This window comes from Lagenorhynchus albirostris, chromosome X, assembly GCF_949774975.1.
Source record: "Lagenorhynchus albirostris chromosome X, mLagAlb1.1, whole genome shotgun sequence".
Taxonomy (NCBI): Eukaryota; Metazoa; Chordata; class Mammalia; order Artiodactyla; family Delphinidae; genus Lagenorhynchus; species Lagenorhynchus albirostris.
Genome location: NC_083116.1, coordinates 131,666,580 through 131,738,668, shown reverse-complemented (window position 1 = coordinate 131,738,668; position 72,089 = coordinate 131,666,580).

Below are 72,089 nucleotides of genomic sequence, written 5' to 3'. Positions count from 1 at the left end.
ATGGATGCTTTTAGGGAAATAAATCACATCCTCACGCACCCAGTTTGGGTCACAAGACAGTAGTTTACATAAGAAATGATTGATAATGGCCTGAACACTTCACTGATTAATAAGCATTTTCATTTGTGCTTTTCAATGAGAAAAATCTTTAAATTAATTAAAGAGGCTTTAAGATGAGGAGGAAGGTTTGTTAGCTTTAGAACGCTTTGATTTCCTAAATTTCCTATCAATATTCTGCATAAGACGTATGATTGCGCATCTGTTTTCGTAAACACCCACTCCTTATGCTGTAAATATTAAATGTGCACGAATGCACTTGCATCTGGCGGCGGTGAAAATGGGGGGGGAGGGGTCAAGGCACGCCCTCTCCTCGTCCCAGAGCTGAGGTGGGAGCAGGTGACATCCATCACTGTCCCATGAGGGAACACCCTGGAGTGAATTCCACCTTCATGAGCAACCTGGTAGAAAGCCCTCGAAAGCATCGAACAGCATACTCAGAGGGCAGCGGGGCTGGATCCACGGGGCCCGTGTTTCCATGTAGGCAAAACTCTGTGTCATGTTAGACACACATCAGTTTTGCTCGTGGGATCGGATGGTTGCCTTTCTGACAGTCTGGGTATTGTGTAGGTCATCCGTGAGCTGGGGTGGCTTCACGGATGGGGTGAGAGTCAGGGAGCTATGGATAGCCGGGGAGGGATGGAGACTCCAACAACGTATGTTCAGAGCTGGGAGGATGGTCCACATGACCAAATGTGTATGGAGCAAAGCTGCCGCCCATTTTCCCAGCCTCCCTCCAACACCCTTCCTGCTTTATTTTTCCTTCATGCCGTCCATCGTCACGTCACAAACTATTTTACTTACCCATGTTGTTCACCATCAGAAAGTAAGGTCAAAAACAGCCAGGACTTTTGCCCCTTTTGTCCACTGTGGTGTCTCTCCCTAGTGCCTACAACAGCATCTGGCAGTCAACAAAGACTCAGTAAGTGCTTCTGGATTCTTCCATGAACGAGCATATGGAAACGCACGAAGCCTGCCGAGGGCAAAAGAACAGGGTGTATGGGAGGGGGTGGGGGAGGAATAGTTAGGGAGTTTGGGATGGACAGGTACATCCTGCTATATCTAAAATGGAAAATCAACAAGGACCTACTGTACAACACAGGGAACTCTACTCAATATTATGTAACAACCTAAATGGGAAAAGAATTTTAAAAAGAATAGATACATGTATATGTAGAACTCAATCACTTTGCTGCACACCTGAAACTAGCACAACATTGTTAATCAACTATACCCCAATATAAAATAAAAAGTTAAAAAAAAAAGATAAAGATAAAAAGACCAGGGTGGCCCGAGTAGAAGGTTCTTGTAAAGCTCTTAGGAGAGATATTGTTGGAAAGCAAGACCGGGTCAGACCACAGAAGGCCAGGAATGCCATATTAAAAGTTTTGAGAATTTATATTAGAGAACGAGGATGAAAGATAGGTTTTGTGTGTAGGTAAGTTCTGGAAAGTTGCCAATGATAGCAATGACTGTAGTTGGCAAAAGTCATGCAGGGTCCCATTTGGTCTCACAGACCTGAGGGCAGTTTGGGGTTCAAGATATTTGAGTTTGCTTCCTTTGCCCCCAGTTTTGCCATCTTTGCTCCAGGTAAAGAAGAGACATGGGAGATTTTATAGTAAAGTGTGGGGAGATGAAAGTGATGTCATATGGAGAGTATTCCAGGGAGGGGGTGGGGCTGAAGTGGGAAAGACTTGGAGGGGAGCCCTCAGGAAGAGGTATTAGTCCAGCCAGGAAGTGCTTAGGGCCAGGAAACTGTGCTTGGCCTGAGCTGCCGCTAGTGATGTAAGAAAAACACACCCCAAGGGTCTTGTGAAAGTCTCACTTACTCCCTTCCAAGAAAGAAGAGTGTTTATTTTACAAACACAAAGGGTAAGAACATTAATTCCAAAGCCATTTTGCAAAGCATTATAGTAACCCTGACAAGGGAAACGGCAATTCAGCTAAATCGTTTCTATGTACCAGGCAAACTGCTAGGTGCTGGGAGCTTGGGAATGAATTGGACACAAGATATAGATAGATACATAGGTACACACATAGTTAGGTGGATACATATATATCTAGGTATGTATGTATGTATCTACCTATCTATGTATCTATATGCTAGTATTTGGGTTTAACAGAATATTATGGAAACAAACCAAAAATAAGGGCTTAAATTAGAAGAGAGACTATGTCTCTGACAGGACAGGAGGCCAGAGCAAGGAGTTGAGGGTTGCTATGAAGATCCAGGGTGTCAGGCATCCTCCACGTTATGGTTCCACCACCCTCAGTATGTGACTTTCTACTCGTGGTCCAACATAGCTCCATGGACTCCAGCCCTCACACCTTCATTCCAATCAGCAGGAAAAGAGGAGAGAAAAGCTCACCCTTACCCTTTTAAAAAATGTAAGAGAGTTTATTGATCTAAGACATTGCTATTTACTTTCTATGGATCCCAACTTCATCCCACAGCCACACGTAGGTGCAAGGGAATCCAGGAAAGGCAATTTTACAGAATGGAGATGGACAGCTTCTTAGGGACCCCCTGAGAGTTCCTGTCACTCTCTTACCTCTCTGCGTCTCTCTGTGTTCCAGACTGGGCTTTTTCACTGCAGATGACTTCTTCCAGAAGACAGGATGGGGGAAACAGCCTGCTGCAACTCTTCACTTACACAGTCTGAGTTCCTCTTTGGTGTTTGCTGATTAAATTCCAGGGAAGAGCTGACTAGCCTGAGTTCTACCAAATGTCTGTCCTTGGGACAATCTCTATGTTTGAGAAAGGTGCTCAAGCCAGTTTTCCCACAGAAGATGGCATCTTCTACTTTAAAAGATGAATCAAATTTTGAGAGAACTCAAGGTTGGGTGGCGGAATTCAGAAAACGAAGAAAGTGATCATAGATTAGGGTGTTGGAGGTGACAGAGTGAAAGGGTGTAGGGAGGTCACACCTTCCTTGTGTGAGTTTATGAAAGCTATCAAACACCATGGTAAAGAGGCATGACTAAGCCACCTCCCCACCACATTCCCACCTTACCGGACTCAAAAGGATTGGTTCCTTCTGGAGGCTCCAGGGAACATGTGTTTCTTGGCTTTATCCAACTCCTAGAGGCACCTGCATTCCTAAGCTTGTGGCCCCGTCTTCTGTCTTCAAAGCCAGCAGACTAGGGTCTTCTCATCTCCCTGTGACTCTGACCTTCCTATCTCCCTGTTATAAGAACGCTTGTGATTATATTGAGATCACTCCGATAATTTGGAACAATTGTCCTTTGTAACAAGGACCTCTTCTCAATGTCCTTAACTTAATCACATTTGCAAAGTCTATTTTGTCTCCTAAGGTAACAAAAATTCACAGGTTCCTGGGATTAGGGTGTGAGTGTCTTTGGGGACATTATTCTGTCCACCACATGGGGGTCAGGATGTGCACGTCTTTGGGGCCATCAATCTACCACACTCTTTATACCTGGATTTCTCCTGAGATATCCCCTTATTGTTCATTATCGCTGTATCTCCAGCTTGCAAAGCAGATTCTCATGGGTTATGGCTTCAATAAACAATTAAATTCATATAAGTTTTTTTTTCTTATTTAAACTTTTTTTGATAAATTTCAAAATTGATATATCGCATCACAAATCCATACGGTCCATCCATGTCACATTGGAACAATGAATCCACAAAATGCTGGATGCTGCAAAAGGCACCAGGATTGGGGGACCTCTTATTTAACATGCCTCGGTTGTACCTAAGTCCCTCTTAAGCTATTCAGGTAGCCACAGAGTATGGGGAAGGAGCTCACAATTCTCGTAACAAAACCCACAGTTGTTAACAACACATCTTCAAGATAGCAAAGGAATAGAACTCACCTTAGTCCTTCAGCGAACACAGTAGAGTAGGTGGGTCTGTGTGTCCACCAGGCATGGAGACTTTCCCTCTGAAAACGCAAGGAGCTGGGTGTCTCCCTCTGAATGAACAAGATGCTTAAAAATCATGGTCACAAGCTTTTCCGTGATTATAGGTTTTGAATGTGTTTCCCTCACCGGGTCCTATATGCAAATATCCACGGGAGTGTTTGTTTCCTTGATGCAACTATGAAATAGTTTTACAATAGGATGTCAGCATTCCAGGCTTGGAAGACAACCTCGAATTCTCTTGTCACCCCACACCTTCTCAATACTGGAGGGATTCTGATGATTTTCTTTTTTTTTGCTAAAGCGGGTGCTTACCTATCCTAAGGGCTCTTGTTTGGAAAGGCAAACACCACTTGTTTGGAAAAGCAAACGCCACACACCTGAGAAGGGTGGACGTGCAGGGCTTCACAGTCACTCACAGGATTGCCGCTGGCTCCCAATGAGTAAAACTACTTAATCTGTGAGCTCGCTTGCCTTTTCCACATTCCTGTTAAATGCATTGTTTCTCACCTCCCCCAGGGACCCCAGAGGGTCAGAATCTTCCCTTTTCCTTTGTCTTTAAATGAAACAGTATGAGAATCCTGCATTGCGGGTAGTTCCCAGCAACTGTGGGGAGAGGGGCCACAGTCTTCATGCCTCTGCAGCAGCAGGAGAAAAAGGAACAGCTCTCGCTGCCCATAAGGTGGAAACACACTTCAGGGTGCAGGCTGGCAGTCAGCACTTCGCCCCGTGTCCTTCTGGAAACCCCCCATGAGGCTTCTCTCCGAGACTTCTTCCATCCACAGCACATAGTACATGTCCCGGGGAAGGACATCGGCCAATTACCATTTCAAATCAAATGCTTTCCTGATGGGTAGGACTGGAAATGTAAAAACGTTTTAATTATTAGATAATTTAATGGTTCACATCTGGGGATCTTCACGTGGCGAACTGCTGGCTCAAGTTTCTCGTCCGAGAAATGTTTGCAGTCTGTGTCTTGTTTAATCGCGGTTTAAATGCTGAAAATAAATGTTTTCCTTTGTAGGGGGCAGTTCGTATACTTATCAGCCAGCGTCTAGGATGGATGGCTTCCCCTTCTTCAGTCGCTCTTGTCTATCTCCACAGTAATCAGCAAATGATTGCATCTCTAAACCCTCCAGAGATATGTCTTTACTTTGAACACAAGCTAATGTTTGGAAAAGGAACCATCAGTCTTTCCCTGGAAATGCTACACATTTTGAAGGGCTTCTGGGATTTGGGTCTCTTGCAAAAGAACTGATGTAAATGAAATCACTTCCCCCATATGCATCCGGGGTCTTGGCATCTTGTACAGGTCATGGGTGCAAATGGGGGATCTAGTTGAGGGTCTGATACTGAGGCTGACACTGATGTGGATGTGGTTACAGATGAGAATGCTGGTGCCGATGCTGCCATAGATGCTAAAGCAGATGTTCTACTGATGCTGACGCTGATACTGATAATTGATGCTGATGCTGACAGGTACTGACACTGATACTGATGCTGACATTAATACTGACGCTGGTGTGGATGTGGATACAGATGAAGGTGCTGGTGCCGATGCTGCCATAGATGCTAAAGCAGATGTTCTACTGATGCTGATGCTGATACTGATAATTGATGCTGATGCTGACAGGTACTGACACTGATGCTGACATTGATACTGATGCTGGTGTGGATACAGATGAAGGTGCTGGTCCTGATGCTGCCATAGATGCTAATGCTGATGCTCTACTGATGCTGATACTGATACTGATAATTGATGCTGATGCTGACAGTGTTATTGATGTTGATGCTGACACTGGTGCTGATGTGGAGGTGGAGGTGGAGACAGATATGGATGCTGCTGCTGCTACTGACGGTGCTATTGGTAACAAGGCTAGCACCTATAACTGATGTTGTTACTGACACTGGTGGTAATACCGATAAGCAATGCTGCTACGAATACTGGTAGCGGTACTAATACTGATAACTGGCGCTGTTGTTGATACTGATGCTGACTCTGATATTTTGATGCTGATGCTGACAGGTACTTGACACTGATGCTATTATTGCTACTGGTGCTGATGTGGAGACAGAGGTGGATACTGGTGTGGACGCTGGTGCTACTACTGGTGGTGCTGTTGGTACTGATCCTGACGCTAATATTAGTAAGCATGTTTCTATTCACGCTGCTGTTCATTCTGATGGTAATACGGATAAACAATGCCGATTCTGATATTGATATTGACACGGATAGCTAACGCTGATACCGATACTGGTCCTTGTCAGGAGCTCAGCCGAGCTCAATGGGCAATTGAGCTTTCAGGTGTTGGAGCAGTGAGTTAAAGCAACAAACCCAAAATGTCAGAGCTAAGCTTTTACTGCAGTGGCAAAAGGAAGGGGCTAAAGCCAGAGGAGGCACCAACTCCCCGCCGTTTCATTTTCCCCCATGGACCGTTGTTCAGGTCGAGGGTCAGGTAGATCAGCACAGATATGGAGGTCGTCTCACTGCTGGGGGAGCCCCAGCAAATGTCTCTAGCAGTTTTATGGAGCCTGGGATGGGGAGATGGTGCACAGGAAAAGTGGAAAAGTACTGAGAAGTGGAGAAAGAACCTTACAGGTTTCCTTCGCCTCCCCACATAAGGAGGTCTCAGCAGAGGCCCCTGAAGAAGACCTCAGCCCAGGGCTTCAGATAAAGAGACCTAGGAATGGAGACTCCAGGGCTGAGAAGGCAAATGCACCAAAAAAGCATGACTATGCAGGGTGCCTGAGAGCTTGTCTGCAGCTCCCCCTGAAGACTGCATGCACTGCCCAAGTCTGGTTTGGGGCAGAGACAGTTCTCCCATGAGGCCGTACAAGTAGAGCCTTGTAATTGCCAATGGTGGTGCAGTGGTTGAGAATCTGCCTGCTAATGCAGGGGACACGGGTTCGAGCCCTGGTCTGGGAGGATCCCACGTGCCGCGGAGCAACTAGGCCCGTGAGCCACAACTACTGAGCCTGCGCGTCTGGAGCCTGTGCTCCACAACAAGAGAGGCCGCGATAGTGAGAGGCCCGCGCACCGCGATGAAGAGTGGCTCCCGCTTGCCACAACTAGAGAGAGCCCACGTGCAGAAACGAAGACCCAGCACAGCAAAAATAAATTAATTAATTAATAAACTCCTACCCCCAACATCTAAAACCAAAAAAGATATTGGCTATATTCCCTGTGCTGCCCTTGTAGCTTATTTATTTTATACATAGTAGTTTGTACCTCTTAATCCCCTACCCCATCTTGCCCCTCCCCCTTCCCTCTCCCCACTTGTCACCACTCGTTTGTTCTCTGTATCTGTGAGTCGGTTTCTTTTTTGTTATATTCACTAGTTTGTTTTATGTTTTAGATTCCGTATATAAGTGAGATCATACAGTATTTGTCTTTCTCTGCCTGACTCATTTCATTTAGCATCATGCCCTCCAAGCCCTTCCACGTTGCTGCAACTGGCATTATTTCATTCTTTTTTATGGCTGAGTAGTATTCCATTGTGTATATATACCACATCTTTATCCATTCATCTGTCGATGGACGTTAAGTGTTTCCACGTTTTGTCTATTGTGAATAGTGCTGTATGAACACTGGGGTGCGTGTGTCTTTTCGAATCAGTGTTTTTGTTTCTTTCAGATATGACTTTAGGTATCTGTGGAAATCACCATGCCCGTGTCACCTACACAATTGTAGGGAAGAGGCTAAAGACGTCTAGAACCTCACTGGACACACTGTGTGTGCCTGTAGGCATTCGTTGTTGCTGGAGGGGAGCTATTGGACCACCAGCTCCCTGGGTGGATTTTGGGGTTTTCTACATCTGTGATGGGTGGCTCAGAGCAGCTCCTGATAAAATTAGCTGACACATTTTTGCTACCGATTCTTATAAATTGACAAATTGATAAGATACCCGTGTATCTTGTTTTGTTCCCAAAGCAATTTCACATAAATTAACTCATCTGTTTCTCACAGCAGCTGGAGACAGTACACAGTAGCAGCAAACAGTATCTCAGGGCCGCCAGAGACATTTGGTCGAGAGAGTAGGGGTTCCTCCCACTTACAATTAAATTTCGTAGGAAGCAGCGACATCGGTCAGACCCCAAATGAGGAAACATCAGAACTGAGTCTTTTATCAAATGCTATGGTAGCGACAGATCGCCTGGAAAGAGCTATTTATTCCCTCCAAATGGGGCGACTTTGGTCTTTGGGTGATTCTTGGAAGGCAGTTGTAGGGCTCGTGGGGGTTTCATGTCTGTTCAGATTCCACAGAATCTAAATCCTACTGTGGGATTTTGTTCTTTTTCCACATTTAATCCAACTAACTTTTCCCCCCCAAAATTTCTGTGGAATACCCCATAAGGTTACATTGGCATGTCCTGCCTTGGAGGAGGATGGTGATAAAAGACCCTTCCCTTTATAAAACTTAGTGATGAATTTGGTGTCCAGCTGTGTGACTTTCTTTCTTCGATTGTGGTAAAGTGTACATACCACAAAATTCACCATGTTAACCAAAGCGGACAATTCAGGGGCACTTAGCACATTCACGGTGTTGTAGCCACCACCTCTATCTGGTTCCAGAGCATTCTCATCCCCCCAGAAGGAGACCCTGTCCCCATGAGCAGTCGCTCCCCCTCCCCTTCCCCCTCCGCAGCCCCTGGTAACCACTAATCCACTTTCTGTCTCCATGGATTTGCCTGTTCTGGACATTTCCTATAAGTAGGATCACACTCTGTGTGTCCTTCTGTATCTGGTTTCTTTCACTATTTTTGCCATCAGTTTTTCAAGTCACGGGTTATAGAACCAACACCCCCTTCTCAGAAGATTCTAGAAGGTTCTAGGTTTGCAAAATGGATACATCATCCCCAATCTGGTGGGGATCCCACATCCGATCCAGGGAGCAAGACGTCTCATCATCATCTACAAGTAAAAAGAGAGCTTGTGATTTTCCCATGATGGGGCTTTTTCAGCGAAGCTGCCCCAGTTGCATCATTTCTTTAACTGAAAGCAGTTTCTAATCACTTCTGACCGTGTTCTATAAAAGCGGCCACTCATCTTGTTTCAATTGTTGCTCTTAATTTTCTGTTTTATTCCTTGTCCAAGGTAGGGGGGTCAACCTGACCCTCTTCTTTAAACAAGCCCATTGTGCCTCCGTATATACTTTTAATAACTTCAACATTTTTAGGTTTAGAAACTCTAAAAAGTTCATAAATAAGCCAAGACATTTTTCTGTGTGAGCCACTTGGAGCAAGTGATGGGCCCACCCGACACTAGTTCATTATTTTTCTCCTAGTTTGCTCAGCAGACAGGCTCATCCTCTTAGAAGTGACTTGCTGCAAATTCACCCCGCTGGACAGTGCCAGACGCAGGGGTGTATCTGGGCACAGGGCAGTGATACTTCCATGGCAACCACTCAGCCCTGCCCACCAAGCGGTCCAGGGCTAAAGGACCATCTTTACCCTAAGGACACAGGACATGCAGAAATTACAGACAGCATCGCATGGGTGGAGACCAAGGTGGGGCATGGAAGAGCCTAAGCCCACTGGAACTGTTGACCACTCTCTCTGTCTCAGGCCCACGGGGTTACTTTGGGATTATCCTGAAACATCAGGGACATGCCTCCACACAGCCAACGCCCTCCCCCCGCCCCCTCCTTCTCCTCGGGGGGCACATGTGGGCAGAGTCCGTTCCGGCCCCCAGCAATTTCGGGGTGAGTAATTTCCGAGCACGCAATTATAAGTGACTCAAGACCAACTGGTCCCCGAAGAACCATTGAGATGCCTGGATCCCGCCTCTAATTGCATCCAGATCTTAACCTCCGTGTGGCCTGTGTCCCGGCCGTAACCCGGGGCCCCTGCTCTGTGCTCCGACATATGGGACGATTTTCCAATCTGATTGCTGCGATCTGATTAAGGGAAGTTATGTAGCGTCTCGGGAAGGCCCTCCAACAGCTGCTCCGACAGAGAGATTCCCAGGAAAGCATTCTCTGCCGGCTCCAATTCAGGCTTCTACCTTGGAAGGAAAGGGATTGCCCAGGGTTTCAGGGAGGTGAGTGCTGGAGTTGGGGAAAAGGTGAATTGCAGTTTGGGCAAAAAAAAAAATCCTCTCTCCCTGCAAAAGGTGGGAGCTGGAGTGGGAGACAGAGGAGAAGGATGTGGGGGAGGGGAGGGCGAGGGGAGGGGTAGGGGTAGGGGAGATGGGGAGGGGGAGACGGGGGAGGGGGAGGGGAGATGGGGAGGGGGAGACGGGGGAGGGGGAGGGGAGGAGGTGGGGGAGGGGGAGATGGAGGAGAAAGATGTGGGGGAGCGGAGGGGAGGGGGAATCGGGGGAGGGGAGAAGGGGGAGGAGGTGGGGGAGGGGGAGACGTAGGAGCGGGAGGTGGGGAAGATGAGGAAGCAGTGGTTCCTAGCAGTCCTGTACCCCTTGACTTGTGGCCCCATCACCCCAATCCTTGCCTTCATCTCCTCTTGCTTTCTCCTCTGTCTGTTTGTCTGGGTCCAATCCCCCCTTGTACAGGGACCCCGGTCATTTTGGATTAGAACCCACCCCAGTGACCTCATTTTGCATTGATCATTTTGGCAAAGACGCTGCCTCCAAATACACTCCCATGCTGAGGTTCTGGGGGTGAGGACTTCATCATATGAATTTGGGGGGACAGGATCCACCCCCTGGAGGCCTCCAGGAGACGAACACAGGCATTGCATCAGAACTACCCCCCACCTCTGTCATCAATGGTGGAGAGAGTTCTAAGGTTATGAGGCTATAACAGGACCAGGGGTTTCGCTGGGGGAAACTTCTGGACCAGAGAGTAGGCACCAGGATTCGAAGACCGCACACACATGGCTTGAGGGTCTCATAGAAGGGGAGGGATCTGGGTTGTTCTAAAAATGAAAAGGGAGACTGCCCTTCTCTGGGTTCTGGGTTTTTTTCTCCTCCCACCTGGCTCTGTAGGCTGTAGGGACGCAGAATAAGCTAAGGGGCATGAAGCCCTGGGGTGCTGATCGCTATTCCTGGAAGCAGGACGCAGCTGAGGGTCCTGGGGATGGTGGGTCCCCTGCAGCCCTGGGCATATCTTTGAGCCCATGACTTTGGTCCAAAAGAATATGCTTTCAGACTCTGAGTGTGTCTACTAGGACCTCCATTATGCACTGCTGATGTTACCAAAAAAGTTAAAATTTTCTGAGAACATTTCCCATTTCCAGCAGGTTTCCTAGCTTGTCAACCCTGGTGGGTTTTATCCTTGAGATTTAAAAAATTGTTATTACCCGGGCAGCCTTTTCTGTTGGAACACCAGAACTTTTCAAGGTGGTAGAAGAAGGCTTCCACGAACAGCTTGGGCTAACCCCGAGCTTGGGAAATGCAAACTCAGTCTTATTTTATGAAGCGAAAGTAGGTTTTCCTAGAAAAGACGACACATGGTGGAAGATGCCTTTCTTCTGGATGGATGTCCACATCCCCTTGGCGATCAGAAAGCTGTTGTTTTAGGGCTTCATACCTGCCAGGAGGCAACAGAGTAAGACCTGACAGGGAGAAAATAAGATCCTGAAAGATGTGGGCTCTTGTTTCTGAAGTTCTGCCATGTGATCAACTCATGAATAGGGATGAAGCACAGGTGTCCACCACCGTGGTATTGGGCCAAATATCCAATGTAAGGGAACCCTTTATTCCACATGCGTGTGCCCAAAATTTGGAGATAATCATTCCCACCAAACTTTATTTAGCAAGAAAAAAAATGCATCTTGCATTGACCAAAAATCTACATAGAAAATATCACTGCTCACACATCAGGTGCCCCGAAAAGCATTAAGTCTGTTCCCTTATTGATTCATTCATAAACCATGTATCAGGCACATATATATCTGTCTGCACCAGGAGGTTGTGCTAAGTAACAAACTGTCCCCACATCCCAGCGGCTTTTAACATCAAAGGTTTGTTTCTCTCCCATGCCCGTTGCAGGTCTGCTGCAGGTGCTGCTTCTTCAGAACAAGGATGGACAAAGTCACCACCATCTGGACATCGGCAAAAGAAACCTTGTAAGATTTTTCACGTCCTAGCGGTTAGAGGTTTCACCCTGCAAGGCACACGCTTCCCTTCCTTCCAGCAAGGCAGTGGCCAGAACCATCCCTTGGGCTCCTTTATCCCTCTTGTGGGCTTGGGATGAGAAGGGCCACCCATCGTGTGTGTGTGTGAAGATATAGAACAGCAGACACGGTGACCACAGATACCTCCAGTGGTCCAGCCTCAGGGGAACCAGACATGAGCTGTGTAGAACGTTGAAACCAGGGAGCCCCACAGTGCTCATGTGCTCCCAACTCACAGGAATGTGTTAAAGTCCTAGAAAAGAGATTTTAGGCACAACGGAGCACTGTGAGATGGATGGACCCTTTTAGCCTCCATTTCAAGGGCATGTGGGTTTAGGATCACCAAGAATCAGGAACCTGTTTGCAGAGAAGCAAGACCCTTCCTGAATTTTCAGACCTGGACAAATACACTCACTTTTTTAAAACCTATATTTAATTTTAATAATTTCTTATTATTGTGGCAAAATACATCATAAAATGATATACTATAAAATAAACCGTATGATATATAAAAGTTACCACTTTAAGTATTTTTGTGTATAAGTTACTGGCATTAACTACATTCACATTGTTGTACAAACATCCCCACCATCCATCACCAGAACCTTTCCATTTTCCCCAGCTGAAACTGTGTCCCCATTAAATACCAGCTCCACAAGCACCTCCCCTGCCCCTAGTGACCATCCTTCTACTTTTTGTCTCTATGAATCTGATGACTCTAGGGACCGCCTATAAATGAAATCACACAGTATTTGTCCTTTTGGGTGTGCCTTATTTCACTGAGCAACTTCTCCTCAAGGTGCATCCACGTGGTAGCAGGTGTCACAGTTTCCTTCCTTTTTTTTTTGTTTTTTAACAATTTTATTGGTGTATAATTGCTTTACAATGGTGTGTTAGTTTCTGCTTTATAACAAAGTGAATCAGCTATACATATACATATATCCCCATATCCCCTCCCTCTTGCATCTCCCTCCCACACTTCCTGTCCCACCCCTCCAGGTGGTCACAAAGCACTGAGCTAATCTCCCTGTGCTATGCGGCTGCTTCCCACTAGCTATCTATTTTACATTTGGTAGTGTATCTATGTCCATGCCACTCTCTCACTTCGTCCCAGCTTACCCTTCCCCCTCCCCGTGCCCTCAAGTCCATTCTCTATGTCTGCATCTTTATTCCTGTCCTGCCCTTAGGTTCTTCAGAACCATTTTTTCTTTTCTTTCTTTTTTATTCTAGATTCCATATATATGTGTTAGCATACAGTATTTGTTTTTCTCTGACTTACACTTCACTGTGTACGCTTACACTGTGTATGACAGATTTTAGGTCCATCCACCTCACTACAAATCACTCAATTTCATTTCTTTTTATGGCTGAGTAATATTCCATTGTATATATGTGCCACATCTTCTTTATCCATTCATTGGTCGATGGACACTTAGGTTGCTTCCATGTCCTGGATATTGTAAATAGAGCTGCAATGAACATTGTGGTACCTGACTCTTTTTGAATTATGGTTTTCTCAGGGTATATGCCCAGTAGTGGGATTGCTGGGTCATATGGTAGTTCTATGTTTAGTTTTTTAATGAACCTCCATAATGCCCTCCATAGTGGCTGCACCAATTTACATTCCCACCAACAGTGCAAGAGGGTTCCCTTTTCTCCACACCCTCTCCAGCATTTATTGTTTGTAGATTTTTTGATGATGGCCATTCTGACTGGTGTGAGGTGTAACGTCATTGTAGTTTTGATTTGCATTTCTCTAATGATTAGTGATGTTGAGCATCCTTTTATGTGTTTGTTGGCAATCTGTATATCTTCTTTGGAGAAATGTCTATTTAGGTCTTCTGCCCATTTTTCGATGGGGTTGTTTGTTTTTTTAATATTGAGCTGCATGGGCTGCTTGTAAATTTTGGAGATTAATCCTTTGTCAGTTGCTTCATTTGCAAATATTTTCTCCCATTCTGAGGGTTGTCTTTTGGTCTTGTTTATGGTTTCCTTTGCTGTGCAAAAGCTTTGAAGTTTCATTAGGTCCCATTTTTTTATTTTTGTTTTTATTTCCATTTCTCTAGGAGGTGGGTCAAAAAGGATCTTGTGGTGATTTATGTCATAGAGTGTTCTGCCTATGTTTTCCTCTAAGAGTTTTATAGTGTCCGGCCTTACATTTAGGTCTTTAATCCATTTTGAGTTTATTTTTGTGTATGGTGTTAGAGAGTGTTCCAATTTCATTCTTTTATATGTAGCTGACCAGTTTTCCCAGCACCACTTATTGAAGAGGCTGTCTTTTCTCCATTGTATAGTCTTGCCTCCTTTATCAAAAATATCGTGACCATAGGTGTGTGGGTTTATCTCTGGGCTTCCTATCCTGTTCCATTGATCTATATTTCTGTTTTTGTGCCAGTGCCATACTGTCTTGATTACTGTAGCTTTGTAGTAGAGTCTGAAGTCCAGGAGCCTGATTCCTCCAGCTCTGTTTTTCTTTCTCAAGATTGCTTTGGCTATTCAGCGTCTTTTGTGTCTCCATACAAATCGTGAAATTTTTTGTTCTAGTTCTGTGGAAAATTCCATTGGTAGTTTGATAGGGATTGCACTGAATCAGTAGATTGCTTTGGGTAGTATAGTCATTTTCACAATGTTGATTCTTCCAATCCAAGAACATGGTATATCTCTCCATCTGTTTGTATCATCTTTAATTTCTTTCATCAGTGTCATAGTTTTCTGCATGCAGGTCTTTTGTCTCCTTAGGTAGGTTTATTCCTAGATATATTATTCTTTTTATTGCAACAGTAAATGGGAGTGTTTCCTTAATTCCTCTTTCAGATTTTTCATCATTAGTGTATAGGAGTGCAAGAGATTTCTGTGCATTAATTTTATATCCTACTTCTTTACCAAATTCATTCGTTGGTTCTGGTAGTTTTCTGATAACATCTATAGGATTCTCTATGTATAGTATCATGGCATCTGCAAGCAGTGACAGCTTTACTTCTTCTTTTCCTATTTGGATTCCTTTTATTTCTTTTTCCTCTCTGATTGCTGTGGCTAAAACTTCCAAAACTATGTTGAATAATAGTGGTGAGAGTGGATATCCTTGTCTTGTTCCTGATCTTAGAGGAAATGGTTTCAGTGTTTTACCATTGAGAACAACGTTGGCTGTGGGTTTTTCATGTATGGCCTTTATTATGTTGAGGTAATTTCCCTCTATGCCTACTTTCTGGAGAGCTTTTATCATAAATGGGTGTTGAAATTTGTAGAAAGCTTTTTCTGCATCTATTGAGAAGATCATATTGTTTTTCTCCTTCAATTTGTTAATATGGTGTATCACATTGATTGATTTGCATATACAGAAGAGTCCTTGCATTCCTGGGATAAACCCCACTTGATCATGGTATATGATCCTTTTAGTGTGCTGTAGGATTCTGTTTGCTAGCATTTTGTTGAGGATTTTTACATCTATGTTCATCAGTGATATTGGCCTGTAGTTTTCTTTCTTTGTGACATCTTTGTCTGATTTTAGTATCAGGGTGATGGTGAGTTCATAGAATGAGTTTGGGAGTGTTCCTCCCTCTGCTATATTTTGGAAGAGTTTGAGAAGGATAGGTGTTAGCTCTTCTCTAAATGTTTGATGGAATTTGCCTGTGAAGCCATCTGGTCCTGGGCTTTTCTTTGTTGGAAGATTTTTCATCAGAGACTCAATTTCAGTGCTTGTGATTGGTCTGTTTATATTTTCTTTTTCTTCCTGGTTCAGTCTCAGAAGGCTGTGCTTTTCTAAGAATTTGTCCATTTCTTCCAGGTTGTCCATTTTTTTGGCATATAGTTGCTTGTAGTAATCGCTCATGATCCTTTGTATTTCTGCACTGTCAGTTGTTACTTCTCCTTATTCATTTCTAATTGTATTGATTTGAGTCTTCTCCCTTTTTTTCTTGATGAGTCTGGTTAATGGTTTATCAATATTGTTTATCTTCTCAAAGAACCAGCTTTTAGTTTTATTGATCTTTGCTATTGTTTCCTTCATTTTTTTTCATTTATTTCTGATCTGATCTTTATGATTTCTTTCCTTCTGCTAACTTTGGGGTATTTTTGTTCTTTCTCTAATTGTTTTAGGTGTAAGCTTAGGTTGTTTATTTGAGATGTTTCTTGTTTCTTGAGGTAGGATTGTATTGCTATAAAATTCCCTCATAGAACTGTTTTGCTGCATCCCATAGGTTTTGGGTTGTCATATTTTCATTGTCATTTGTTTCTAGGTATTTTTTAATTTCCTCTTTGATTTCTCCAGTGATCTCTTGGTTATTTAGCAGTGTATCATTTAGCCTCCGTGTGTTTGTATTTTTTACAGATTTTTTCCTGTAATTGAAATCTGATCTCATAGCATTGTGATCGGAAAAGATACTTGATATGATTTCAATTTTCTAAAATTTACCAAGGCTTGATTTGTGACCCAAGATATTATCTATCCTGGAAAATGTTCCATGAGCACTTGAGAAGAAAGTGTATTCTGTGGTTTGGGGATGGAATGTCCTATAAATATCAATTAAGTCCATCTTATTTGATGTATCATTTAAAACTTGTGTTTCCTTATTTATTTTAATTTTGGATGATTTGTCCATTGGTGAAAGTGAGGTGTTAAAGTCCCCTACTATGATTGTGTTACTAGGGAAAAGGTGATATGAGTTAATTTATGTGAAATTGCTTTGGGAACAAAACAAGATACACGGGTATCTTATCAATTTGTCAATTTATAAGAATCAGTAGCAAAAATGTGTCAGCTAATTTTATCAGGAGCTGCTCTGAGCCACCCATCACAGATGTAGAAAACCCCAAAATCCACCCAGGGAGCTGGTGGTCCAATAGCTCCCCTCCAACAACAACGAATGCCTACAGGCACACACAGCGTGTCCAGTGAGGTTCTAGGCATCTTTAGCCTCTTCCCTACAATTGTGTAAGTGACACGGGCATGGTGATTTCCACAGATACCTAAAGTCATATCTGAAAGAAACAAAAACACTAATTCGAAAAGATACATGCACCCCAATGTTCATAGCAGCACTATTCACAATAGACAAAACGTGGAAACACTTAACGTCCATCGACAGATGAATGGATAAAGATGTGGGATATATACACAATGGAATACTACTCAGCCATAAAAAAGAATGAAATAATGCCAGTTGCAGCAACATGGAAGGGCTTGGAGGGCACGATGCTAAATAAAATAAGTCAGGCAGAGAAAGACAAATACTGTATGATCTCACTTATATATGGAATCTAAAACATACAACAAACTAGTGAATATAACAAAAAAGAAACAGACTCACAGATACAGAGAACAAACGAGAAGAACCAGGTGGACAACTTTAGGACCTTCATGTGGGCTAAGAGCATTTGGTGAAGAGTCGCTTTGGGGAAGTGAAGGTCCACGTTCTGATGAGCATTGCCACATCAGAAGACCAAGAACTGTCAGGGAATACACAGGACTGGATTTGCAGGTCAAGCCTATGCCCAAGGCATCTTCAGATGTAAGTGTTCTCTCTCGGCTGCTGGGTCAATATCACTTGTCAATACACATTGATATGGGCTTTCAAGGCAAGTCAACAATGACATGAATGCACATCAAAAATAACTTTATCATGCCCGTTCCAATCTCCATGAATTTGTGGCATGGTTAAGATATAATAGAGACTCTAGTATCTGCACAAAGTGCTTTAAAGACCTGGATGCCAACATCTAATGCGGCTCCTCAGGTGAAGTGGGATTGCAGGTCTCAGAAAGCAATTTTCAGGATTTAGAATATCGGTGAGGCTGTAAAACGTTACACTGGAGTCCCACTTTCTCATTTCCTGGCTGAACGTGCCATCAGATATTTTAAAGGTCCTCGTCCCCTTCATTAACCTATAACGTTTTCATTGACGGGAGCCGAGGGACCACTGGTATCCCACCTTCTATTTTTCATGGCGACACAACCTCTGAGTTTTAGTTGGACACATGTCAACCCCCACAAGGAAGCCTGCCTTGTCTTGCCTTTAAAGGGCCGGGGGTGGGGATGCTACACTTTTCCCTGTGGTACTGGCTGTAACGTGAATGCTAGGCTTGGAGATGAGCAATTCTCCTCGACCATGGGGGAAACCTCAGAACGCAAGTCAGATATGGTCAGAGAAAGTGTCTGCCCTAACTCACCTCCCTGTAACCACATGGAGTTCTGGCTTAGCCCTGTGACTTGCTCTGGCCAGAAGTCCGAAAACAAACATGAAACAAGGTACAAAATGTTTGCACACTGCTTCCTGTCATCATGTGAAGCTCTGGGGGCCCCCAAGATCTCCAGGGGGACAAGCACAAAAGATCCACGAAGCCAAGGCTTCCCTAGTCCATCCTGCCCTTGACCAAGCCACCCAGACCAGAATGGCTCAGCTGACCCCAAATCAAAAGGAATAAATGCTCATCACCTTAGGCCATAAAGATTTGTGGGTGGCCTGTTATTCGGCCAAAGCTTGTACACTCAGGACATGAAATGAGGAAAATACTGCCAGTTTGCTGATAAATGTTGAGTAGAGACCTTGCTTTCTTAGGATATCTGGGGCGTCTATATTTGGCCAAGATTAGAACATCTTTACTTGGTCTGTCTCCTCGCAGTGGATGAAGCCAGGTCCTCCTAGGTGGGTCCCCAAACATGTGCTCTGCCCTACACTGTGTGAGCTCTACCTAATTCTGATTTACATGGAGAACAGCGCAAAGAGGCACTGTAATGCAAAACATAAGAGAAAAGATATGTAAGAAAAACGATGTAAGAGAAAACAAGGGCTTCTCTGGTGGCTCAGTGGTTGAGAGTCCGCCTGCCGATGCAGGGGACATGGGTTTGTGCCCCGGTCTGGGAAGATCCCACGTGCCGCAGAACGGCTGGGCCTGTGAGCCATGGCCACTGAGCCTGCACATCCGGAGCCTGTGCTCCGCAACGGGAGAGGCCACAGCAGTGAGAGGCCCGCGTACTGCAAAAAAAACAAAAAACAAAAAACAAAAACAAAAAAACCAAGGATATCTAAGAGAAAACAATAATAATTTCCCAGAAGATGAACTGAGGGTGCAAAGTTCTGGAATGAGAGTCATTCTTTGGCCTCTCCAGAGTGCACTTCTGTGGGGTCTGGTCCAGAAGCATCTTCCCCTTTCACCTGTGGGCAGGTGCTCGCAGGAAGCCTGCACCACTGTTTAATAGGGAAGAACAAATCTGACTCCATATTAGATCTGTTTCTTTTACTTTAACCTTTGTCCTCTATTGCTTTTGCTACTAGTTAAGAATGTTGCCTATAGCCTGAAATATACAAAATAGCCCATTCTCAAGGCTCTGACCTTTAAACATATAGCACTTTTCCATTCATACAGAGATAAAATGTTGCAGAATAGAAAATAACATGTGTCTTGTTGGAGGTTTACAGGAACATCATGACCTGACCTACATGGACAGCTGCAAGGACAAAGGATTCCAGCACCAAAAAGTTAGAAACAACCAGACACACTCCCTCCCCTTTTAGTACAAAATAAGCCTTAATTCTAACTTGGGGAAGATGGTTCTTTGGGACACGAGTCTACACAAGTCTTTGTCTGCTTGCTTTCCAAACAAAGTCTTTATTCTTTGTCCCAACAACTCGTCTTTCAGTTTATTGGCCCGTCCTATGGCGAGCAGTACAGGCTTGGACTCGATAACACCTGTTTCTGTCATAAATTAGTGTGTTAATTGCATGCACGGGGCTGTGAATTTGAGAGGTGTGGGAGCGGCAGCCCCCGGCTGGGATTTCCAGAGATCCTGTTGCAGGCATCCTTAGGATAAGTGCGTCCACAGCCCTTCTTAATGTGCTCCTAAAAGTAAGTTATGGACGCTTTAACATCTGCACAGCTGCAGATGTGTGTGGAGCACGGCTCTCTCTGCTCCCAAGGACGAAATTAATTTTTGAGATGTCCACATTGCCTCAACATCACCCATCAAGCACCGCATTGGAGAAGCCCAACCACTTTGCTACTTTTTATTGCTTTTTTAAAAAAAATAAACCTCTGTTCAAAAATATACTCAGACATTCTTCTGTCACAGACTGAATCTGTTCCCAATTTCTTGTCCAAACAATGAAAAATATACAAGTGCATTTTCCGCGAGACCCCTTCTGACCTTTTCAAAGGGAAGTGGCACCCAGCACAGAGGTTGACGGTTTCTGGACTTTTGATCTGAAGTGGAGGCCACCTGTTTCCACAACTCATCGGGTAACGTTTGACCACACTCCCCAAAGTGGGGCTTTGCAAAACTGACATCCCAGAAGGTTGTAGATCTAAGCTTAGGAAAACAGACATTCAAAGATTTTTGAAGTGTTTAAATGACTTCTGCTAATTTGATGGTGTTGACTACAGAGATAATAGGAACCAAATTGAAATGGGCGATTAGATAATTAGATATATTCCCCAGACCCTTACAAATACAATCATGTGGGGGAGTGGGTGTGTCTAGAGAGACAGAGAGGGAAAGATGTAATAGATGCAGAGATAGATAGAAATTAGATTAAATAGATGATAGAGATAGATAAATAGAGATGATGGATTGATAGATATAATAGGCACATAGGTAGATAAGGATAGGTAGATAGATGATAGATAGATAGCTAGATAGATAGATAGATATAGATGAATAGGAGACAGATAAATCCTCTATAGGATGTTTTGTTATTTTTGGGGACATGATTCTAATGGCCTTTCTATCTTATGTTGCTGCTTATTCTGAAAATAATCTTAAATTTTGATGTTTCAGCTACAACAGGACCCAGTAGATGTTGGTCACCAGTTTCTGTTTTTCCCAGTGGCTGGTGGGAGAGAGCCTAGGCTGGGGACTTTCTGATAAATTTCCAACTGCTCTGGTTGAGCTCCAAAAGATATGTCTATGTCCAAATCCCTGGAACCTTTGTCCCCAACACATCTTGCAGCTGATAAACAAATGTAGGAAAAATAAGAGTAAAACCACAGCTGACAGTAGTTTGGGGCGAATCCTCAGGTTTTCCCATCCACAGCCGATGTTCTCAAACCACGCTGACCGCAGGCTGCTAAACGTCCTTTACAAAGCACTCAGAGCCTCTTGCCTGTTTGGTGGATTCCGTGCCCTTCAGTTGGCCTGTTGCCATCTATCAGGTGCTCTTGGGGGACCCTCCTGGCATTCCTCCACCCGGGACCTCGAAACACGAAACAGAGTAGAAGATGCCCCTTGGGACATTCGGGCCTTGCCCTCTGCGTCTCCCTGAGGCCCCCGCTCCGCGACGCCGTGCCGTCCAGTCCTGGTGGAAAATAAACTAGTTAATGTGACTGAGGTCAACCGATGGGCTTCTCTCCGTGATAAATTCAAGCAAATTGAATGTAATTGCCTCAACTGAATTCAGAGCAAGTCCTGGCCCAACCTTCTGCTGCGAGCTCTGCTGGCTCTGGGGGAGCCGGAGCCCATGACATCATGCGGACCATTTGCACATACTTATGCAATTTGTCATAATTCTGTCTGTATTGTCTGGAGGCTGCAGGATCTGCCTCTGGCCTCTCTGTGAAGTAAAAGATTTGAGAATCACATGCTGGGCGTACTGTGGGTATATGTGTGGGGTGTGTGTGTGTGTGTGTGTGTGTGTGTGTGTGTGTGTGTGTGTGGTGGGGAGGCGTTTGTGTGTGTGATAGGGGTGTGCTGGGCAGAAGATGCGAATCTCTTGATAGAAACCAAGAAACTGTATTATGACTTAAGGACGCAGCAAAGCCAGCATGTTCCAGAACAAGTATAGACAAACCTGGGCTGTCCCTCAGCCAGTGGACACACCTGCGTACAGGTGTGCCTTCCACTGGTTTCACTGTGGATGCTTTTTCAGGTAAAGTTGTGGGAGGTCAGACTTTGTCCCTTCCAACCTCAACACAGTGTCCACCCAGGCAGGGGCCACCTGCCTTTCCCTAAACGATGTCTTAAGGTTGAGCCATGAAAACACAGCATCCCCAGCTAGACTTGAATTTCAGGGAAACAGTGGAGAACTTTTCAATGTCGGTATGTCCAGCGTGATACATGCCGTCTGCCTCAAATCCAGGTTGGGCTGGGCCTCCTGCACGTTTAGGGGCCAACTCTACACACCTGCAAAGAAAACTAACAATTTGCAAATCTTACTTCCCTCTAAAATTGCAAATTTGTTCAAACCAAAGCAAAGAAGTCATGGACACGGTAACTATTCCTGGCCGAGGTTAGGAGGGCCCCGAGTTACATGCTGGCAACAAGGTTCTGGTTGAGTTTGGGGCACGGACAGAGGTGACGGGGGACGCAGACAGGGTCTCTTTGAGCAGGAGACCCCCTTTGACATGGCAGAAGTTGGTCCATTTGGGGATAGTTTCCTGGGGAATCTTTGGGGGCCACTCAGGGCTGGTCCATCGTGATGGAAACCTCAGAATGAATTTGTGAACTCGCTACAAAAGCCTGTATAAAACCAGATGAGGCATGACGGAATTAAAGTCTTTGAGTCAGAGGCCGGCCATGGCGTCCCACCAGATGTGAGGCAGCCAGGCAGGCCCCGCCGACCACGGTTCCAATTAGATCCCGGGATGACCTCATGCAGAGGGTATGGCCCAAATATTAAAAATTCCTGGGGCAAATGGCATTAGGGAAGGGAAAGGGTGCGTACATGCTTCATTTTTTATTTCAGCGCCAGCTCTGCCGGCCGGTGCGATGGTAGGAGAGGAAATTGCCAGGTCTTGGCTTCGTGTTTTACTGGATGGAAGACAGATTTACAACACATGGAAGAAACAATTAGGACGGGGGCTCCGCCGACTACAAAGCGGGGAAATAAATTCCCGTAATGAGACGGGAAAAGCGCAGGGCAGGAGTGAGCTATGTGCTGGCGTCCAGAGGCTACGGCAGGTCGCCGTGGGCTGCCCTCGGCAACAGATGGCCCGCAGATTCCGCACGCCCCCGGCCTCGCTTACGGTTTTATGAGACTCTCCCCCTGCTGCCCGTCCCCGAGACTCCAGGCCAGAAATGGCACTAGAACACAGGTATCTGTGAGCTGAAGCCTGAGTCACCTTAAATGTCGACTTGCCCATCAAGGAGGGGAAGGGAAGGAGGTGAGAGGTGATTGGGATGAGCCCGGGTAGACTGTGTTCCTGCAGTGGGCAGGGCTTCTCAAATGCACAGCTACTGCTCAGAGGTGCCTTCCAAAATGAGTGCAAGAAATAATACCCAGCCGTGAAAAGGAGTGAAGCCCTGACACAGGCTACAACGTGGGTGGACCTTGAACACAGGATGCTCAGTGAGAGAAGCAGACACAGAAGGACACGCAGTGTTTGATTCCGTTGATAGGAAACGTCCAGAACAGGCAAGTCCACAGAGAGAGAAATTGGATTAGTGGTGTTAGGAATGGAAGTAAGAGGATGGGGCGTGACTTTTAATGGGGACGGGGCTTCTTCTGGGGGACAAGAATGTTGTAGAACCAGATAGAAGTGGTGGATACACAACACTGTGAGTGCCCGAAATGCCCCTGAATTACCCACTTTAAAAATGGTACAAATGAACTTATTTACAAAATGGAAATAGAGTCACAGATGTAGAAAACAAACTTATGGTCACCAAGGGGGAAAGGGCAGGGGCGTGGGAGTGATAAATTGGGAGACTGGGATTGACATATACACACTGCTATATATAAAATAGCTAACTAATAAGGACCTACTGTATAGCACAGGGAACTCTACTCAGTACTCTGTAATACTCTATATGGGAAAAGAATCTTAAAAAGAGTGGATACATGAATATGTATAACTGGTTTGCTTTGCTGTACACCTGAAACTAACACAACATTGTAAATCAACTCTACTCCAATAAAAATTTAAAAATAAAAAAATTTTTTTTAAATAGAGAGTGTAACAAAATAAAATGCTTAATTTTAAGTTATGCGAATTTCATCTCAATTTTTTAAAAGTGTAGAACGTGGGTTCCTTGTTGAGAAGGCTGATGAGAAGCGGAAGTCAGGTGATAGGTGGTCATCCTCCCTGACAGCAGGGGGCCTGGGGCTGAGCTGGTGATGACCCACTGGTGTTGACAAGGTCAAAGGCCACAGATCTGACCCACAGACCTGGCTGGTAGATATCTCCATCCCATGAGACTGACACCTTAACTCTGGCCGTTTAACACAGATGTGTGGAAGCAACGGGTCCCAGGTTGAGGAAACATGGGTCCTTGGTGGGAATGAACCCCACGCAAGAAGGACAATTTGGAGAGTTTTTCATCTGGACTGGACGACGCTTTGATGCGGGGCGTCCCGGACCCTGTGGGCTGTGGAGCATCTTCCCTGGTCTCCACCCACCAGGTGCCAGGAGCTCCCCTCCCCCCAGTGCTGACAACCAATAATGTTTCCAGATATTGAGAAGTGTCTACTGGGGGTTAAATTGCCCTTGGGTGCAAACGACTGCCATAGATAGAAAGTTACATGATGGATAGATTGATCAATCAATCGATAGATAGACATGATGGATAGATGATAGATAAATAGAGAGATGATAGATAATAAATAGATAAATGATATAGACAATCGAAACATAGATAACAGGTGATAGATAGATAGATAGATAATTGATAGAAAGTCTCTCATGCTAAAGCAGGGCTTCTCAGCAACACCCCACTGACGTTTGGGGCTGGGTGACTCTCTGATGTGAGGCGTCCTGTGCCCTGTGGGCTGTGGAGCAGCATCCCTGGTCTCCACCACCACGTGCCAGGAGGACCCTCTGCCTCCAGGTGGTGAGACCAAAAATGTCCAAGACATTATCAGATGTTATTGCCTTCGTTGGGACAACATCTTTCAATTAGAATACCACTTGGAACTTACTTTCCAGAAACTAGAACAAAGAGGCGGGTACCAGTGGGAATCCTTCCCATCTTGTGTGGAACTAGGTACCCAACGTGCAGGGATAGATGTGGGACTGTTTTGATCTCAGGGTTGGTGGGGCAAGTGGTGGCCTGTTTAGGGTCCCAGCAGGCAGGACACCCCTGGGTGATTTGTACACCCCTCTCCCCCCCATGCATTAGCCTCCAGCCCTGGTGCCCACGTAGGTCCCTGTAGATGGGAACCCACAGGCTGGGTTTGAACAGGCCCTCCAGGTGATCCTGACCCACCGTCAGTTTGAGAACCTACAGCAGGCAGCTGGGGATTTTTAACCCACAGGCAGAGTGAGGGGTTCGGTGGGTGGAAAATGCCTAAGAGGAGATGTGAAGGGCAGAGGGATTCTGGCTAAATTGACATAGCGGGACCCTTGCCCAGTCTGGATTCAGCAGGAAGAAGATGGTTGAGGCTGTCTTGAAAAGAGGGCTTAGAGGAGGTTGTTTGGAATTTGGTCAAAGAGAGCATCTGTCCTGCCCAGGAGTGGGGTTTCTGGGTTGTAGGGTCACACCATGTATAAAGTTTTGGGGAACCGCCATATTGTTTTCCAGAAAGGCTGCTCTGTCCCACATTCCTGCCAGCAAGAGTCATGAGGTGTCTACATCCTCACCAACACTTGTTATTTTCCTGAATTTTATTATAGCCACATCTGGTGTACACATACCGTGCACTTGGCACCTAAGGAAAGTTTGTGGCGTGAATAAGCAACTCTAAACTCCACACATAGCTTTACATGTTTAGCATGCACATTTCCAAATCCAGAATTAGAAAAAAAAATTAATGGTGTCATGAAACCCTATTTGCCTGTGGCCAGTTTCAACCTCGACCAGTGTGTTGCCAATCCCATTTCATTTTCCATCCTTTTCACTGTCATGCTCTTTGAAGGCAAATTCCAGACATTACATCATCTTACCTATAGTTAGTTTAGGGTGTCGTTCCAACCGATAATAGTATCTTTTAATTCGTAATCACAATACCACATCAAGCCTTAAAGACAAACTATACTCCCCCAGGAGATGCAAATTTCCACCATGGACTCCAAGATGAATGTTTACACTGGGTGTGTCCAAGTCAGCATCCAAACAAGATCACCCCATCACGTCTGATTGATTTATTTCAAGTCTTTTTGTAAAAAAATATAATGTATTGAGGTGAATTTGACACAAGACAAAACGAACCACTTAAAAATGAGTAATTCTGTGACATTTAGGACACTCACAGCTTTGTGCAACCACCACCTCTATCTAGTTTCAAAACATTTCTGTCTTCACAAAGGAAAACCCTGTATCCTTTAAACTATCCCTCCCCACCCCATTCCCCCAGCCCCTGGCAACCACGAACCCGCTTTCTTGTCTCTGGGGATCTGCCTGTTCTGGACGTTTCCTATCAATGGCATCACACACTGTGTGTCCTTCTGCGTCAGGTTCTCTCACTGAGCATCGTGTGTTCAAGGTTGGCTGAGTCATATTCCACTGTGTGGATGGACTCCATGCTGTTCACCCATCCATCCATTGATAGATTCCCTATCTTTTCAACCCTTTCTGCACTGTGTTATTTGCCAGTTATTTTGAAAATGGTGTCCTTCTGCTGTGGTGTCTCCCACAAGCTGACGGGGTGGATTGAATTTGTGGAACATATTTCTCTGGCCCTCCCATGACCTGCAAACTGGGAGTGGAATGTGGAAGCCTGGTAAATTCAGGTTGAATCATTTTCCTGCTGCATCACACCACATGGGGCAGGATGTCGGGGGGGTCCATTCTTTGGGATGTCATCCTTAATTAGAGCTTTATCACTAGTAGCTGGCATGGCCAGCCGATCCAGGCACTGTAAAGTCCCCCATCCTTCTTTTTCCATGGACGGTTTAATCACCCATGAAAGACCGTCATGCAGATTTGTCTTGCATTGGGTTTCTATCATGGAGATGCACAACTTCATACTTTATTCTGCATGTCTGAGCCCGAATTCTCCTGTTGAAAAAAGATCATTCCTTCCTGTAATGTCTGGATACTCAGAAATACACGATGCACGGGAAGACAAAGAATTTTAAACTTTTTTTTTCTAACTTTTCTAAAATCGGTTTTCGGAACACTGACTCCGAGCTCTGGTTTCCTCTAAAGATAACACAAGAGTCTCTCTCTCTTTCTGTCTCTGTAGTAGAAGTCACAGATTTGCCATATTTGATGAATTTCATTCCATTCCAACCTACACTGTTGGTGTGGGTTCTCACCTCATTACAGATCAGAGGCAGCCCTTCTGATCTGTCCCAATATCCTTTGGACAAGATACAATCAGTCTTTGGTGTCTTTTATTCTGAGTGCTGACACGACGCCCCCAACTCACCCTGGACATTTCCTGCCCGCACCTTAGAGCAGTCAAGGGCATCCAGAAACCAAAAGCAGATTTTCTTACAGAGACCTTCCTAATGACACGAACACTTAGGATTTTCTTTACCCGTTCTTAGGCGATAGACGATTGGTGATCTGGAATATATGACATAATAGCATATAAAATATGTTAGAAGTTTTAAAATTAGAATATGTAATTGTACACAGAATACTTCAAACTGTTACCATCTTTTACACCGGGTATATTTAGAATGGAAAGAAAAAAAAAACAGTGTCCCCAACACTTTCCGAGAGAGGTTTCCTCTGGAGGTAATTGTCATCTCCTCTCTCCGTGATAATTCACTCCTGGCATCCGCACTATTTAATAAAATTCAGTAATGCAATTTGCTTAGATCAAACCCCAATTAAGGAGTCATGCCAACCCCGTGCCTCCAAGTCTGAAGGGGTTAACGCTCTTTTATGTTTGCGATTACCATTTTATTACCCATGCTTTGCGGAAGACCCATTATCATAAAATTGAGAATTCCCATCAAGTCCCCCCCACACCCCAGCCCCCGAAGAGAACCGCTTTTCCACACGAGTGACTCAGATGCTTATCTGAGGCAATTACTGGGTGTCCGTCATGTGTGCCGAGGATTGAAAATAAAAATTAAAGTAACGAGGCATGAGCTGGATTTAAGGAAGTCTCGCCATACTTAATTTGTGTTTGTATTGAATTATTTAAACCCTCTCCCCCAGCCGGCACCCATCCACTTGTATTTGTAGCCACGTCAGAAAAGAGATGTGCGTAGCTCTTTCTCAGGAGACTGCCAAGGGGCCCTGCTAATTAATAATGTGATTTTTTTTAATGAGGGGAAAGCTGATTTGGGGCTGTGTTTGCACTCCACCCACAGAGGCTGAAGGATAGGGATCAAGTATTGATTGATGGATGCTCTTGGGCTCCGTGTATGTGATGAGTTTCTCCCAGAAGGAGGACTCTCCGGGGGAAAGGATGATTGATCCAACCTTAATTATGTAATAATCTTCTAAAAACCAATCTACATATGCGGGTGTGCCTCTACACAGTTACGGGTGTTGGGATGGTGGCGCTCTTACATCTGTTAAAACCACCCTGAGAAATCACAAGCATTTCTTTACTGGTTTTGTCTTCCAAATGGTGACCATAAGACCAAGCATGGGGAGCTATCTTCAAAAATACCAGTTACCGGGGTTTCCTGGTGGCGCAGTGGTTGAGAGTCCGCCTGCCGATGCAGGGGACACGGGTTCATGCCCCGGTCCGGGAAGACCGGACATGCCGCGGAGCAGCTGGGCCCGTGAGCCATGGCCGCTGAGCCTGCACGTCCGGAGCCTGTGCTCCGCAACGGGAGAGGCCACAACAGTGAGAGGCCCGCGTGCTGCAAAAACAAAAACAAACAAACAAAAAAAACCAATTACCCACCGCGTCAGGGGATTGTTTTTTATATTTTTATTGGTGTATAGTTGCTTTAGTTACTATACGTTGTGCTAGTTTCTGCTGTACAGCAAAGTGAATCAGTTATACATATACATGTATCCACTCATTTTTTAGATTTTTTCCCCCATATAGGTCTTTACAGAGTATTGAGGAGAATTCCCTGTGCTATACAGCAGGTCCTTATGAGTTATCTATCTTATATATAGTAGTGTGTATACCCAAGGAATCTAAGAGTATTAGTTGCTAAACTCCCAGTGTGTAGTTCCACCATAAATGGACAGTGTAGGGTCCAATCTGGATGGGCAAAGAACCGCCGCCACTGCTGATTCTCATGTGAGAACTTGAGGGCTTCTCTTTAATCCATTGGCTTCAGACAACCTATCCCTGGTTGACTGGGGATTTTGCTCAGCCCTGGGCTCACCCCTCCCCACGAGCCCTCTGGGGTCCTTAAGAGCCAAGTGCTGAAATGCAACTCTCGGGATACGTCACATTGAAACAGAATTAATTTAACACTGAATGCATCAGGGTTGAGGGGGTTTTCTTTCAACACAGGAATCGCACTAGAAGACTCTGGGGTAAGTTAACAGGAGGCAGAGTGTAGAAAATCCAGCTCAAATAACTAGCTGGGGGTGTGACACCCAATCAGAGGTCCTGCCTGCATGTCTGTATGCATGCCTCTGATGTGGTGAGAACCCACTTTGCATCCTTTTACCCATACCCCAGAAGGATGAGAAGCAGCTTACCTACAAGATGCATGAGTCGTAAATGATGGCCGTGGACACCAATGCTTATTGCAAGCTTATCTCATGGTTTCTTAGATATGACACCAAAAGCACAAGCGACCAAAGAAAACATAGATTAATTTTAATTAAAATTAAAAACTTTTGTGCATCAGAGGACGCTATCCAAGAAGTAAAAATACAACCTACAGACTGGAAGAAAATATTTGCAAGTAATTTATCTGATGAAGATCTGGTACCTGGAAGGTATTAAAGAACTCTTATAGTTCGGCAATAAAAAGACAAACAACCTAATTTTTTTTGATAAATCAATGCATTTTTCTTTTACGTATGTGTGTATGAATGTATTTATTTATTTATATATGTATGTATGTATTTTTATTTTTTTGGCCGCACAGCACCACAGCAAAAGCATGGAGTCCTAACCATGGGACTGCCAGGGAATTCCCCCGATTTTTAAAAACGGGCAAAGGACTTCAAGAGATGCTGCTTCAAAGAATATATACAAATGGCCAATACGTATATGAAAAGATACTCAGTATTCCTCATCTTTGGGGAAATACAAATTAAAATCACTTCATACTAATGATGATGGCTATGATATTAAAAAAGAAAAAGCAGAAGACAACAGGTGCTGGTGAGGATGTGAAGTCGGAACCCTGCTCCGACTGGTAGGCTTGTAAAATGCTTGGTAAATCCCCCAGAACTGGGGGCTTCTTTGCATAGTGGTTCTCGGTTTGGAGAATCAGCTGAAATTCTGAGGCAACAGAAAATGTTGGCGTGAGCACCTCATAGACAATGCCTGTCTCTCCCGCCCTCAGCTGGCTGCAGACAGAGGCTCTGTGGGGAGGGGCCGGGAGGGAGCCGGCACGTGTTTGGGGAGCTTTATAGAAAAAGTCTCCTCCAGGAGGTGGGCAGCAGGCTGCACGTTAGTATTTTCTAGGGTGTGACTTTACAGTAGGTGAGTACGGATAATCCTATGTAGTGCAGAGGTGAGTTTGATGTTAGTCTAATATTAGGACTTAGTTTAGTATTAGCTTGGTATCAGTTCAGTATTAGTGCAGTTTAGTAGTGTTGGTAATTAGTTTAGTATTGCTCTAGTATTAATATTTAGTGTTAGCTTGGTATTAGTTTAGTGCTGAGTATTAGTAAGTAGGTTAATATTAGTATTTGGTTCGTGTTTGTTGAGTATTAGTTTTGTATTTAGTATTATTAACTAGTTTAGTATTAGTATTTACTTTAGTATTAGTTTTGTATTGGTTCAGTATTCAGTAACAGTAATTAGTCATATATTAGTCTAGTATTAGTACTTTGTTTAGTATGGGTTCAATATTTAGTATTAATAATTAGTTTCGTATTGGTTTTTACTTCAGTATTAGTCTGGTATTTGTTTAGTATTAAGTTTCGTATTCATTTTGTATTAGTTGAGTATTTAGTATTAGTGACTAGTTTTGTGTTAGTCTGGTATGAGTACTGAGTTTGGTATTAGTTCAGTATTTAGTATTACTAATTAGTTTAATACTAGTATTGAGTTTGGTATAAGTTTTGCATTACTTTAATATCAGTATTAGTCTACCCTTTAGTATTAGATTCGCATTCACTGTAGTATTAGGCTGCTGTTTGTTTAGTATTAGTATTTTAATATTAGCTTTGTATTAGTTGAATATTAGTAATAGTTTAGTATTTAGTATTGCTAATTAGTTTAGTATTAGCATTTCGTTTGGTATCAGTCTGGTGTTTCTTTAGTATTACCATTCAGCATTTGTTTTGTCTTTGTTCAGTATTAGTTCAGTATTTGCTATTAGTAATTGGTGTAGAGTTAGTTTTTAGTTCAGTATTAATCTTCTGTTTATTATCAGTACTTAATTTAGTATTAGTCTAGTAAAAGTATTTAGTTTAGTATGTACTGCTAGCAATTAGCTTAGTATTAGCATTTAGTTTATTGTCAGTCCAGTATTTGTTTCCTACCAGTGATTAGTGGAGCGTTAGTCTGGTACTAGTATTTTGCTTAGTGTTAGTTTGGTACTAGCTTAGCATGTAGTGTTAATGATCTGTTCTGTGTTAGTACTGGTTTAGTATTTAGTGTTAATACTAGTAACCCACAGGTGAGAAGCCACTTCTTGGAGGGTGTACCGATGTGTCCATGTGACCCCAAAGCAGGCTTTTCACATCAGTCACCCCTCAATGGTTGAAGACCTACCGCCCACCCAGCACCTGGAGGGCCGGTGGCCAGTGGTGCTCTGTGCCAGGTGATGCATCTGCGCTGGGAGCCAGTGGTTTGGGAAGAAGGTGGACGTCTCTAAAGAGATCAAATCTGTTCTGATGAACGTCCCGGCTGCCGACACGGCTCTGGGAGCACTGGGCGTGGAGTCACATGCAGGAGTTCGTGACCTTTCCATCCTCACCTGCTTCGTTCCAGCTATTCTGCTGCCTGCACAGTATTGATCCATCTGAGTTTCCAACTTTAAGATGAGACTCTTGATTCTCAGCTGTGAACGACACAAAATTAAACACTTTTGGCTATTTTCCCCACCTTCCCTGCTCACCTCTAATTTGTTTTTTCAGTTAATATCATGATTCTGGGACTTCCCTGGTGGCGCAGTGGTTAAAAATCCATCTGCCAGTGCAGGGGACACGGGTTCGAGCCCTGGTCCGGGAAGATCCCACATGCCGCGGAGCATCTAAGCCAGCGCACCACAACTACTGAGCCTGCGCTCTAGAGCTCACAAGCCACAACTACTAAGCCTACATGCCACAACTACTGAAGCCCACGTGCCTAGAGCCCGTGCTCCGCAATGAGAAGCCCATGCACCACAGCGAAAAGTAGCCCCTGCTCACCACAACTAGAGAAAGCCCACATGCAGCAACGAAGACCCAACGTAGACAAAAATAAATAAATTAATTAATTTTTAGAAAAAGAAGAAGAAGAAGAAATAAAGGAGGAGATTAGGAGATAAGTCTTTTGACTTATCTCAGCCAAAAGCTAAAAAAATAAAAATAAATAAATAAAGTAAAAAGCGTTTAAAAAATGTGTCTTGAATCTGTGAGAGGTGTGTTTACAGCTTTAAGTGTCATACTTGTGCATCTATTTCCAACAGGATCTATTGGCTCCTCAGTTTCATAAAACTACTGCTTTTATCCCGCTTTCCATCATGTCCTCCCCTCCCCCATCTGATCCCAAATGAAATTTGAACATAGCATTACAATATTCGTCTCCCTGCAACTTCAGACACGTCTGTGTTTTATGTGCTCTGGTTCTCAACAATGAAATCCAATAACTACCCTTCGTGGTGTGATTGCTTGCCTAGTGTGCACTGCTGAAATAAAGTAGCAGAGAGGAAATGAAAGTCTAAACATTAAAACAACAGAGAGGGTGTGAGTTTGCAAAGTCTGAATAACATTAGGAAAGCGTCTGAACTTTTGGATGTTTTCCCAGCTTGCCCCGTTTAGGTGCCCCAGCTCCTAACTTTCCATGTGGGTGCTCACCTCCATTTTCGTGTTGCTTATTTTGCGTGTGGAAGGGTTCCATCTAATTCCTCGGGTATTTCTAGGATCAGGGCAGCAACTTCAGAGGAGTCAAGAGCAGGGTTATTTCAGTGTGCACATTACTGGCCGACAGGGGTTGCTAGGTCAGGGTAAACATTACACTTTCCAAAAGACCTAATGTTTTTAAACTAAAATCATCCAGATTTTCTACATTTCTGCATTTCATATTCATTGCCTTTTAAAGCTTTAAAATTATGTGCAACTGTAGATTAAATGTACATCTACAAAGGGAATATTAGTTGCTTGGTATTTCATACTTTCCAACTAGTTCATATCCTGGGAAGTGAATTTGATTTACGATTTCAAGTTATCATTAGCAGCAAATAGGATCAATGAAGGTTTAGAAGCGACACGCTTCTTATTTCTGATTTCCAGTTCCAAATTCTGTATGACTGACCAAAAATCTAGTTAGTAGAGACATTCCACTTTAAGCACATACTACTTTCTCCGATGACAAGGAAGCATTCAGTACCGACAACTAATCAAGATTCACATCTCAGGGAATTCCCTGGCGGTCCAGCGGTTAGGACTCAGCACCTTCACTGCCGAGGGCCCGGGTTCAATACCTGGTCGGGAAACGAAGATCCCACACGCTGTGCGGTGTGGCCAAAATATGTATATATTTCAGTCTTCAGGTAGAAGAGAAACTGGTAGAAATAAAGAGAAATCCCCCCCCAAGAAAAAAGAGATTTGTATCTCAGATATGTCTATGCTCAATACCAAACTACTGTGTTTGCTCTACGTTTATCAAAAACTTTATACTCAAGGTCAGAAACAGAGCCCACCGCAAAGTGAACATATGGTGCTCCTGTTCAAAAAAATTATTAAGAATTTCCAGTCAACAGACCTGACTTCAGAGTGTTAAACGGAAGGTGGGGACTTCTGATTATGGAGCTCTCTGATTGGTGTTGTCGCACGCCTGGGATGTTTGCATTGCCCAAGATTGTAAGACTAGTGAAGTTATTCTCTAAGTTTTTGTCTTGATGTGTCAGTCTATATATAAATTCTCACATCAACACGTGTTGGCAGAGACCCTGTCCATCCATCACTTTGGAGTTGAAGAAAACCTTCAGCATATCTACAAGGAATTTCCACATCTCACCTCTGCACTGAGACATGGGTAAAAACAGTGCCCGTTATTGAAATCTTCTCCAAACATACACAACAGTAGAGGGACGAAGACCCCTGTTGGCTAAATCCTTGGCGTGAGGCAGAAAATTGAGTGACCTCCACAGCAAAGTTCCTACGACACAGGGTGCGGACGTGAGGGAGGTGGATTTGCTTTTCCACTATTTAAAAACCAGGTCTCCCCAAAGAGCTCCAATTCAGCATTGGGGAAATCAGAGCTGGATGACTATGGTCTTGGCTCACAAGTCTGACCTCGAATACCTGTCAGCACCACGGTCACTGTCATCACCCCCCTCCCATCCAACCCAACCCAACACCAGAAGGTGCCTCTATGTGTTTGGCACCAGGAATGGCCCTGCACTGAGTACCCATTTCCCCCGTTTTATTCAAGTGAAGTTCACGTAACATAAAATTCATCACTTTCAAGAGGACAACTCAGTGGCATTTATCACATTCACGATATTGTGCAACCGCCACCTCTATCAAGTTTCAGAACATTCTCATCCCCCAAAGGAGACCCCAGCCCCATTAAAAATCACTCCCCACCCCCCTCCCCCAGCCCCTGGCACCCACTTTCTGTCTGTGGATTTGCCTGTTCTGGACGTTTCCTAACAATGGAATCACACACTGTGTCAGTTTTTGTGTCTGGCTTCTCTCACCGAGCATCGTGTGTTCAAGGTCCATCCACGTTGTAGCCTGTGTCAGAGTTTCACTCCTTTTTGTGGCTGAGTCATATTCCACTGTGTGGATGGACCCCATGCTGTTTCTCCATCCATCCGTTCACAAAAACTTGAGTTGTTTCCACTTTTCAGCTGTGCTGAACAGTGCTGCTATACATATTCATGTACAAGTTTTTGTTTGAGCACCTGTTTTCCATTCTTTGGGGCCATATACCCAAGAATAGAATTGCTGGATCATAGGGTAATTCCAAGCTCTCCTTTTGGGGGAACCTCCATACTCTTTTCCACAGCAGCTGCACCATTTTATATTCCTACCAGCAGCATATAAGCGTTCCAATTTCTCTACATCTTCACCAACACTTATTTTCCTTTTTTTAAAAAAATTATAGCCTACCTCATTTACCCCAACAGTCTTTTCCCCATACAGCATAGGAAACCAAGGCTCAGGGACTTTCTTATTGGCTCAAGGTCACAATGCTGGTTTGCAGAAGCAGGGCATCTGAACTCCAATTGCTTCATCTGTAGACTAAGGATTAAAAACACCGTCGGTGAGGCGCTCCTCAACATGCCATTATTGAAGTTATTTATGTCGGTTAAATGCCGTAGATGAGACAATGGTCATGAGGAAACCCATACAAAGAGGGGGTGTGATGTGCAGACAGCCAGCTGCCACCTACACAGGGGTTCACCTTGTGGGGCTAACTCAATCCTGACTCTGACCTTAATTTTCCCAAGTTAGAAACTCAATGTACTTAGTGTCTCCACGTAGTTCAGACTTGGAGGTCCCAAGAAAGCTCCCAGGGAGCCCAAGGCAGAATCAGAGTCTACGCTGACTCATGTGTTAAGAGAGGACTCTCCTCCCACACAAATAGAGCTTTCACGTCAGCTTCTGAGGCACGTGCTCCCCACAAGCCAGCTGCACGAGAAGATGATGTTGAAGAGCAGGTGATGGGACTTGGTCCATGGAGGCAGGAACCTTCAAAGCTGACCATCTATCTCTTGTGTGGACCACTGACTGATCCTTTGATGACCAGGGTACACTGTACCGTGGATGATGGTTGAATGGGGTCTACGTTTTGGGTCTTAACACCCTTTCTCCAGCTGTGTCAAACCATTAGATTACTGAGAAGTCCCCAAGGGCCAAGGACTACCCTATTGACCAAGGGGACATCTCCATCATCTGTACTCTGACCCAATATAACTTGACTTCAGACCTTACCAGGAGACCCCTTATTTCTCTTTCTTATGCTCCTATGATGAAGTCTTTCTCTGAGGTCACCATTTACAATCTCTCTTCTCAAAAGCAGAGATTTCCAATATGACACTCCATGCCTGCACAAGATGATGGCAACCATCATCTTGGAAAGAATGAAATCAAACAGCTTGGAGTCTACATTCTGGACAGCTAGACAGATGGGTCACCTTTGCTAAGTTAGCTGGATGCCTTCCGGTCCAGGTCCCCTCCCCACGACACCCCTGAATCTCCCAACTCATTGGACCCAACTAAAGCCAAATGGAGAATGGATTGACCTAGTTGAGGCTGTCCTTGGGTTTACATTCTGCTGTGCTGGTTGTCTATCCTTTACCCTTGTTTATCTCTTACTGGCCCATTGATAAGGACTCACAAGGTATCTGGTTATTTTCTCACTGCCCACAAGTCTTACAATCTTCAAATACGCTTTTAAGACTCCCTTCATGTCAAACATCTTAAGCTGGGATGGTCCAAGGTTTATGTGGGGAGAAAAGTGTGTGTCTTCACAACATTCCACTGCCTCTTTGTTTCTTTTTTGATATTGTTCAGAGGGCCTTTTTGCTTTGTGAGCATGTGTTCACCAAGCTGTGTGCAAGCATTTGACCCCAAATGGATGGATGAACTGTTCACACGGTGTAAAGGGTGGGGGTTGGGGGGTGATGCAAAAATAGAACTATTGCAACATGGTTTGAATAAAAGATGACAGTGGAATGAATTTAGAGCCATAAGAAATGCAGACATTTCAAGGTCTCAGAGGACTTGTGTGAACATTTTTTGGGGGGGAGGTTGCAGAACCGATTAGCATTCTGTGAGTTCGCATTTGAATTTTATTTTTGAACCATGTCCCAGTGTCAAGGCGATTGTTGCCAGGGTGAGCTTTGCAATGATTAAATTTTGCATGAGAAACCTTCAAAATCTGGCTGCAATTGACTCTTTGCTCTACCCGGCTCCACTCAGGTTGACCCTAAGAGTGGGATTGGTTGTAGAAATTAGGGATGGGGGGAGGTCTTCAAAGAAAATATTCGTGCCTCTCACTACTGAGGGAGAAAATCCTGCCCGTTCTTGGAAAGGTGATGAGATTCTAAGTTTATCTTTCAAGAGGGGAGAACAGATCCCTAACTAACAGTCAGCCAAGGACCAGGCACCCACCTGGGACATTAAGTTGAGTTTCTGGAGAGGCTGACTCTGAGATGGAGGTTAGGATGCAGGACGGTTGTTGGGTGAAGGAAGCAGGGTTGGATAGATGGAGGACGTAGCTTGTGATTCAGCCATGACCGAAACCCCACCCAACCCCACCAGGAGCTCTGTGGCTGGAATCACTCATTAGGACCCCAGGTTGTGCCCAGGGAGAGGATGTGAACTTCGGTGAGGCAGCTCTCTTCAGCTGAGGGCAATTTCTGGGGGAGGAGCTGAGCTGTGAGCCAGGAGCTGCCAATATGCCCAGCCAGTGGGAGAATGAGTGGCTGGACCCTGAAGGGTGGCTATAGAGGGACACACCTCAGTGCCCACTCCAGGCCACCCTTCCCTGGGATCCAGTTGAGTCTTGGAAAAAGTTGATGCCACATGGCTAAAATTCTCTAGGATTCTAGCTGGTCTCTTCTGGGGAAACAATGAGGAAAGAGAAGAGGAGCTATAGGTGATCTAGAAATCATTGTCTTCCTGCTCTACAGACTGTTCCAGAATTTCCCCTCATCCTCGGCCACCACCTCTGCTCACCTAGGTGGCTTATCTTGTGGGATCGATTTTTATCTATCATCTATCTATCTATCTATCTATCTATCATCTATCTATCTACCTATTTATCTATCATCTATCAATCTACCTATCCATCCACTTATCACCTATCTATCATGTATCTATCACCTACCTATCTATCTATCTTTCTAATTATCTATGTATCTATCATCTTTCTTTCTTTCTATTTATCTATCATCTATTTATGTATCTATCTATATCTATCTATCCATCCATCTGTATATCCACCCATCTATCTAAATGTAGTCTATCATCTATATCTACCTATCCATCTATCTATCATCTATTTGTCTATCTTTCTATCTATCTAATCTATTTATCTATCTATCTGTCTATCTTTCGATCTATCTATCTAATCTATTTATCTATCATATATCTATCTATCTATCTAGAGCTAAATTACTTTTCACGTGCTGGCAGCCACACACCATTAACCTTTCCTACAAACTCTCCTAGAATGTTCTGACCTACAACATTCCCTTGTCAACATTTCTCATGCAGCAGTGCCCAGAGACTTGATTCTCTCTGTAGAAAATGCTGGTATAGAAAGGGCAGCTCACCACAGGGGCTCCAGTTCCAAGGACAGAGGAAACCAACATCTTCACCACCCACAACACATTCATAGCACCCCATTGTGGTGCTCAGATGTCAAGACTAACATTGCACTGGGAGTCGTCGGCTTTTGGTAAATGAGATCCCAGTTCATGCATTTACCCCAGTTTCTTTGGGCAGCAACTGCTGCATCCATGGTGTCTTCTTCAAAATATGCAAGTTCTTTCATCGACACATCGTAAACTCCTGCTCAATAGTGTTTGGACATGGTTCAGCACCTCAGGAGACACAGTAAGAGGTGAGGGATACAATTGTGACAGAGACCTGATAAAGAGAATGGACGTCTTTGAAAGCCTTGGTGATACATTCATGTCTAGGGTTGAACATCACAGTGTTGAGTTGTACTGAGTCTCCTGGATACCCAGAGGGTCATCACAAATCTCTCGTATTGACTTTCCATGAAATACAAAAGCCCCGCTCAATGGGTACAGTGTACTTGGTTGGTATTACCCCAAGGATGACTCAATTAAGTGTATTTCCTCTCAAGTCCACAACTTCATGGATGCAATGAAGTGTTGGCCGCAAATTCTGTAAAGCATTCCTCCTGCCCCCTACCTGGCCTGAAAGATTTCCCATCTCAAGTGGTGTCTAAAACCCTATCTGATTTGGGGTGGGGAAGAGGTTACTGAAAGGCTTCTATATACTCCACCTCCTGCTGTCATCAATCTTTTACTCAGCTCAGTACTTATTTTTATAATTCACCCCCAGATTCTTAATATTTATGACTCCATATAAAGCAATATGCACTTTGCTGGTAAGGAGGGATGCTGGCTTAATTTCATGTCGCATTCCACGCCGTCTTCTTCCTGCAGCAGGGATTTTTCATGGCTCCCTGAACAGATCTCTTTTCTGAAATATGTAAACCACACATTTGAAACATTGATGAGCGCTCATTGCTGAGCCGTGAATCAATGTATTTAAGATCAGCTCTTATCGGTTGAAAGATACAATGTAATAAATGACTGTAGGGCTTGATTAAATAGTGAAACTCAGCCGGGGCATTTAATCAATCTCCAATGCCATTTACCAGGAGCGTGCCACGGCGCGAGAGTGGTTATTGCCGTTATGTGACAAGCCGTAAGACGAAAAATAGAAAATATACTGGACGGAAAGTAATAATATTGTAATCAAAATGTACCTATTTTATACACAAGACAAATTCGCAGAAAATAATTCCAGGCGGCCACATTGTGCCTTGGTTTGGCACGGGTGGGGGTCATGGTTACCAGAGGGAGATTTTTCTTGGATGACTTCAGATGAGGATAACTTTTATTGAAGTAAAATCAGGCCCCAATAGGTAATGCTGGAGAACCTCCCCGTGGTGAGAACAGGCGAAGGTCGTGGTTGTAAACACGGACCCTAACCCTGTCTTCATGGCTACCACCGCCTCCTGTGTTACAACAGCCTGAAGAAATTCCTTCTGCAGAATAAGGGGTAATACTTCTGCTGGTGGCAAGGTTTGCCTTATTGGTCTAAATTCTTCAAGATACTGTATTAGTGATTGTATGAGTTTCCTAGGGCGGCTGTAACAAATGACCACAGACTGGGGGCTTAAAACATCACAAATGCATCCTCCCCCATCCTGGAGACCAGATGTCTGAGATCAAGGTGTCCCAGGGCTGTGCTCCCTCCAGAGGCTCCAAGGGATGGTCCTTCCTGCCTCTTCCAGCTTCTGGGGGCTCCGGGCGTCCCTGGGCTCGTGGCCGCATCCCTCCTGTCTCTGCCTCTGTCTTCCCGGGGCTTATTCTCTGTGTCTGGGTCTCTCCTCTTCTGTCTCTTAGAAGGATCCTGCCATTGGATTTAGGGCCTCCCTCATCCAGGAGGACCTCATCTCAGACCCTTCACTTCATCACATCTGCAAAGACCCTTTCGCAGATAAGGTCCCATCACTGGTTCAAGGGTTTCAAACATGAACATCTTTTTTTTTGGGGGGGGGAGGGACCAATCGACCCATTAAAGTGATACACATGTTCACCCCTATCATGGGCTAATGCACTTGGCAATGTGACTTATGTGGCCCATGGATGTCAGTGGAGGTAACACAAACAGAAGCTTAAAATATATTTGCATGGTTGGGTTTGCCCCCTTGTGAATCTGCATCCCCATCAGAAGATCCTGCCCCGGGGTAGCTACTGTCCCTTCATCTTGGGCCCCAGAAGGATGTGTAAGCAGCAGGGCACATGCCCTGGGTGCATGCTGGTGCCAGGACCTTAAGAGATACATAGTGCAGACCTGAGCCATCCTGCTCCCTGGAGCTTGGCTTCTGAAGCCCAGGGTTCACAGTGCCACCAAGCCCAACTGGACTACAGCTGACCCACTGATCTCTGAGGAAAAAATGTTGCCTTTGGTCACTGAGTTTCAGGGTGATTCGTTACACAGTGTTCTTGTGGCAATAGCTGACAATTACACTAGTTATGGCCAATCCAGACTGGATCTCGACATAAGGCTAGATGGTGTTCCCAAGACCAAGACTTAGGGGAAAGTCTTTGTCATCCAAAGATTTTCTGTGAGCTGTCTACCATATATGGCTATGGATGAATTGTGTCCCCCCAAAATTCATATGGTGTTGACCTTAACCCCAGTGTGAGTTAATGTGGAAGTAGGGCTTTTAGGAGGTGATGGAGATTAAATCACCTCATCAGGATGAGGTCGTTATCTGGTAAGATTGGCGGCCTTAGAAGAAGAGGAAGAGAGAGAGAGATGTCTTTGTGTTTCTGCACCCATGCATAGGAGAGAGGGCATGGGAGGACAGAGTGAGAAGGTGGCCGCCTGCAAGACAGGAAGAGAGCCTCGCCAGGAACTAATCTGCCCACACTGTGATCTCGGACTTCCAGCCTCCAGAACTGGAAGAAATTTCTGGAGAAACTGGGAAATAAATTTCTGATGTTTGAGCCACTCTGACTGTGCTTTTTTGTTAATGCAGCCCAAGGTGGCTAACTTTAGGTTCAGATTCAGGTGGATAAGGATGAAGCCCCCCACAGGACAACATTGCAACATTTCCCAGGTGGAGGCTGTCACGTGGGGGCTGATGTCCCAAAGCTGATGGGCAAGAGCTCTTTTCTTTTCAAGTGCATTTCCACTTCATCTGCAGGAAGTCACTAAGAGACTTCTGGACAGAGCCTCGTGTTATGAACTAGGTCCGAATGGCTTTCAGAAGCATGGTTAATGAAGAACACATCCAAGCAAACTTTTTTTTTTTTTTTACTTCATTAGGCCTTTCCCGTACAAATAGGGCTATTTTTATGACAGTGACGTCGGAGTGGCCCAAACATCACAAAATGATTACACACGCTCCGTTGCAAGATTTTAATAATTACAAAACATCTGAGTACAATTAGAACTTCCTCTGTAACTTCTCAATTACTGTTAGCCTGACTAGTTTCCTCTCCAGACTCAGGATTTGTGAGACATTCTTTACTCTGTGCGGCAATTTAAGAACAAAATAGAGCCCTTCTTTTTGAGGCAGAAGAATCTGGAGGAGGGGAAGGGGTCCCAAGCTCTCTCGGTCTGTGGCTTTTGGGGGCTCGGTGTCCTGAAGGTTACCTTAGAAGCCCAGCTTGCACGGAGGACAGGGTGAAAGCTGGTGTTTGAGGTTCTGCCTTTGCAGGTTGTAGTCTTAACTGGATAGTGGACACTCTACAGAGACCATACTCATGACCACTGGACATACAGAGAAGGTGCCAGATGGAGGATTCTAGAAGGACCTCAGTGATTTCATTTCATGCCCCCGTAGAGGGTGGCACACCTCCTCAGAGCAGGAAACATGGAAAACTCCAAGTCTGGGCACAAAGTGATGTGTTGACTTCACTCTTCACCCAAGGGGAGGCATCCAACCCACAGATGGATACGAGGGGGGTTTGGGACGGGTGTGGGATCCAGAAGCAGATGCTTCCAGGCAGCCCTGGCTGGTTGTATTCAACATCTGCAGATAAAAAATTGAGGATGAGAAGGATGACCACAGGGAAGTTAGAACAACGCCCACCGGGAGGGCGCACACGGGAGAGAACTCTGAACTGGGAGCTGAGGGAAAAGTCACCGCGGATGGAAAAATCAAACAGTGGTGCGATCGAAAGTGAAGTTTTGACTTGGGCAGATACGATTGAAATAAGGCCAGCATGACAGTGAATTGAAAGACCATCACGCTACCCAAAAGTGGGATGTCCATGTTTACCCGTAAGAATCTGAGAGATGAGTGAATTCAAAGATCATGGCTCTACTCACCAGTGGGGTGTCCATATCTCCCTGTAAACATGCGGGCGATCAGAGCAAACATTTACAGGGCACATTGTGGAAGGAGAATTCTTAATCATAAGAGGGACAAAGGCACCCTTAAAATATTGTATTCCCCATAGTCGTCTATGTTCTAGAAAGTTCTGTCTGAAAAACCCAGGCTTTAAACATCTCTGTCATTGCATGTGTTGCCAGATATGCATTTAAAGTAGCGATTCGGGGGCTTGGTGTCTTGAGACGGTGTATAAAGGATGCCCCCGATTTTTATATTAAACTGGCATAGAGACATTTGCGAGACAGTCTCGCCCACGTAAGAGATTACAGGAAGAATTGAAGACAGCAGGGCAGGATATTTCCCTCAACAAGGTTGTGTGAAAAGATGGATGTAATTGCAAATAAGGAATTTATGAAATACACTCGCTACTCTCCTCCTCGCACGATGGTTGCGGCGACAAGAGCGTCTCCCCCAAGGACAGCCCGGCTTGGGGGTTGTCATTATGCTGTTGGCTTTCTTCTTGCCTCTGTTTTGTGTTATTCCTCTGCGGCTCCTGTCTCTCTGTCGGGGGACCAGGTGTGTGCTCTGTCCAAGAGAGAAGGAGGAGACAGGTACGCTGGGTCTCCCGTCCACCAGCCAGAACCCCAGATATCTTTACATCCTTCAAAGGGATGAGCACAATCTGTGTCTCTGCATCTGCAAATCAGGACGCACCAGGACATAGACCAGCCAATTATCCCAGACTCAGTATGACGCCAGTCCTAAGAAGAAGAGCCCTTTGTGGCGTTCAGCCACTCCTAACTCATAGCTCCAATCCCAGCCCAGCTCTTGCAGTCACCTAGGAACTGGGCTGAAGTCTCATCACCTTAGAAATGAGACAGGGTGCCCTGGTATCACCCACACCCCAAGCTCTCCAAGGCCATGAGGCTTCTCAGAGAAAATACTCAGTCCCAACCCATCTGCCATTTTCTCCTTCCAAATCAAGGGGCTCTACCAAGGGTGATTTCAAATATCTCGGCCTACTATCCTTGGAAGGGGTCTCAGAGATGGGCTGGCTTGATTTCTCTCTGAAAGATGAGGAAAAAATGAAGTGACTTACCCAAAGTCAGGCGTTCAGGTCTTCTGGCTCTGGGCCCAGTATTCTGTCCTCTACCTTAATCTGGGACCAGACCCCAAGATATATTTCTCAGATGTGTAACATTTCAAATAGACTGATAGGCACAGAGAGAGATAAAACAGAGACTTACGGACTCTCTCCTCAGACTGGACGATACATTTAGATCCCTCTCTCTTTTAAGAAACAGAAATTCGGCTGAAGTCCCCTCTGCAGATCTCCATGTCACCACAGACCCCCACCCGCCCAGATGTGACCTCTGTCCTAAGCTGGGGTGTCCTTCCTCCACCTCCATTTTTATAATTTTAATGCTTTTTTTGTGTATCAGTAAGCAACATGCAGTATTGCTTTGGGTGTGTTAAAAAATTCACATGAATAAGATAGAAGCTCATCTGAAAAGGTCACATACTGTATGATTCCAGCTCTATGACACTCTGGAAAAGGCAAAACTATGGAGAAAGTGAAAGGGTCAGTGGTTGTCAGGGGTTTAAGAAGGGGAGGGAGGGATGAATGGGTGGGGCACAGAGGATTTTTAGGGCAGTGAAACTACTCTCTGTGATGCTATAATGGTGGATACATGTCGTCATCCATTTGTCCAAACCCACAGAATACCCAACACCAGGAGTGAACCCACATGCAAAGCGTGGATTTTAGTTAATAATTTATCAATATGGCCTCATTGGTTATAACAAATGTACCACATCAGTGCAAAATGTTAAGAATACTGGAAACTGGGGTGGGGGGTGGCATGGGAGCCCTGTACTTTCTGCCCTGTGTTTCTGCAAACCCAAAGTTGCTCAAAAAAATAAAGTCTATTAATTTTTAGAGATTCACAAGAATGGTACATGTTGGATCCCCTTGGTGTATAAACCCTTGGACATTGGATTTTTCCCACTCATGCTTTTCTAGATTGATCCGTGTCAGTACATGTAAATTCAGTTTCACTTCTTTTTATGGTTATAAAGCACAACAGTACATAAATATAACACTTCTTATACCTCTCTTTTTTTTTAATTTCAACCTTTTGAGCTTTAATTTTCTCATCACTGAAATAGGAATTATTATTCCAACACTACGTAGTTTATCAGGCTAATATAACAAATGAGATCATAGGTAAACATCATACTTTATAAAAATAATATTGTTTTCATCATTAGTATTACAGGAAAAGACACTATTTTCTTTAGATCAGTGAGCCTTAAACCTTTTCAGTTTTTTATCAGTGAGGTTTTTTTCAAAACATAATCTTACATGGAACTTTAATATATCAAACTGATTTTACTGAGGTGTATGGTGCAAGTTTAAAGGTGTAACTATTTATTGTCAAGTCAGTTAATGACAAGAATAAAACCATCTGGTTTATATCCCTCTGTGGATGGCGCAGTGATGTACACGAGGATGGCTGGTACCAGAAAGTGTGTGCCTTGTGGTCATGGTGAAGGATTCAGCCTGCATATGACATCGGTGGGGATTAACTGAACAGTGTTGCCTTTTTAAAAACAAGTGCACAATGCGATGCTCCAGTTGTGACCAAGAACAAGACCTTGACATAGACTCCATCCAAAATGAGCTGGGAGTAGTCTCACCTTCCCACCTGTCTTGTCTTTTGTTTGTTTGTTTGTTTGTTTGTTTCTCAGCGAATCTCCTAATTGGAGGAGGACAGAGGATTCCCTGCCCGGAGTCAACACTGAAATGCATTTTGCTCTGGAGGCTGAGAGGTAGAGATTGTGAGAAATACGCCTTGTTGACTAAGTCTAGCTGGAATCCATTAAAGGGCCAAGTGCGGAAGCGTTTACACGGTCCAGAATGTATTTAGGGAAATAACATTGACACCAGGGCGGACAGGTGTTCAGGCAGAGCCAAAGGTGCGCAGGGATGGTTGTGGAAGGGAGGTCAGCCCCTGCCGGCTGCCAAGACTGGGATGTGCCGGGTGGAAGTGGGTGGAACGGAGGTGTCCACCTGAGGTCTGCTTTGGAGGTAGAGAGATGGAGCTGATGATGTGATGAAGGGTGTGAGGATGGGAAAACCACCTAGGAGGGATCCCGGGATGCTAGCGCACACACTGTGAGCCTTTACGGAGATGCTTGGAAAAGAGAAACAGGTAAGAAGGAAACACCAAGAATTCAGTTGAAGACGCTGAAATTTGTCTCCAAAAGCGCAGAGGGAGGTGAATCTTGAGAACCTACCCAGTCGCACGGGGTTCATTGTCAACGTCTTTTTTAGACCTGTGCACCGCTGCCAAGAATTTTAATTGTCCCAGAAATTATACATGGTAATTTCAGCTTATAAAAATCTTTGTAAAATTAGAACTTGGATACATCTTCAGAAAAAGGAAACCCAAACCTCACTCACCTCTCAGGCATATTTAGTATTGAAAAAACAATCCGCATATTTGCATATAATGTTCTAAATAAGAACCATTTGCTCATAATAAGGCTGAAACAAGGCACAGTTCCCATAAAACAGAGTCTCCCTTTATTAAAAAATGTTGGCATGAAAAGTTTGCATGTAGCGACGTTTCTACACATGTCCCAAAATAGTTGCTTTAAAATAGTTAATTTTTTTTTTTGTATTCTACCACATTGAAGAAAGTTGCAGGCATTAAAATCCAACACATTAATTTTGTCTCCCTGAAAGCCTTCTGGCCAATTATAGACAAACTCTGGGGGCTGACACACAAGTAAATTCACTTTACTCTCATGATGTGGGTATTTTCTCCTTTTTCTAATACACTGTGTGGCAGTGACAGTATTGATCTGATGTTATTAGATATATTAAAACTCCAAAACTACTTTTGAAAATATAATAATTCTGCAAGTTTTCAGAAACTTAAGAACATTACAAAAAAGAATAACCCATAACCGAACATTGGGCAAAATTTAATTCTATGTTATGAATAAAATCGTCGTTAGTTCCCCAAGAAAAGCTCAGAAAAATAATGTCTGCCAGTTTCTAGCAACTCATGATAAATACCACGCGAAGACCCCTCTTAGAAGCAGAAATTAAAGGGACAGTATTTTGGGGATTAAATTTCTTCTGGAAAATTAGTGCTCCAGGAAATCTTTGAAATACCCCCAAAGAGTTGATTGACCCATGTGTTGAGAGTTATCCCTGACGTGATATAAAGTTGCTATGGCATGCAGAAAGAGGAAAATGGGACCAGGAAAACATTCCCAAATTAGGACAATTATATCTGTCCATCACAAATTAAGAGGAAATTATAAACCCCTCAGAAACGGAGGAGGGAGAATAAAATCAATTCTTGCTTTTATCCTTTTTCTGTCATAGTGAAACTTCAGTGCCCAGAGCTTCAAGGACTTTAAAAAGTCAAATTGAATACAATCCAATTAGGGTTAATTTGATGTCTCATTTGTGGTTCAGTGTGGTGATCCTATGAGTAGGTTTATGAACCCAGAGAGCACACACAAATTAGCCTAAATTACACCGTGCTGGATGTAACCCTTTAAACAGCAACTTTTTCAATGAGCTTAACGTTTACAAAAGTGTGAATGATTGGAGGTGGGTTTCGTGTGATGGACAGTGGGGTGTGTCCAGAGACCAAGCACTCGAGCCCCTTGCTCAAGGGGGTTCTGGATGCAAATTTTGCCTCTTTTCCCGGAGAGCCACCTGGTTTCCAAAGGGAGCTGTCTCAGAGCCCTCTCATGGCTGCTGAGTTGGGGAGGAGGTTCTCTTTACAACCTCCCTCTGTGTCTCTAACTTCTCTCCACACACCCATCCATCCACCCACCCACCCACCCATCCATGCATCATCCATGCATCCCTCCATCCGCTCACCCACCCATTCACCCCCCCACCCATCCACCCACCCATCCAACCATCCATCCACCCATCCATCCATCCATCCTTTGCTCACTGAGAAATAAAAGAAACATCTTCCTCTTCCTCATGTAGAGTCCAACATCCCCTGGGGGGAGACCAGCGTCATGATACGGAGCCATGCAGGCAAAATGAATGATGTAAAGATGGACCTGGGGCCCAGAGGGGCACCCGCAGAGGCCCTACGGGAAAGGCAGCAGCTTCCGTCTAACCTCACTTGGCAGCTAAAAGAGGAACATTGAGCAAATCAGGGAGGGCTTGTGCCTGTGATGGGGGTGCAGTCTGGACCCTGCTGGGGTTTTTTTGATAAAAATCTTCCCAGTTTGCATAACAATTTCTTCTCAGTGGACTTCTGCTGCTTAACCACTTGTCAGCAGGCAACTTCCTGTGGGTGTCCTTTACAGACTCCCCATCAGTAAGGCCATATTTGGAATTACCACAAGATTCATTGGAAACGAACCTAGGGAAATCCCTCGAGCATCCCCCAAACAGTGGCCATCTTGCCTTCCACGTCCACAAGACCTGAAGCTTGAGACAGAGCTGCAGGTCCTACAGGAAGGTGGCCGTTGGCTTTTTCCAGCTCCATCGTCTCGGTCAAGAAAAACCATCTTCTTCCTCTTGGCTTCCCCAAGAGGTGTGTCTTGGGGTGCAGGGAGGTGGCAACTCTGCTTTGCATGAACAATGAAGGGAGAGCAACGTCACCAGGACAGAAGAGTCAGCAGCAGCGGGTGTCTTTATTTCTCCGAAGAAACATTTCACCTTGACTGTACGCCTCCTATCTCCTCTGGAAAGCTTTGCCTGTAAAGGTCCTCATTTGTAAATATGGTGCTGGGCTCGCTCGCTACCCTTTGCTTGGGGTCGCCAGGTGTTTGCCCTCGGAGATGCCCAATCCCGTGTAGCTGGCGTTGTTTGCCCTCCGCTCACAAAGGCAACCGCCTCCCCCCAAGGGGACAGTCACATGTCCCCTGACAGCCCAAGCCTGCTGCCCAGCTCATCGTGGTCCCTTCTGAATCTCATTTCCATGCCAGCCGCCATTTTCCGTCTCAAGCTGCACTGTATTTTAACGCCGCTTTTCGAGGCATTTATGATCCCTCCTGCTTTCATATCCTTCATCTTCAGTATCAGATCCTGCGTCTCTTCCCACCGTTAATGAAACTACAGCAGAACAGTGGGTCTGAATCAGAGGTCACCCAAGCGTTCTCCGCCACTTCTTCCCAACCTGACATGAAATCATTAACAATTATTCCGTCACGCTTGAGTTTCCAGACAGTTGCTGTCTAATGATCCTTACTTTACTACGTGTTCCTAGGCTCTTGATGAGATGGTTAGGCCAGGCTCTGTCAGGTCCTAATGGGATTCAGCCGCAGCGGGCTCACATTTTCCCTTCCTTGCTTCCTGGGCTTTCTCATCCCGAAATGAATTAATTTATTTGACAGGATTCAGGTGAAAAAATTCCGACTCTGTGGCTTATGATTTAACAACTTGTTGAACTCGAAGGCCCCATTCGATAACCTAAGTGTCGTTGGGTTGAAATCACTACTTAATTCTTCTCTTTAAAAAACTAAATGGCTGTAGTCGTGTGGGCAAAAATACGTTCACACCTCCGTGTTAATATCCCAGGGTGCATCTTATAACAGCGAGTGACCCCCAACGATGTTTCTAGGAGGTGCGATGTTTCTAGAATTATGTTTCTACGAGGTGGGTTCAGCCCCCTCCCAGCCGGCCTTGGGAAGGTGGGTCCTAAGAGCGAAGCTGTTTCCTGACCTATCTCCATTTCTGTAACAAGAGAGATGCCGGCATATTTACATGCCATGGACTTCCAGGGAAGCAGCTGTGTTTATTTGTACGTGTTATTATCTGCAAGCTTCAGGGAGCACCCCAGTCGACGGTGTCGCAGTGCCCCTATTTTTTTCCGACCAGGGTAAGGTGGACCTTTCTCTTTTATTTAGTTTTTAAGGCAAATCTCTCTCCACACAATGCAATGCATTTTGTAGAGAGCCTCTCTCTCCCTCTCTCTCTCTCTCTCTCTCTCTCTTTTAGTTTCACTTCTCTAATGAGGTAGAATACATAGAGCGGTTTTCCAACATGCCGTTTTAATTGAGACAAAACCAGCCACGAGATCGTCGAATCTATTTACCAACTTCCTCCGTAAACGCGACCGAAAATATATTTTATTCAGACGTGTGCATATATTTTTTTCCTCCTCAGTCCCTCAAAAATATGTCGAGTGAAAATGAAGCCATATGAAAATGAACTCTTGTATATGAAATATTTCCGCCGTGGTGCTGGGATCCTGTCCTTAGCTCTGCTGTGCGTGGCCTGGCTGGCCGTCCGCATAATGAGTGTGCTGTGGGGACCCATCAATTCTTGCATTATTTCCTCGTGTACCAAATGCATGTACATGATACGTCAACAATGTGAATTAAATCTTTCCTTATAGGCTTACTGATTTTTTTTCCTCCATGGGCCAATAAAAGGGTGGATGAACATTCTTTTCCCTACCAAATGACAGCACTTCCGTTAAGAATAAAACGCAGGCATGGTTGAGTAGAAGAACATTTTTATCATTCTTTGAAGATGTGGGAAATGAGAGCTATCTAATAAAAAAGGTTCCAGAGACTACATTTTTCTTAAATTGTCTTCCAGAAATAAGCAATTTGCACATGCAAGCTTTTCTTTTTCCATCATTTTTTGGGGGTGGTTGTTGTTCAGGTATCGTTCCCACAGAATTGAAACGATACAGATTCATATCCCAGATAATTCCAGTGTAACCTTAATGAACTTTTTAACACACCGTATAAATGTTAGGATTCCTTGAGACCGTAGGAGATTCTGTTTTCACTTTCGTTCCTTAAACAATGCATGCTCTTGGCGCTGCTACAATTTGGACTTGATTAGTTAAAAATAGCCTGGAAACATTTTGAATTAAATTAAAATAGCACTGTCACTTTCTTTTCATGTAGCGTTCAGCATCACCTAACATTTGCATTTGTGGATGTTTTCCTCCCAGATAAATTGGAAGAATCGTCAGCATTGTCAATAAAAATGGTACCAAGAGATGAATTCTGAGATGCACATGATTTACTGTTCGGGGTTTAATTTTGGAAAGCCAAGGGAGAGAAGAGTAGCACACAGCTGCTGTGGATGTTAATACCTTGTCATAAGTACTGCATGTGTGAGCAGGTGTGTGTGAACATGCGTATATGAGTCTGATGTCGGGGGGTGGGGTGAACTCTGAGGGGGGACCCATGTTCCAGGTGGGGCTTCACAGCCCCGGAGGAGGTGGGCTCCCCCTAGGGACCCACATTCCAGGCAGACGTTCATAGAACTTGAAGGAACCGCTCCAAGCTGCTTTTTCCAGCCACATCCTTTACTCACCGAGACATTGGGCATGGACTTATTTGGAGTTTGGTTAATATTTTCTAAAGGAGGTCTCTTCATGAAACCACATGCCGCCATTCTCTCTAAAATTTGTTTTGAAGATGTGCATCTGTTCCAAAGCAACTGATCTCTATTAAAAAAAAAACAAGTTGGACACAATGGGAGTTTTGCATTTGTTTATGCAAAATCTCATCCTAGAGAAAAACTAGGTGAATGCAGAAAACTGCACATGGTAGAAACGAGTCTTTAGGAGAATTGCACATACAGCACGTACAGGGATGCCCACGCCTCGGACATCTCCCAGCGCCCTCCATTCATGGGGATATTAAGAAGGTGCCCCACCCACCCACATCTGGGGTTTCAACTTTCCCTCCAGACAGCCCTCTTTCCACGTTCTCATGATAACCCAGGGCTGCAACCCTTCCAATGCCCAATTCCACAAGCAAACTCGGCGTCCTTTTTCAGATCAAGTGTCACGGGCATTGGAATATGGAAGCATTTCTTACTCCTTTAGCATGTAGAAAAGCATGCTACCATTGTTCCTAGATTCCTATCTTTCTTTAAGTGACCCTAATCCCATTTTCCCCCATCATGTCTGCGGTTACAGGGAGATTTTGCACAATGCAGTGATTTTCAGACATGCATATGTCTATTGTCACACAACGAACTCCGTCATCTCCTTCAATTTCTGTTTTCGCTCAATTTTGAACGTTTTCTGTCCTCTGTACTTGCAGAAGAGGCAAGGGCGGTGGGCTTGCGTATAACTCCAAATAGCTCAATTCGGAAAGAGGCACCTCGATTCCAAGCAGGGTTTGTGGCAGGACACCGTCGTCCGCATGAGTTTCAAAGGGAAAACTGTCTTGCTGTCTCTTGAGATAACTCTTCTCCCTGTTCTTGGACGGAGCAGGCTCAGCCCCTGTCACAGAAACACAGAAGTAGACCTGGTACCGGCAAAGAGAAGTGTCTCCAGTGAGACCAGCACATGGTTTTGACCTGATTTCTCATCTCGAGATTGTTGCTAACTCACCAGGTGACTGTGACCCATCCAGGGACAGAGACCTTCACCTGTAAGGTGTGGGGTGGAGGTCACCTCCACACCTGACCTTGGGTGATTTCAAGGGCGTCGTTAGCTTAAGCTAAGCTGAGGCTCTGTCCACCAGCAGAGGGCACAGATGAGCCCACGGGGATGTCCCTTCAAATGTTCCTCTTGAGACCCTGCCTCTCTTACTCAGCAAAGGTGGGACTTGGTGGCAGTAACAGGTAGGTATGGGCAGGTACCATGGATAAGGGCCCGATGTGCAAGGAGACCTACTTCTGGGACAGGAGGGGGTTTGCACAAATGTTTCTAGAGCCTGAGCTTCTTGGCCGTGTCTTGGGGTGAGTGGTTCCACAGTGGGATTCCAGGGGGTGTTTCATCATTCATGAGTCAGACTCCCAGTGTGGGTGTGTCTGTGGGGTGCGGAGAAGGTGGTAGAGAGGAGGTGGCCCTTCGGGGTCTGCCTCTCTCCTGCTCCTCCCTGGCATTTCATACCTTGGCATCCCTCTACTGCCTCCTTCAAAGACGACAGTGAGCCATCGGTTTACAAGTTTAGGGAAAACTTTACTTCATGCAAAAAGAGCATCGGTGCATGACACTGACTTTTGGAATGTATAATAAAACACTCCAAAACACAATGAAAATAGTCCTTTTCCAATATCTCCCAGTACAAGACAATTTATAATTTAAGGATTATTTTTATATACCCTGGTTGAGATCATAACTTTGCCCCATATTTTAAAAATTTCCCCTGTTGATTGAATAGGATTTCCATTTAGATTTCTGTGAAGCTTACAACATGCCCGTGGTATTTGGGGTATGGATTATTACGTAGGTGACTCCACCTGTATAAAGTACCCCAAATATACAGGTTACCCCAACTACATAGGGTACCTCACCTTTGTAATGCACCCCAAATATATAGGTTGCCTCAATACCATAGGGTCCCCCAAATGTATAGGATACTTCAACTACATAGGGCACCCCAACTGTATAGGACACCCCAACTATATAGGATACTGTACCTGCATAAGATACCCCAAATATACAGGTTACCTCAATACCATAGGGTACCCCAAATATATAGGATACCCCAACTATGTAGGACATCCCAACTAGATAGGACACCTCGAGTAGATAGAGTACCGCAACTGCATAGGACACCCCAACTATATAAGACACCCCGCCTACATAGGGTACCTCACCTTCTTAGGGCACCCCACCTATGTTTCATCCACGTTCATCCAACTGCATAATTCTCACACTGTCACCTTTCTAAACACATCGTGTGTTACTGGTTCAATACCCTCATAGACTTCAGCGCCACAAACCTAAGTTTCCATTTTAAGGAACCTGCTCTGAATTGAGGACAGTGAACGTCTGTGACGTGTGATGAGCCGAGTGGGGAATTCCCGGCGTCCTCCATGCATTATGCAAATGCACCGTGTGGTCAGACTTGAAGCTGCTAGGGTGGCACCCTTTGCATCCCCGGCGGGGAATGCTGAGTCCCAGTGTCAGCTCCCCGTCGTCCACACCACAGGACTCGTCTTGTACTTGCATTTCAGCCCCATTTGAGATGCTTTTGGAACCAGGAAAGGCTGATGTTCCAGGTCACCTCTGCTTTATGGGTGGGTTTCATCGGACTTTAATACGAGTTTTACTTTTCGTGTCTCCGTGGATTGATAAACAAAGCCAACGGAAAGGAGGGATGAAGGACGTTTTCTGTTCCGTTGAGGACACATGCTCTGCGCCTTCATTGATGAAGAAAGTGGGTCGCTGACTTGCCTCTCATACCTTTTTTACATAATAGGTTACTTTTAATGGCTCCTTGAAAACAATTTCTAAAAATCGGGTAATTACCAAATGTACTGCCCTAGCTCTTCTTTCGAATATGCCGATTTTTTTTCAAAGTCTGACCTACTCTCCTTTCCCTGAATTCCTTTCCTTGATTGAAAGAGATACTTCTTAACGTGATACGTATCACCCAGTTGTGTCAGGGCACATATCATGAATGAGATGTAATTGATGTTCACAGATATTACAGAATCTGTGCTGGATTTATTTTTCTAATGGTCATGAGGCTCTTTTGGACACCCTCAAGCCTCATCTGTCACTTTGGGGGCATCAGAGCGCTGGTAGAAAACAATGAGGTTTTACTCTTATTTGGGGAGGAAAAGACCTGGGCCAACCTGCTGGACACAGAGGTGGGGGTTCAAAGATGTCCTCGTCCTGCACTGCTGTTTGAAGCCACAATTTAATGATTTATAGGTAGTGTGCAAGCATCCTGGGGCGGCTGTAACAAATGACCATCAACTGGGAGGCTTAAACAACAAGAATCCATCCTCCTCCATCCTGGAGACCAGACGTCTGAGGCCAAGGTGTCCCTGGGCCGTGCTCCCTCCAGAGGCTCCAGGGGAGGGTCCTTCCTGCCTCTTCCAGCTTCTGGGGGCTCCAGGCATCCCTGGGCTTGTGGCCACCTCCCTCCCGTCTCTGCCCCTGTCTTCACGTGGCTTCTCTGTGTCTGGGTCCCTCCTCTTCTGTGTCTTAGAAGGACCCTGTCATTGGATGTAGGGCCACCCTCCTCCAGGAGGACCTCAGCTCAGACCCTTCACTGCATCACGTCTGCAGAGACCCTGTTTGCAAATAAGGTCCCGTTCCCAGAATCCAGACGGGCATGGATTTGGGGAACATCAATTCAGCCCAGGACAGGTGAGAACCAGATTCAGGAGAATGTGGGACCCCCAGGGATATTTGCAGAGCTGATCACACAGCCAGACACAAGCCCCTCTCATGGGACAGCCCAGCGGCACAGCTGGCAGACAACAGCCAGCAGGGTCCTGCCCACCCCGGGCAGCCACTTCCTTCCTTCAGAAAAAGTACCCAAAGCACTCATCTTTGATGGAAGAAGGGCCTGTGGACACCCACCAAGCGCCCACCGCAGCTGGGAAAATGCACATCATGCCTGTTCCGTCTTTATCTTGTACAAGTCAATTACAGATGGCGCGTGTGTCACCCGAACCACCCATACGGTCGCCGCTTGTCACGAAGAAGTGAGATCTCTCCTCCGTCAAGTCAGGGGTGACTTTGAAGCCTCCAGGAAACCCACACCCGTGGCAGGTACCGTATTTGATCTCTGGAATTTGTGATCCTGTCCTGCGCACGGCTCCTGTGACTGCCCCAGATTTGGGAGAAAATGAATCAGAGAGTGTAAACTGTGATCTGAAAAGGGGATGCGGCCCGCCGGCAGCTCTGAGGCTGCAAGCAGCTCTTTAAACCAGCAAAGTGTGCTGGTTGCAAAGCCTGACTTCCAGGGGGAAAAAAAAAAGAAACTACAAAACATGTTTTCCCTTGCAGCGTGAAGAGCATATCAGTCCTTAGCTGGACTTTTCAGCGTGAAGCAAGTGCACTGGTTCATCTCAAATAAACACTCCTTACTCACCTCTGGTCTATGAAGATGCTTTTCCATTATCCACGGCTCCTCTTTACGGCTGATAAAACAAGGATCCCAATAATAGTGCTCTTTCCTCCATGGGACTCTACATTTTGAAAAAGATGACATTTTATAAAATAGACGACGTGTTAGAAAAATGACAAGTGTTACGCCATCTGACGGCTTAGAAAGAAACATTCCCCTTTACCTTTCTCTGTTATTCTGCTTCATGAGATGTCCCCGGTTCTGTTATCTTTGCACTTTCACATGTCTTTTTCTAAAAAAAATCTCAGCTCGTTTTACAAACTGGAGAACAAGCAGCGTGTTCCAATACATGGTGAATTTTGGCAAGGTTTTCAGAGACGCCTGGGAGTTTTTATGTACTCCTTTCACTGGTGATGAGCTCGGTGCTTTTCCTGAGCTCCGACAATGTACCAAGATCAGGAATCCGGGCAATGAACAACTGTGGTCACAAGAGCGGGATCAGCCTGTGATTTCTCCAAGACACTCAGAGTTTCCAGGTAGAGGAAACCAGGAGGATGAAAAGGTGAGACCACCCCAGCTGCCTCTTGCATCGGTGTGGGACCCCCATTTCCGATACAGCATCTCTGTCTGCATTATTTACCTTAAAGATGTACCTGTATTGTCTGAAATGAAAGTAGTTGGAATACAAGTTGCATGTTACCTTAGCTTCCAAAACGATGATGACGAAACTGTTGAATGTTTAGCCGACATGGGACGGAGGCTACCTGCCTATAGCTGCAAGGCGGGGACAGGGGGGTGGGCGTGTGCTCGGGGCCCCACAAAGCTCACCTGTGTGGCCAGCAGGTCCCTCCCACCTCCGTCTCCGTGGGTTCTCCCAGGACCAGTGAGCCTGGAATCTGCCCACAGGTGGGTGGTTGGAACGGCCGCCAAAGCACAAGCTTGCTTTGGAAAAGACCCAGCGGCCAGTCAGAGCAGGCGCCACTGCTTCGGGCTAAGTAGTAGCTTCAGAGCGCCCACAACCTTGTTGTATGGGGCTGCCGAGGCCATAGCCCGCAAATCTTCCCCGGGCTGCAGTAATCCCCACGTTTCCCCTTCCCTCTCTGTCCCAGTGCCTCCCGAGTGAGCTTATCCAATCACCATCCTTGCAAAGTTTCTGGCAAACATGGGGACAGGGAAGGGCTCATTCTGCAGAGGGTGGAGAGCTCTTTTCTTTGTAGCACATGCAAGGCAGTGCCCGGGTGATGAATGTGCAAGGGGGCTGCGACAGGAGAGCCCAGGAGAGTGAGTTTGAACAGCACAGAGGTTTGCTTGCCAAGAAAAGTCATGGAAATGCTATAAAAACAAGCTAGGAGAAGTCAATTTGGGTTCTAGAAAGAAGGCTGAACTTTTTACCTGCACAGAAAAATTCACCTGCCCACCTGGGTTGCTGGGGAGAAAGGGGGGTGCCCAGAAGGAGACCTCAGTGCTGACATTCTCGGGGACCCAAAGGGTATCTGGAAAGTGGATGTTCAAATGGAAAATCATACGCATATGTTCAAGGCAGCATTATTCACAGCAGTCACCCAAGTGTCGATGGATGGATGGAGGGATGGATGGATGGAAGGATGATGGATGGATGGATAGGCGGATGGATGGATGGTGGATGGATGGATGGATAAATGGATAGATGGACGAATGGATGGGTGGATGGTGGATGGATGAGCAAAATGTGGTTTATCCACAAAATGGAATATTATTCAGCCATAAAAAGGGATGAGGCACTTACACACATTCCATGATGTTCAGTGAAAGAAGCCAGGCACCACCGGCCACGAAGTGAGTGATTCCATTATAGGAAATGTGCAGAATAGGTACATCTATGGAGAGGAAAGTGGATTAGTGGTTACCAGAGGCTGGGGGAGAGGGAATGACTGCTTATGGGGACAGGGTCTCCTTTGGGAATGATGAAAAGAATCTTCTGGACTTGATAGAGATGTGGGTTGCACAATATTGTGACTGCGCTAAACGTCATGGACTTGTACCCTTTCAAATGGTCGCTTTTGTGTTATGTGAACTGTATCTCAATTTTGCTTTAAAGAAAGGCACTTTGCAGTCCCCACTGAACAGCTGGTGGCAGGCAATGGGCTTGGGTCATTTATCGAAGAGAAGGACTTGTCTCCAGCTGAGGTGCCCATTTGCTCGGACATCAGGAAAATGAAACTAGAGTCTGTGTCAACATAAAGGCAACGTCACGACTGGAAGAAGCTGCATCATCTACCTAACTGGATATCAGAGAAAGACAGGAGTTATCCTAAGTGATAGAAATCCTCATGCTTGAGGAGCCCTGGGAAGAGAGAGACAGACAGAGACAGAGAGAGAGAGAGAAAAGGGGAGATACTGCAACAGTCAAACTCAAACCCATTCTCCCACCTGGACTTTTTCTAAAGCCAGAATCCACAAGCAGGTGAGCTGGAATAATTCTAGAAAACAGCTGGTTCCATCTTCTCATTTTTCTGGCAGGGACTCTAAGCCCAGACTGAGTCTAACCCCTCAAAGATATTTGAAAGTAGGTCTTCAAGCAAAAACGGGTTTGTGGACCTTCATAGCAGCATTATTCACACAAGCCAAAAGGGGGAGGTAGGCACTGCAGGTCCGGCTACATGTCGAGAGCTGCTGTAGGCTTCTTACTCTCACAAGGGCTGTTTGAAAATGGACCATCCCCAAGGAGTTTAGCAGAGGGAGGTGGGGAGAAAAGAAAGCAGGCGCTTGCAGCCGTGTGATCGAGACATTCCTAAAGCTGGATATCACTGACGTTTGCGTTACATCAAGCAAGTACTTTCTGTCTCAATTTGACCGATTGAGTTTGAGGTGTCTCTGAGTGGTGCCCAAACAGCTCTAATGGATACACATCCCACCATCCTTCCTTCTCCAGAACCTCTTACACCACATCCCCACTTCTAGAATGGGGTTCCCACTTCTGATACCATGGCTAAAAGCCACCAGTGTGCCTCAGTAGGGCCATTCATTTTGAAGGTGGCTTGCAGAGCTAGTTGTCTCTTGTCTTCGGGGTGAGATTCCCCTTGAGGTCTGGGTCAACCCCATATTTGGAGGTACCTTGCAAAGCCTTGGCTTCAGACAGTGTTTGTGAAAAATGCGTTTGTGGATGCAAAAACCCCTTCCCTGGAAAAGGAATCATGTATAATTTCACACCAAGAATGCTTCCGAGTTGCAGCTCTGCATCAGAAAAGTAAATAAATAAAAAAAGAGAAAACGAAAACCTTTAAGCATTTTTATACCGTTCTAGTTCACTTAATTAGGAGATGTAAAGAGTCAGCACAAAAATATAGGTTTATCACGTGGGCCTGATTTTGGGGGGGGGGAAGACATGGCTTAAATTCTAAACAATGGGAATTTTGTTCAATTTCCATCATTTCACTACTGATTAAATCCGAAAAGGTGAAAGGAAAATGCACCAGAGAGACAGTTCCCTTCGAACACACACTTTTAGGGAATAAACCTGAGTTTTACATCTTTCGTGAATTCAGTTGTCTGTGGTGAGTGTGTGTGTACGTAGAACGGGATCGTCTGATGCCTCCAGATCGTAAGAGACATAGATGGCGAAGTATTAACGGGAAAACCTTTACATACGATCACTTAGACCCCAAACATATTTCAAGCGGAATGAGACTGCACATAGGAGAGCAGATTTATCGCAGACTTGGGGAGGCCAGAGGTGCTAGCTGGGGGAGTTGCAAGGACCTCAGAGCCTCTTACTTTTATTTTATTTCATTTTAGTTTTCTCTGGCTCCCTGTGACCTTGTGAAGAAAGAACCGATTCATAAAGGAACTGCAGGCTCGCCCTCCCGGCCGTGACTCTCATTAACACGTCCCCAACTGCAGGCAAGCGTATTTTCAATTTGCTAAAAGGAGAATCAAACTTTACAGCCGGGGGTCTAGCGCACGAGTGGCAGCCAGCGGGCCCTGGAAGCCGCCAGCCAGCGCCAGTGCTTCGGATGCAGGCGAGGGGGCCCGAACAGAGACCCCCCGCACGTGGGCTGCGCCAGGGGCTGCAACAGAGAGCCTCGGGGAGCCGGTGGGGCAGGTAGGCAGGGTGGCCGGCAGGGCAGCCCTCCGTGTCTGCAACAAACAAGGTAACTAGAACACATGTTTATGTCGGGACCCTGCCCCATGTTCATGCAATTAACACAGCAGGCATCAAAAGCCATGATCCAGGTAAGACTGACGTTAAACAATTAGACGGATGCTTGGTACAATTTCCAACTTCCCTGCAGGGACGGGCATGAGGTGGCCGGGCCACCGGTGCCCCTTCCTCTCCTGTTCCAGAGCTCTGTCCCAGATCTAAAACATCCATTTCCCAAATGCGAAAACACCGGCTTGGGCTGCCTTCTAGGACCCTCCCTGCTGTCTGTGGGCATGCCATTGTGCAGGCTCTGAACCGCTGGATGGCCCTGGGTCCCCTCCACACCCCACCTTCCCACATGCTGCATTTATTTGAGATATGGGGTCCGCCTGCCTGCCTGAAGTCGGTGATTTCAGGAAGGGGTGCCTGGCCCTGGCTGGTGCAGAGGCACGGCCAGCCGGCCAGCCAGCATCATCGCCCTGCACAGGTGGCACTTGGAAGCTTATTGAAATGTGAAGACTCATTACCCAGCTCCCATTTAATTGTTCCTTTGCCGATAGAAAAGCCCGGAGTTTCTCTAAGAGGCAGGAATGGGATATTCGTCCTTTTGTGCTTTCCCGGGGGAATAATCTTAAAAAATTTCCCTCCCTGTTTTTCCAGTGGCGAGAGGCTGCCATCACATTAAGTTACTCTGTAGAGTCAGGACATTTGGGGAGAAGGGGGAGGCGTGATTCAACCCTCTGGCTCCGAGAGAAATTGGTGAGGGTTGTCTCCAAACTCCCAGCCTTAAAAACCCTTGACACTTTGACGTTCTCACTGGTAAGTGGAAGTGACGGAGCCCCGTCAACAAGAGGACATTCTGATCGACCCTGGCAGGGATCACGCCAGCAGCCTGATGGAAAGTGATGACTCCAGCGGGGTGAAGGCAATTGTGCTTCAGTTGTAGCCGGTGTCTGACGAGAAAAGTGAGGAGGTTGCTCAGAGAACTTGTGTTCGCCTCGTTTCCACCTCAGTCATCTTGGAAATAGATTGCAAATTGCTTAAACCCCCCAAAATATGGCGGCATGAATGCCTCATTATGAAACCGAGTTTTGATACGACTTGGAAAAAACTAATAGGCTCCGGTGATGGGTTTCAGATGTGGGATCTCTGCCAGTACCAAAACGCCAGGCAAACGATGACGGCAAAAAAAAAAAAGAGAAAGAAAGAAAGGGAAAAAAGGCTGCTGTCCTAGAGTGTGCCGATAATCTTTCTTGCTCTCTCTCTGTCTCTCTCTTTTTTTTCCTCCCCCAAGAATCTAGTGGCATTAATGAGAGACTTTGCACGCCCTGCGTGGCCGTGACCTTTCACGTCGGGGACATGCAGAGAAACACTGCCGGGGCCAGAGTGATAGGAGACCGGTTGGATCTGAAGGCTGCCCACACCCAGGCAGAAATGGTTTCTGACAAGTCGGAGCTGAATTCTCCCAGCACAGACACGGCCACCCCCCCCTTCCTCGCCCGTATTTTGTTGTTTTTTTTTTTTTAAATGGTCCCAAATTGGCTGTTTAATATCTGAGCACTGCAGAGTCCCTGAGGATGTGGAAACGGAAAGCTAGTGCCGGGGCCACTGGAGGGGCCCCACCAGGTGAGGCTGTGGTGATGACAGCTCCAGGGGAGCCTGCTGGCGCCGGCCCTCCGCTCCTCCCTCCCTCCCATACACACTCCCCACCCAACCCTGGGCTTCCCCCCCATCCGAGAGTGACCTTGAAGACTGTGTAGGAAGAAATTAACGGAAGGATTTGGGGGACTTACCTTCCCGCCCTGCCACCCTGCTTCAGGAGAGGCACTCAATAAATAAAAGGAGAGATGAAATATGTGCATTTCACTGCCCAGACCTGTTGACAAAAATGAGAAATGAAACGTGGGAAGGTGATGTCAGACGGAGCAATGGCAGAAGAAGGTCTCCTTGGGGTGTCCTGGTGATGGGCGGAGACACAAGAGACCGCCAAACCCTGTGCCCTGATTTATGGGCAGACCTTGGAAGGGACCTGGAGGCCCCCCTATGAAAGACAGGCATTTCAAACACATCCTTCGGAGATATTTCTACATCAAGAAGAGGAGATATCTCTACATCAAGAAGAGGAGATATCACGCGAGAGTCCACCATGTCACAGAAGGGGGCTGAATCCCACTGGTCTGAAACGCACCTGGAAGTTCTCAGGAATACTTGCATTCTGTAAGATATATGCCCCTGTCCTCCACCTGCATCTACATAGAAATGCCCCTGTCCTCCATCTGGAGGCCCTGCATCTACATAGAAATACCTCTGTCCCCCACCTGGGTACCTGCATCTGCACAGAAATACCTCTGTCCCCAACCTGGGTACCTGCATCGGATGTAGAAATGTCCACGCCCTCCACCTGCGGTAACTGCATCTACACAGAAATGCCCCTGTCCTCCACCTGGAGGTCCTGCATCTACATAGAAATACCTCTGTCCCCCACCTGGGTACCTGCGTCGGATGTAGAAATGTCCACGCCCTCCACCTGGGGCACCTGCATCTACTTAGAAATGCCCCTGTCCTCCCTCTGGAGGTCCTGCACCGAGTGTAAATTCCTTCTGTCACCATCTTCTCTCTGTTGATCTAAAGAACAAGAAGGTTATCACTTACTCCTGAGATCCACTTTGCTTAACCATCTGTTTCTGCAATTTCTGAGCTTTTCTGGGGGGCGACTTCTCGGGAAAGCAAGTTGCAGAAGCATCGTGGCCGTGAAGGCTGCTCTCCTGTCCCTTTTCAGGAAGACTCCACAAGGCATTCCCTCACTTCCCAGTGCTTGGTGCCCCCAGTGATCCCAAGTTTCCCTGGGACGATGAAATCGCTGTCACCCACCTGGGCAGGCTAATGCTGGGGCCCCTCCGTTTTTCTGGTGGCATCCCAGGCACCCCAGCCTCTCGTGGAGGAAGCACCTGTTTCGTCCATACCCGGGGGCCGAGCCCTGCCCAGCTGCCTCCGTCCCTCCTGCTGTGGCTCAGAGGTCATCTCGGCCAACAGGTGTTTTCCCTCAGAATTGCCTCTTGTGTGAATTCAGCCCAGGAATCACAGGGCTGTGTGGCCAGGGGTCAAATGCAGCCGCGCGGGGTCCCCCGGGGGCCGGGGCTTACCAGGTGTTTAATATTATCAGACCTCATTTGCCGAGACGCTGATGGTGTGTTCTCCGTGGTCCCAAATAAATTTAACGAGAGCGACTTTCAAAGCCCACTTATTAGAGCGTCTGCTCAGTGGACGGGCAGGTTATGCTAATTCGAGAAGGCAGGTGGACCCTCTCGGAAAGGGAACACATGCGCTCCGCGGCCTGGCCCCGTTTGTGGTAATTTTGGGGTCTCATTTCCATTTGTAAGAAAGATAACTACTTACATATGGAAGCAATAAATAAGAGAAGTCATTAAAATTTCTCTCATTTAGAAAAAAAAAATCTTAATGAAGTAATATCTTTGCCAAGGCAGGCAGAAATGTAAATTAGACATAAGAACGAAACCTATTAAAGAGAATTGCTATGTTGCTAGTGTTTTTTTTTTTTAATCTAATGAATTTATGAATTGTTGGTTGTTGGGTCACAGACTTGGTTAATTTCCTATGTGTTTAACTCAGCGGGGAAGAGAGAAGGGGCTTCTTAGGAACCATAATGGTAAGTCCATTAGCTGCGTCTTGCTAATCAGAAGACAAATGACAATAGCGATGGCCTGATATTAAGAAACGTGGATGCATTCTTCTAACTTTGGGGGTTTTGCCCCGACAATTGTCAGTTGTCATCAGAGAACTGAAGCAGGAGAAAGTACAGTGCACCTACCCCACCGGCCACTTGACTATAAAGTTTACGACAAGGCTTTCGAAATGTCCCGTTCCCCATGCCTTCCAGCGGGACGTACCCACGAAGCGTGGCAGTCACTGAGAAATGTACAGAGTAGTTGTTTTAGAGCAGAGGGAAATGCTGAACAGAACAGAAATCTAATTCAGCGGTCCCCGAGTGGCTGTGTAATAAAAACAGAGATATTTCTCCTATGCCACTATGGCTCCTGTAGCAATTTGCAAAGTCCTTTGGTTGAATAGGCAAGAGAAGGGCTGCCGTGAGTCTCAGCGGAGTTTCAGGGGGAGAAGCTGTCTGCCTCTGCACCCCTTGCTACACCTTGCTAGCAATCTTGCTACACGGGCAAGATTCTGGCGTCTGGAAGTATGTGATCGCCCTGGGGTTCCCCGTGGTTGAGGACTCCATTGGAATCAACCAGCAGATGCATCTCAGCTGCCCAGCAACTCTGCTGACCTCGCAGGGGTGAGCTCACCTGGGGACCCCAGACTGAAGCAACCTGGGGGCCATTGGCGCTTTCCTCCTTCAATGATCCTCCGTTTCCCTGTCATCCAATCACTGCACATGACTAACGTATGTCATAGCTTTTCAGGGAAATCTCCTCCTAAAAGTAAGAAGGGACTCGTCTTAGGGACTGTCATAGGCTGAATTGTGTCTCCCCCCTCCCAAGTTCCTACATTGAAGTCCTAACCCCCAGGACCTCAGAATGTGGCTGGATTTGGAAGTGGGGTCTTTAAAGAGGAGATGAAGGTACAATTAGATCACTAGGGTGGGTCCTGATCCCATAGGACTGGTGTCCTTATAAGAAGAGGAGATCAGGACACAGACGCACACAGAGGGACGACCCTGTGAGGACCCAGGGAGAAGACGGCCTTCTACACGCCCAGGGGAGAGGCCTCGGGAGGGACCATCCCTGCTGACCCTTGGATCTCAGACTCCAGCCTCCGGGACTGGGAGACATAAATGTCTAACGTTTAAGTGGCCCCGTGTGTGATATTTGCTCAGCATCCCCGAGCAAACTCATACCCTGCTATGCATGCTTGCAATTCTACAAAGTCATTTAGGGAGATTTCCCCTTGTCCTAGGGGGAAGAGAAGGCTAGGTTACAGAGGCACTGGTCCTGGAAATGGGGTCCATTCCTCAGATAACTTCCTCCTGGTCATCCTGGTGGGACATGTGCCCTCAAGTGCACGATGACTGGAAAGAGAAATGGGGTCAGCTTTTCCCTGGAGAGCGGGTGTCTGCAGGTCTCAGAGGAAGCAGTCAGGCTGCCCCATCTTCTCAACGCTCTTGGTAAAGTCACTTGTAAATGAACATATCTGGAGTACCGAGACCTGATTTTTGACAGTTCTGACCACAGAAGCACGTGGGTTTACAAAGGAAAACTTGAGGCTGGGTTCTAGGAGAGAGTCCTTCCTGCCTCTCTTAGCTTCTGGGGGCTCCAGGCGTCCCTGGGCTTCGGGCCGCCTCCCTCCTGTCTCTGCCTCTGTCTTCACGTGGCTTCTCCTCTGTGGATCTGAAATCTCCCAGTGCTGTTTTATAAGGATCCAGGTGACGGATTTACATTTGGGGCTTACTCGGGTGAGAAACACAGTCACAAAAGGGATACATATGGTCTGGAGGTCAAAGGGAACCATCTGCGTTTACCTGGCCAGGAGAAGCAAGGTGGGACTAACCCCATTTTAAAAGTAAAATCCTGCTTCCCAGGAGCCCCCTCAGTTCCAGGCAAAGTGGGATGGCAATCACTCTGCACCTTGTCATTTGACCTCATCAGGGGTGCTGCCCTGGTCACCTCCTGTCCCCTCCGGCTTCAGCCGTGTACTTCCTGCTGGCCAGCTGCCCGGGGTGGGGGGCAGGCAGCTCTGAGCATCACTTGCTTCTCCTCTCGGTAAACCATCCACGTGTTGGAGACACTCACATTGGAAAAGACTCGTCACGATGGGGTGTTACCTGGCAGGGTGACACAAGTGCTCCCAGGGGAATGAGCTGCTCATGCCAGGTAGCAACAGGCTTGAATGTCTACACTGACTCCCAATCCTTTCTGAGATTACATCTGTGACCACAGGGTGACAATTTGATCGGAGAAAGGAGCTTCTTGTGTAATGAATGATTCCCTGTACATCTCTTAACCAAACAGACACTGGGAGATCACCCATACCTGTCAACAGGTGAGGACTCCTGGCTGAGAACTTCCCCACATATCTACAAACAACAAGGTGTCTAAAGGGACTTATAAAGGGGGCTCATCACCTAGAGATGATGCAGATGTGATCATGGAAGTGAGAGTTCAGTGTGATGCCCTCTGAAGACAGGGGGAAGAGGTTGTGAGCCCAGGAATACCAGCTGGCCCACATCAGACAGTTAGTAAAGGGGGAGACTGGGGTCCCACTGACGTTTTAGGGTCCATGGTCTTTATCGCTAAAACCACCCAACTCTATCTTTTTAATATTTTTATTTTATTGGAGAATAGTTGATTTACAAAGTTTTGTTAGTTTCAGGTGTACGGCAAAGTGGTTCTATACATATACATATATTCACTCTTTTTTAGATTTTTTTCTCATATAGGTTGTTACACAATATTGAGTAGAGTTCCCCATGCTATACAGTAGGCCCTTGTTGATTACCTGTCTCATATATAATAGTGTATGTCTGCTCCTCCCAAGCTCCAGATTTATCCCTCTCCCACCGCGTTTCCCCTTTTAAGCCACCCAACTCTTAATGCCTCCTGGTTGGTGAGGGAAATGCCAGCTCTTAATGTTTTCCTCTTTGTCCTACAGCAGCTACATGGTGGGTATGCCTGACATTGTTTCTTTCCTTTCTAAAATAGCTTTATATATAAAACAGATAACCAACAAGGACCTACTATATAGCACAGGGAACCCTGTTCAATATTCTATAATGACCTAAATGGGAAGAGAATCTGAAAAAGAATAGATACTTGTCTATGTATAACTGAATCACTTTGCTCTACACCTGAAACGAACACAACATTGTTAATCGACTCTACTCCAGTATAAACTAAAAATTTTTTAATAAAATGGCTTTATTTATACTCCCAAAGATGTGAAGTCGGTCTTGAAGAGACCTTGCTGCACCCCCATGTTCATTAAAGCATTATTCACAATAGGCAAGATATGGAAACAATTCAAGTGTGTGTCCGTGGATGAATGGATAAAGAAAACATGGTTTTAGATACACAATGGAATACTATTCAGCCTTGAAAAAGGAGACCCTGCCACTTGAAACAACATGGATGGACCTGGAGGGCATGATGTTGAGTGAAATGAGCCAGTCACAGAAGGGCATATACTGCACAATTCCACGTATGTGAGGTCTGCAAAATAGTCAGACTGAGAGAAGCAGAGGCTAGAACACCTGCCATGGTTTCTGTGGCTTCTTTCCAGTAAAACAAAGCAGGTGACGTGGTTGGGTGAGGTTCTTTGCCAAGTAGGGAAGACACACACGGCTGCGTCCCTTGTTCCTCTGTGCCCAGACCGATCTGCAAAACCTCCCCTTCTTCCAAGCCCTGTTCCCCAGAACCACAGCACGGGATCCCCATTCTCTCTGCTCCAAGGAGACCCCAGCACATTTTAATGCCGTTGTTCAAGTCAGAAGTTCATATTCGGGAGTCCCTGTCTTCCAACACCTCCCTCTCATCCGTGGAGATGCATCCTCATCTTCCAAGCTTTGGGCAGTGCACATTGTACACGACAGGTGTGACCTAAAGATGCGTCCTTATGTCAATGCATTCAAAGTATCCTCAGAGCCACTAATTCCCCGCCACATAAAACCACACGGCTAAGTGTGTCTTCCAAGTGCAGAGAAGACAGACAAAAATACCCGGGAAGGAACATCTCCAGCACATTTTTTGTGCATCTGGAGGGTCATCCATGATCCGAAATGCATGTTTGAATATACAAGAGCGACAGAAACTGTGCTTTCTTCACGGGGGTTCTTGCCGGCAAATATGGAACATCGTAAAGGGCGATTTTCCTAAGTGCTCAGGCTGGCAAAGATCATCGTAGCCCAATTCGGAGAAGGAAAAAAAAAAACCTAAAACACAGGGGCTGGGGACCTCAGGGAGGAGGGAGGAGAAAGTACTTTAAGAGGCAGTGTGGAAAAATCCACCGCAGACTGCCGTCAGTTTTATGTCCTGACCACAGTGGGTGTACATGGAAATACTTGGGTGGGTTTCTGTGTGAATTAAAACATTTATAGAGCCCCGGACTCCCGTTACCTCTTAGACGTCTTATTAAAGCCCCGTTAGTGTCAACATGGGGATTGTAACCCTGCTGGACCCCAGCACCAATGAAAAGCAGCTGTCGTGAAGTGAAGGGTGTTAGGCAAACTCCTGGACGAAGGGAAGGGGAGACCCGGCAGAAGCAGCTCTGCCTAGAGGCAGGGCGTGGGCTGCAAGAGAGAGCGGGCCCACGGGCTTCGGTTCTGATGGAAATGATGAGTTTTCAGGGCTGGGATGGAGCTTAAGGTCTGTGAGAGCCTTTGGGTTAAGTGAGGGGACAAACCTAACCTGCTGTGAAAGCAAGAAATAGGGCTCTGGACCAGCTGTACGGGTTGCGTGTTGTGCAGTGGGGCTGCACCCACACTCGGATCTCCAAGGACAGGGAAGCAAGCACCTGGGTGTCTCCACACTCCTGCTGGACCAGGAACACAGGACGGAGGGGCTAGAGCTGTCTGGGTGCCCTGATGTCCCCGAGCTGGGGAAGGAGGAGACGGGGTTGTCCCTACACCCCTGATGTCCAAGGACAGGAAAGGAAGGACATGGGTGTCCTCACACTCTGGCAGGACCAGAAGCTACAAATGGAGGGGACGGACCTGTCCCCACTTCCCTGATGTTCCATGGCTGGGGTGGAGAACAAAGGGTGTCGCTACACATTGCTGGACCAGGAACACAGTATGGACGGGACGCTGCTGGGGATGGGCAGTGGGTCCCTGGCGACCATGACTCTGGAAAACCCTCCACCCCAGGAGGGGGCGTGTGCACACCCTGGGGACCAGGTTGGCCTGGGTCCTAGAGGGACACCCATGTCCTACACTCCCTGCCCTGTCCCTTCAGAGGTGTGTGTCCACTACTGCACACGAAGGATGCACACCAGCCTTCACACCACCTACCGTCCCACTTGCCTCACTCCCTTCCAGCCCCACCTGCCGTACCCCCGCCTCACCTCCTGAACCTCGGCCATTCCATCACCAGCTCCCCACATCATCAACTGCCGCTCTGCTCATCTCCCAGCCGACCTCACTCCCAGCCCCTCCCTTCCTTATATCCCACCGTCCCCTCTGCCACCAACACCTTCCCCGCCATCAGCAGCACTTCCTCAACCCACACATCCCATACCCAATTCCCAAACTGAAAACTTTCCCATCCCCAGCTTCACCTCTCACATCTCCCGCTCCACCATCCCCGCCCCCCCCGCTCCATCCCCGCCCCCCGCTCCACCATCCCCGCCCCCCCCGCTCCATCCCTGTCCCCCGCTCCGCCATCCCCGCCTCCCTCCCCACCAACCTCACCTTCTCAACCCCAGACACCCCATAACCAATTCCCCAAGCTGAACCCTGTCCCCTCCCCATCTCCACTCCCCCCACCTCCACCAAGTGTCTGCCCATCCCCCAGCACTCAATCACTCCCCTCCTCCGCCTCTGTCTCCTCCCCACCAGCTCCTTATCCCTCCCTCCATCTCCACCTTCCTCACCTCTCTCCTCTCCCTCCTCCCCTCCCCAGCTTCTAAGATTCAGTCTCTCCTTTGCAGGACTTCCCACCTTGGAATCATCTCTGAGCGTCACTTTTGGAGGCGTGGAGAAGCTCAGAATTCTCATGGAGAGAATGTCTCAGGGATGTTCGTAATGGAAGGAGTAGAACATGGATAGTAGAAGGATGGGCTGCAGGTGGCCTGAGATTCCCACGTTGAGGAGAAGCTCAGGAAGCGCTGGGAGGAGTGTCGGTGCCACAGCTCCAAGTCCGGTCAGCGTTCCAGGCCCTGGACCTGGGCTCACTCCGCGTCGGGGTGCCCCTTGGAGGTACCCTATGCCCCTGCGCTGCTGCCTGGGGAGGCTGTGATGGGCAGGGGCTGGACCCGGCTTTGGGAAAGCCTGCTCAGTGGAACTGACAAGTCAGCCAGGAGAAACACCGGGAAACTTCCAAGGAAAGCTTGTTTGTAGTAGGTAGGGCCGTCTTGGCTTGCGGTGAGGTCACGGCAACACCTTAAAATGATTTTTCCGCTGCCCACTGTGCACTTTTCCGAGAACCTCTCTCGTTTCCAAATTCATGAATATGTCTGCCAAAATGTGAATCCATCTGTTTCCGATTCGATGGCCATTAACTCGGTGGGTCATCCTGGTTTTTTTCTTCTAGGTTGACGTTCGTTTTAGCAAATGAGTGGAGCTAGGTGAGTTCTGACAACTGCGGACGAGGTTTCAGGGCTAAAAGTTGAAGCGTCCAGATGTCTGGTGTTAAAACCACACGGCTTGCCTGTCCTCCAGTCTGGGTAGAGGAGAGAGGGTTCTCCTGGAACCTTCCCTAAGGAGGCATCCTCCACCTGACCCCCACCCCATGCCCAGCGGGCATTCACATTCACGTCCCCCAAACTGCAAGACCTGAACAGTGATGGGGCCCCAGCCAAGAGCTAGACCCTCTCAGATGCGGCAGCCAAGGGAATCAAAACTCTTTACTGCTTAGCCAAGGGTTCACAGATGGAAGGTTCATTTGTTTTGTTTGTTTGTCTTTATTGAAGGATAGTTGCTGTACAATATTATATGTAACAGGTGTACAATATTATATGTAACAGGTGTACGATATTATACGTTACAGATGCACAATATAGTGAATCACAGTTTTTCAATATTATACTCCGTTTATAGTTATTATAAAATATTGGCTATCTTCCCCCATGTTGTATAATATATTCTTGTAGCTTATTTATTTTATACATAGTAGTTTGTACCTCTTCATCCCCTACCCTTATATTGCCCCCACCCCCTGTTATCACTACTTGGTTTTCTGTATATGTGAGTCTGCTTCTACTTCTAAAAATAGAATTCTCATATGACCCACAAAACCAAAAACTCTAAAACCCTAATTTTAAAAGATACATACACCCCACTCTTCATAGCAGCACTATGTACAATAGCCAAGACATGGAAGCAACCTAAGTGTCCATCGACAGATGAACGGATAAAGATGTGGCACATATATATATATATATATATATATATATATATATATATATATAGTGCTGTAAATGGCATTATTTCATATATATATATACACACATATATATATATATATATAATGGAATATGACTCAGCCATAAGAAAGAATGAAATAATGCCATTTACAGCAACATGGATGGACCTAGAGGTGATCATACTAGGTGAAGTAACTCAGAGAAAGACAAATACCATATGATATCACTTATATGCGGAATTAAAAAATACAACAAACTGGAAAATATAAAAGAAGCAGACCAGGTGAGGGATGCATTTTCACCACTAAAGTGCTCATGGTGGACGTGGGAGAAGAGGGTGTGAACAGAGCACCACGTACTTGAGGGACATGTTCACATGAACAAACCCCGGGGATTAACAGCATGCCGTAGAAAACTCACAAATTTCGTTTGAGAAAGGACTGCTTTTCCTGCATAGTGTTTTCTCACCAATCTTCACTCAATGGTCCTACCTCTGCACATTACATACCATCAATATGTGTATGCAGATCAAATAAAGGAAGGAAAGAAACACCCGTGTTCCTTCCCAAGAGGGGAAAGGGATCTATTGCTTGGAAGAGTCAGCAATATGGAAGGTGTAGCCTACAAGTTAAGTGCAACAGCTGAGCGTTTTAGGATAAGAGTAAAAAAGCCACCAGGGAATCATCAGCATTGGATTCAAATGGTGACAAGCATCAGTACAGAACGCAGACTCAGCTTAGCAGGTTTTGTTTATAAACATCATCTTCAGCCCACAGGATACAGGGTCGACATTTTGAAGAAGTGAAAACACTCTTAGCAGTATTTATTGGTCTATCGTAGTTTAAAAATAATCACTGTTAGTTAATGGCAATGAGGCTTTGAAGTCACTATGTGTACTGAATGAAGTAAAGTCACTGTATGTATTGAATGAAGATGTATACATGTAAGTATATATATGTATATGTGTGCAGATAGGTAGATAGATGATTGACAGGTAGATTGATAGATCATAGAGATGATAGATAGATAAATAGATAGATTAGATAGATGATTGATACCTAGATAGATAGATAGATAGATAGATTAGATAGGTGATTGATACCTAGATAGATAGATAGATAGATAGATAGATAGATAGATAGATAGATAATTGAGTAAAAATCCAAATTAAGAATAGCTTCAAACCCCAGGAAGCTGACAGTCTCTGAGGAGTGGGCTGGTGTATCAAAGATGTAAATCACATCAAAAATCAATACAACCGTTATAAGGGAACTCAGGAAGGTCCTGAACCCCCTGAAATGCTTTTCTTTATTGCATTAATTATTGATTCATGCACTTCTGCCGATGGATGATTAGAAGCTCCGAGGTCATACTTTAAGTGAGATCACTTGGTACAGAGACGTGTGCACCTTGAGGCCACGCGTCTTGCATCCTCTGCTCCCTGGTGCAGGTGGGGGCAGGTGAGGCCACGTGGGTGATTGTGCGGACATGCA